A 72089-nucleotide genomic window follows, 5' to 3' on the forward strand; every position below is an offset into this window, starting at 1 on the left:
GACTAAACTTACAAGGTCGCTATTTTATAGGGACTAGAAACATAATTAACCCAAAAATAAAATAATAAACTCAACACATCTTATATCATTTATCTCATTTCACTGTTATATGTATAATATCCAAAAGTAGTAAGGCTTTAGCAAGAAAAGATTGTAACTTATATAATATCAGTTCATTGCAGCAAATAAATAAAAAATACACAGGCTCCAAAGAAAAAAAGGCATACTACAATACAATCATAATTAAAGTATAACAAGTGTCAAGTTTGCTGGTTCAGACAATGGATTGATTTCATAGGAAGATAAGAGTAACACCCTTTTACTTTCACCAACAAAGCTAGATTTTGATTATTAGAATGCAACTAATAATGACAAGCAGTTTTATTGAATCACATTAAGAGACATTCAAATATTATAAGAACGTCGGATATTTACACATTAACAGCTATAACTCCCATAGATTTCCCAACCTTGACATTCCTTACTGTGTTACGATTTTCTACCTCTTTCATATCTTGTTACCCTCTAAAATGTGTAACTTTGAATTCTAACAGTTTTTTGAGTGAAATTAGCCTCCCAATTACTCATTTATCTCAATGGAGTAATAAGCGGTTTGACAGATTGGAGGATAAAAGATTTGATGATACCACATGCATTATTGGAATTTGATAGATAAGGTAGCTGGCAAAGACTTCAAGAACACGTCCAAATTTTTGTTTATAACCTTATCCATGAGAGAAGCAATATATTCCAAAAGCACAAGACACATATTGACAACATTTATCATTTGTACTTATTACTTAGTTGACAAATAATTAGAATAAGCAGCCCAAAGATAGGAAGAGGGTGACTAAAATTACCATGGAAGTTGACATGACATATCCAAAAAACATTGTCAGGGATGGTCTATCAGAAGACAAAAGGCAAGGGTTCCAAGAACTCCTCTCACCAGGACCCAAAAACGAATGCAACAGAGAAACAAATCTATTCAGCTAATGAAACAAACCCTCTAAATGATTGCCAAAGTCCAGGCGCAAGGAGACAAGGAGATATCATCATGTACGTTGCTGGAATCCTTAGACAAAGCCTTCTTTGTAGTAAATGCAAAGGAAGGAGTCTTTCATAAGAATGTGCAAGGACTTGAAGCACTTGAAGTCCTTCATAAGAATGTGCAAGGATTTGACGCACTTGAGGAAAGTGTGCAAGAGCTTAAATCACTTGAAAAAAAGGTTAATTGGAGATGCACACCGTGGGCCTAATGTGGGCCCACTCCTGGCTGGGACACATCATATAGATAAATTTGAGATCAGTTACATTATATGTAGCTATAATTATTTCAATTTGTTCCTCCATAATCCGAGCCATGCTATGCAGAAAACCAGAACTGATCCATCACATGCTACTGAAAAGAAAAAGAAAAAAAACACAGCACTGCACCTGCAGACCACATCCTTATTTGCAAAAATCCTATGGACCCTATGCGTTCATACACCAGGCTCTCTACACGCACGCACCCAGCACCAAGAGCCACCAATGTTTCATGCGGCAGACTAATGACTGATTCTGTTTCACAACTTGTAGCACAAAATGAGACGGCAATGACCGTAAACAGCGGTTACCAATGAACAAAAGGACCTATAGGTCGTGGTTTCTAACTGCTGCAACATGAGGCAATAAAAAAAAGGCAACAAATCCTAGGTCACATAAGCCGCAATATGAATGAAGGGCCATCCACAATTACAGAAGATGCCCAAAAATCAGGGTATCAGTTGCACGTCAAGTTGTGCCAATAGCAGAGTGCAGTGTACAACATATGCCCCTGCTCTGGAGCAGATATTGAGCTTAAGATCATAATTGATGTTAAAACAGTGAGGAAAAGGAGTGGAAGTGGAAAACAATTTCTTTCCTATAAGCACCAAAGCATCCAAAAAAAGGTAAGTTCCTATAAGCACCAAAGCATCCAAAAAAAGGTAAGAACCTAAACAATAAACTATTACCAGCATCTGCGTGAAAGTGTCGGTATCGTGTTCGGGGTGTATGTATGAGTATAAACCTAAACAATAAAAAAGAAAACAAAAAAACAAGTAAAGCAATATGATGGTGTGGAAATAACTTACATTTTTTGCCACCATTTTAGGGTAATTGTCCTGCAACATTGAAACAGTTTGATCTGTTGCAATTTGAAGCTTTTCCTTTGAAGGACAAGGAGAATTCTTATGGTCATTGAATTTAAGCAAAGTAGTAACACAACCTGATTTCAAATTCAGCTTATAAATACCGATCTCCATAACCCGACGACTCCGTTTAAAGAACTCACTTTGTTTCTCTTCAGTCCCAAAACTCTTTTAGTATGTACCATCTTCCTATACAAAACAATTAAAGAACTGCAGAACACTCAAGCTCTGCTTTGTCCTAATTCTTAAGGCCAATTAGGACACTCAAGCTCTGCTTTGAGTATCATCTTCCTAAACAAAACAATTAAACAACTAAAGAACTTCTCCTGAAAACTTTAAAGATGATTGTAACCTAATTTGAATTCAAACATCAAGCCAAACTCTCAAATATACTAAACAAAGTTAACTATAACCCAAATAGAGAGTCTAAAGAGAAAAAGTGAAGGAGGCTATTTAAGTTTAAACAAGAAACATACAAATAATGTAGATAGTAGTTGTCTTTGGACAAGCATCACAACAAACTATAATCGATCATTTCAAACACAATAGCTAGAGAAATTCAGACAGGACATCAAAATAAGCATTATCATACCTAAATACGAGAATCGGAAAAATTAGAGGATGAAGATTGAATTTCATCATCAGACACAACTCTAAATCCGAATTTTTTAAACGGGACTATGAAAATGCCAGATTAATTTCTCTAACAAATACACAGCATAAAAATTTGAGTTTCTCATCCACTTTTAGTTTATACACTTCCTGTAATTTTAAGAATTTAGAATGCAAAACATTAGTAGCTAATATAGAGGGTCTAATACTAATATTGTATTAGTTATTACAGACAGGAGTCAAATACTAGTATATGCTTGACAGTCAATCAAGAATGTAAAAGAATGTTGAAATGATCCCTTGAGATTGAGATAAAAGATCAGTCATCATGTTGCACTTCCTCCTTCATTCATCTGGTAGTCCTGTTGTAATCATTTCATGGGAAAATGTTACAAAAAAGAACGAAAGATCATATTATAACATAGCATACAGCAAGAAAAAACAAAAGCCAGGATCCGAAACAATTATCAATTACCTCGTAAGGGCGATTGGCTGCCAAAGCCAGAACCAACAATCCCAATCCAATGATCACAGCAGCAGCGCTCAGAGAGCCGTTGGAGTAAGGTGCGGGAACAACATTATCAGCATCACCACCACCAATCGAAGAAGAGTAAGGTGCGGGAACAACATTACCAGCATCACCACCACCAATCGAAGAAGAGCTAGGTTCCGGAACAACAATATCAGCACCAACAGGTTCCGGATCAAGAATCTCCTTGACCATGGTAGTAAGAAGCCAGTATACTCTGTGTTCAAGTCGATCAATCATATCGGAGCGACCCTCTTCGTTGGCGACCACAAAGTTATATGCTTTAAATCCAGGCGCAACGTCCTCAGACGGACGCCTATTTTGTATGGCACGGTAAACTCTCAGGTGCTCGAGAGATTTCAACATGGCAGCGAACATATCTGGGACGATTCCACTCATGGTGTTGAATTGGGAATAAGCGACGGAGAGGGAGAGGGAGACGGAGACGGAGACGAAACCCTAACTAACTTTTCTGAATTCTTCTACTTTCTCGTTTTACGCTTTCCCGGTTTTGATTTGAATTTGATTTGATTTGATTTGATTAATAGTAGTAACTCCTTTTTTTTAGGAGTTTAATAACTCATTTATTGCTTGCTTAAATCATCTCTCTCTTTTTTGCCTTAATTCATGATTGACGTTTTAATTTGTTGTCTAAGTATTAATTATCTTTTCCTTTTTTACAATTACAACAAAACGAAATATACGAACAAGACATTCTACTACTCATCATAAGGTGGGTCAGACTAAAAGTTTAACAAATACTTCATCCATCCGTTCTTCAATAAATGACATATTTGACAATTTACATTATTGATTTAAGACCATATTTTTTTATTAATTCACAAAGATAAATAATATCATGTAAGATGTTGTTGGATTCTTCTCGATGAATATTTTTAAAATATTCAAATTTCATAATTTTTTTAGTAGAGAATTGAAGATATCAAAAATAAAACATATGCATTGGTACATGTGTCGAAGTCAACTAGGTCATCTAATATGGACCGAAGGGGGTAGTTACTAATCCGTCACAAACAAAACAAAAAGAAAAGCTACATTTCGAGACTCAAACACACCAATGGGACGAGCTTATATTTTGTCTAACAAAGCAAAGCAAAAGTTGCATTTTTTTTTTCTTTCTTTCAACCACCAAAACGAAATGAGCTTAATTTTGTCCAACAAATGTTGCAGTTGTTTCTTCCTTATGATTATATATTTTGTTGTTCCTTTCTTTTTTTTTTTATTACTCAAACACAAGCAAACCCGAATTAATTTAACAAAGACCAAACATATTTTGAAAATCCTCTCGTCTGACTAAATTGAATAAAATGATATGATAAATGAAGGGGTCAATCGATGTAATAAATATCCAATTCCTAACGAGATACCATATATACCTTCAAAATATTTACAAACCAATAACAAATGTTTAGCTAATTCCTCCAAACTACAACAACTGACACAAGTATTAGAATCTCCAACACCTTTTGTAGCAAAACAATGTTAGAAAGCAAAACGCAATGCTCCTCAGCCAACTCATCCGCCCCTCCACCTCCACCTCCACTTCTAAGCCTCTCCCTTATCAGCTCATCCTAACTAAATCAACTCGGCAACCGATAAGGATCACCTTGACACAATCCCATTTCCATAGAAAACACATTAATAGGGATACCATTAATCAAAACTGATGTCGCTACCAACACACTCTAGCATTTACTTACGCCATATTGAATCAAAGTGGATGCTAGAGTGTGTTGGTTTAGCAACGACATCGGTAAAGAATCTCTTATGACTTAATCATAATTCTTGACTAATTCTCTGTGACTGAGCGCAAAGATGCATGGTTCACAACTAAAAAATAGTATTAAAATGACCCATACTAAATACAACATCACGTTTTGTGAGCATGATTTTTACAAAATGAAAAATAGATAGGATTTAAACAAAGATAATGCACCAGGCCCTAATGGTTTTGGAGCACTTTTCTATCAACATTTTGAGCGATTGTTCAAGATGTTGTTAAAGTTATGCTGAAATTTTTTACAACTGTTTGGATTTGCCTGGATTCAATTCAAATATTACAGCTCTAATTCCAAACACTCCAAAATGCTTCATCTGTAGACCAATAACAATGTCAAATTCAAATTCAAGACTAGCTCAGATTGTTAATCTGTTGAACTTAATATTGGTTCTCTGCCTTTCATTTACATGGGGGTGCCAACTTTCAAAGGGAATCCAAAAGCAAGTTATCCTTTACCAATACCTGACAGAATAAAGGTGAAACTATCTGCACAGAAAGCTTTTTTTGTTATTTATGGCTCGGAGGTTCAATTAGTGATTCAAAAGCATGTTAATTTACAACATTTGAGTTTTATTCATGGTCAGTTTCATTGCTCTGAGATATTTTGAAGTGTTTGAGGAATTTCATATGGAAGGTGATACTGAAAGTAGAAAAATGATGACAGTTTCAAATAGGGTTAATATGTGTTTACCCCCTGTAATTTGGGCGAGTTCCGGTTTTCCCCCTGTAAAAAATTTTGTTAAGATTCCGACCCTGTAATAGGGATACCATTAATCAAAACTGATGTCGCTACCAACACACTCTAGCATCCACTTACGCCATAGTGAATGAAAGTGGATGTTAAAGTGTGTTGGTTTAGCAACGACATCGGTAAAGAATCTCTTATGACTTAATCATAATTCTTGACTAATTCTCTGCAACTGAGCGCGAAGATGCTTGGTTCACAACTAAAAAAATAGTATTATAATCACCCATACTAAATTTAACAACACGTTTTGTGAGCATGTTTTTTACAAATTGAAAAATAAATAGGATTTAAACAAGATAATGCACCAGGCCCCGGTGGTTTTGGAACATTTTTCTATCAAACATTTTGAGCGATTGTTCAAGATATTGTAAAAGTTATGCTGAAATTTTTTACAACTGTTTGGATTTGCCTGGATTCAATTCAAATATTATAGCTCTACTTCCAAACACTCCAAAATGCTTCATCTGTAGACCTAGGGGTGGGCATGGTTCGGTTAACCATCAAAACCGAACCGAACCGAACCGAACCAAATTGTTCAAATGGTTCGGAATAACCGAACTGAACCGTTTAAAGTTTAAAAGTAACCAAACTGAACCAAAGTTATGGTTTGATTAACCATTTGCTTACCTATTAACCAAACCGAACCGAACCAAAACAAATATTTTTTATCCAATGAATAAAACCACTTTTATTAAAAAAAATAACAAATTAAAATTAAAAGCTAGAATAGCTTATTTCTTCAAAACAACTTAGCTTATTCAAAACAGCTTATTTCATGCAAAACTTCTTATTTGAAAAAACAACTTATTTCTTAAAAAAAACAGCTTATTCAAAACAACTTATTTTAAAACAACTTATTTTATGCAAAACAACTTATTTTATACAAAACAACTTATTTTATAAAAAAAATGTGTTCCTTGAATTATTTCACTACGACTACATGATATCTTATCATCATTGTTTGTGCAATTCACTTTTTCTTTTTGAATTTTTTTTATTACGTGGCTAGCATTTTAATTGCATTGCTTTGTAATTTTATGGTGAAGAGATCCAAGAAAGAAAACGACTTACTACTATTTGATTTGATTTGATTCCATTACACGACTAGCTGAGTTGAGTTTCCTACCTAACAAGCATTTTTGTTTTCAATATTTATACTTTTCCTTTTTTTTCCATCTCTCTTTATGGGCCACAACAAAGCTCGTGCGGTAAAAGGGATGAAACAGTGTTACCTTAAGACTATAGATAGAAAATCATCACTTCCTTTATATCTAATCCTAGCAAACATTCTTACATTATTTCCCAACCCATAAACCTACTTTTTTGGCTCCAATCTATCCAGATCGTTAGATTATTGTAATTAGTGGAGTTAGCATATCAGCCGTTGATCAATTCTCACTCCTTGAAAATTGATTCACGCGCATATGGGGAAACAAAACAGCCTCTTTTTTCTTCCAAACCATCGTTATTTGTTCATTTCAAAGGGAAAAAAAAATCTCGGCTTCTCTTTCCTTTTCCCACAAATCCTCCTCATTTAAGAAAACAAAATCAATCTATACCTTCTCTCTGTTCATCTTCTCTCTCTCTCTCTCTCTCTCTCTCATTTTCTCACCATTCTTCAGTTGTAACCCTCCGCCACAAGTTTTTTAGGGGTAAGGAAAAAATCATAGGAAGGAGATATTGAAGGTTTTGTTGTACTGGTTGTGCGAAATCGACGAGAGCTAAGCCGGCGTTTTTGAGTGTGACACACACTTACGATTACAAATCGAGGGTTTTGAAATTAACTCATCATTTTGGGACTTCTGCTTCAATTTCGATTTGTCTTCTAATCAGGTAATTACATTTTTTTTCCTGATCCTGTAAATATTGCACAAATCATTCTCCAAATTTGTTGATTTGATTTATATTTTATTGTAATCCCACAAAGCAAATGGAAGAATCAAATGTGTTGTTTGTTCATGTTTTAGCTAAATTTTCTTTTCTTCTTTCATTTGTCAGTAAACAGTTTTCATTTGAATGACTTTAGTTTCGAGTTATCATGAAACTAAAACTATTGAATGAATAAAGTGATTTTCATTGATCATAATAGTTGGTTACACACTTATTTATATGTATACGAGAGCATACAATAAGAAAGCTATACATGCTGTAGAGTATTGAAGCTAAACCCTAAGCTAACTAGGTAACTTGTTGCGCAAGTTATCTTCTTCTTCCTTATTATGTAATAGCCCCCCACAAGCTGGAGGTTGATAAATGTCAATCAAACCCAGCTTGGACAGTAATGTAGCAAAAGGTTGAGGAAGGAGAGGTTTAGTAAAGAAATCAGCCAACTGATCTTGGGAAGAGACAGGAAGAAGCTTCAGAATTCCTGCATGAAGTTTTTCCCTGACTATGTGGCAATCAATGTCCAAATGTTTAGTTCTCTCATGGAAAACTGGATTGGCTGCTATGTGTAAAGCACTTTGGTTGTCACAAAACAACACAGGAAGCTTGGTACATTGAACATGTAAATCTCTGAGTAAATAGAGGAGCCACTGAAGTTCACAAGTGGCTGAAGCCAATGCCCTATACTCAGCCTCAGAAGAAGATCTAAATACAGTCAATTGCTTCTTTGTTCTCCAGGAAATTAATGAATTGCCAAGGAAGAAGCATTGTCCACTAATGGATCTTCTGGACTCAATACAGCCTGCCCAGTCAGCATCAGAGAAGCCTTGCAAATATAAGGAAGAACTTCTGGGAAAATGAAGACCCTTGCCAGGACAACCCTTAAGATACTTGAGAACTCTGAGAGCAGCTTGATAATGAGTCTGAGTAGGTTTAGAAAGAAATTGGCTCAGTTGCTGTGTAACAAAAGTGATATCAGGTCTTGTAGTAGTGAGATACAGAAGCCTGCCCACCAATCTTCTGTAGGAAGAAATATCTTCATAAGGAGGGGAAGCATCATTGTGAAGTTTGATGGAGGGATCTGATGGAGTGGAAACAGGTTTAGAACCAATGGAGCCTGAATCAGATAAAAGGTCTAAGCAGTATTTTCTTTGACACAATGAAATACCAAGCTTAGAGTGAGCAACTTCAAGGCCAAGAAAATATTTAAGTTGACCTAAATCCTTGATTTTGAATGAAGCATGCAGTATGGATTTGATATGATCAAATTCTGATAAAGTGTCTCCAGCTAGTATGATATCATCAACATATACTAGTAACACAGTAAAAGATGATGCAGTTTGCTTAATGAATAAAGAATGGTCAGATGTGGCCTGAATATAATGTTCTTGAAGCAAGACAGAAGTCAACTTCTCATACCATTTTCTGCTTGCCTGTTTGAGGCCATAAAGGGATTTAAGTAGCTTGCATACTTGATTTGGTTTAGAGGATGAAACACCAGGAGGTAATGTCATGTAAACATCCTCTTGCAATTCACCATGAAGAAAGGCATTGTTGACATCAAGTTGATGCAAATGCCAAGAATGAATAGAGGCAAGAGCAAGAACCAATCTAACTGTTGTCATTTTAGCCACTGGTGAGTATGTATCAAAGAAGTCAAGCCCTTCAATCTGGTTATATCCCTTAGCAACCAATCTTGCCTTATATCTTTCAATGGACCCATCTGCATGATATTTAACCCTATATATCCATCTGCAACCAATAGGTTTCACATGCTCTGGTAAATCAACCAACTTCCAAGTACCAGTTGACTCAAGGGCTGAAAGCTCAACTTGCATAGCTTGTCTCCAACACTCAAATTTGTTTGCCTCAGTAAAAGATGTAGGTTCAGGATTTGAATGTATGGAAAAAATGAAAGAAGAGTGTTGGTTAGACAGATTATGATGAGAAACATAGTTAGAAATATGATAAGAAGATGCATGAATATTATTACACACATAATCTTGAAGATAAGAGGGAGTGGTTAAATTTCTGGTTGATTTTCTAAGTGGAACAGACTCAGATGGGGTAGGTGAAGGAATATCAGAAGTGTCATGAAAAGAAAGAGGAGGGTCATCAATAATGGGAGGAGGGATGGGAACAACATCTGGTAATGTGGAAATAGGTTTACTAGGAGTAGAAGAAAAATATTCCCATTGGGAAGTAATAGAGTCTGGATTGGTAGGGTAGGGAAGGATATGTTCATGGAAAATGACATGTCTTGACACAAACACTTCCCTAGAGTGTATGTCTAACAAAGTAAAACCTTTATAACCTGATGTGTAGCCTAGAAAGATGGATTTTCTGGCTCTAGACTGAAGCTTAGTTCTATGTGCATGTAGAGATGAAGCAAAACATAAACAACCAAACACTTTGAAAGATGAAATATCAGGTAATTGATTGTATAAAATTTGAAAAGGAGATTTATGCTGAAGAACAGGAGTAGTGATTCTATTAATGAGGAAAACAGCATAAAGAACAGCATAAGACCAGTATGAAGATGGTAATTTGGATTGAAAAAGGAGTGCCCTCCCAACATTAAGAATATGTTGATGTTTTCTCTCAACTCTAGCATTTTGCTGAGGAGTTTCAACACAAGACTTTTGGTGTAAGATGCCATGAGAAGCATAGAAATCATTAATCATGAATTCAGGACCATTATCAGTTCTCACAAATTTAGGGGTAACATGAAAGTGGTTTTGGATCATGGTTATAAAAGACTTGACATGATGAGAAACTTCTGATTTGGATTTCAGTAAAATGATCCACAAAAACCTACTATGATCATCAACAATAGTTAAAAAATATTTATGACCATGTATGGAAGAAACTGATAGAGGACCCCATATATCAAGATGTAATAGTTCAAAATTGCAAGAAGCATGAGACATACTAGGAGTAAAAGGAATGTGCTTTTGTTTTGCAAAGTGACAAATATCACATGTTGCTTTATTATCATTAGTAATAGAGGGATACAAAGATGACATTTTATCCATTCTTTGATGAGATAAATGTCCCAATCTAAAATGCCAAAGGGCTTTAACAGGAATACAATGACTTGAATTACAAGAAATTGAAGAAACAGATGCACTAGGTGCATTTATTGTACTAGAAATAGAAGAAACAGAAGATAAACTGGAACTGTGAAATTTGTAGAGGCCATCATGTTGACTAGCCAAACCAATCATCTTCAGGGATTTCTTGTCCTGTATAATGCATTGATTAGCAGAGAAATGAAACACACAAGATAAAGTATGACACACTTTAGCTACAGAGATAAGGTTTAAAGTAAAAGTGGGAGAATATAATACATTTGTGAGATAAAACTGAGGACTGAAAATAATAGTGCCAGCTTGAGTAAGAGTAACATTGGAACCATTAGGTAAAGTGACATAAACAGGTTTAATGGTGTAAATGGAATCAAAAAGAGACAATGTGGTGCAAATGTGTTCATTAGCACCTGAATCAAGTAACCAAAGTGAAGTATTAGGTAAAGAGCAGGAATTGACATTGAATATACCTGCAGAAGAAGTGGAAGCAATGTGACTGGAATGAATTTGAGGAGAGGCACTTATATGATTGGTGGTAGGGCCAGGAGAAGGATTGGGAGCTGAGGCAAACAAATTTGCTTGTTGAAGCAATAACACAAGTTGATCAATCTTATCCTGAGCCAAACCAGTACCACCAGAAGCATTACTAGCATCAGAGGTCTCTGCTGAAGCAACATTTGCCTGAGATTGAGCAGGAGCTTGATTTTTGTTAGGGAAACCATGTTTTTGGTAACAAAACTCAATTGTGTGATTGTATCTATTGCAGAAAGTGCAATATCTGGAAGAAGGCTTATTGAAAGAGCCTCTACCACGACCTTGAGGTCTTCTTGCATCTGATGCATTAATCAAAGCAGAACCATCTTCAATAGAAGGAAGAGAAGGAATCAACACATTGTTACTCTCTTCTTGAACAACTAAAGAGAAAACCTTGTTCAAAGATGGTAAAGGATCAAGTAAAAGAACTTGAGTTTTCACAACTGAAAACTGATCATTGAGTCCAGTGAGGAACTGAATGATCTGATCCTCCACTCTGTAATTCTTGTTAGCACGCATTGCAGCACAACTACATTGAACAGGGCAAGTGCAACTGAGAAAAGGACGATGAGAATGCAACTCTTCCCATAAAGCTTTCAATTCAGTGAAGTATTCCAAAACAGACTTTGATCCTTGTCTAAGGTTGTTAATGGAGGAACGAAGATTGGCAATTCGAATACGATCAACTTTGGAAAAACGTTCCTTGAGATCTTGCCAAACTTCAAAAGCAGTGTCATGGAAAACAACCGTTTGAGCAATGGAATCAGAAACAGAGGCTATAAGCCATGATTGAACGAGATGATTACAACGTTCCCATGCGTTTTTGTTGAGATCATCATCATCAGGAACAGGAAGAGTTCCATTGATGAATGCAAGTTTGTTCTTAGCACCAAGAGCACGTTGAATTGACCGGCTCCATGCAAGATAATTGGAACCGTCAAATTTAGGAGAAATCAACACAGAGTGAGGTCCTTCACTCGGATGAACGTAATAGGGAGATTCAGTATCTTGACTAGCTTGTTGATTGCGAACCATGGCGAATCAATGCAAAAACGAGAAATGAAAAGGAGAAAAATTGCAACGAATCACGCACAGAAAGAGAAGAAAGAAATCTAAATGAAGAAAATGAGATCAAGAACAAGAAGATTCGTGCAAAACAGAGACGAATCAGAGTGAAAATAGAGAAGAAAAGAAGAAAAGAGAAAGCTTGAGCTTCAAGCTTCAATGGCGGAAACGGTTAGGAATCAGAAAATGGATCGTAACAAACTCTCTAAGGAGAGAGAAACTGATACCATATCATGAAACTAAAACTATTGAATGAATAAAGTGATTTTCATTGATCATAATAGTTGGTTACACACTTATTTATATGTATACGAGAGCATACAATAAGAAAGCTATACATGCTGTAGAGTATTGAAGCTAAACCCTAAGCTAACTAGGTAACTTGCTGCGCAAGTTATCTTCTTCTTCCTTATTATGTAATACGAGTAACTCTAAGGGATGCATTAAGTGGTATTTGGATTTCTTCTATAGTGCATTATCTATTTGCACTCTTTTTGCAGCTAAATAGTAAAATGTGGAAAATACCATCTTTCTTTTAGTGTCCTTCTTGATGCATTTTCCAGCAACTGCAGTTTTAGTATGGAACATTGTGCCACGATGTTTTGAAATGGCAGATCTACACAAAGAACAAATAATATACAAAACAAAAGAAGAGAGATGAAGTCAAGGGAGAATAAGAAAATAGAGGATCTTAAGGGAAATGAAAACAGCACATTGGGAGAGGAGGTTTGAGTGAGAATGATGTAAAGGGTTTGAGTGAGGTTCTATGAATTTATAGAAATGCTTAAGTGCAAGATTCAATCTCCATACTAATTGAACAAATAATTATTTCATTTTATATGCTTTGTAATGCCAATTTGCTTAACCATGAGTCATGTTTGTAGTTAGTGTTAGTGTATGGTGTTTACTTTTGCAAAGGACCTAAGTTGTTTGGTTCCTAATTAATTTGGTTCTAATTAAGTGTATTTTTTAATCAAAAAATATTCTAATGGTTATTTATTGTTGTGATTTTGAATGCCAATGAATATTGAAGATGAGTATTAAGTGTCTATGCGAAAAAATATGGTGAAGTTGCGCACGTATCATATGGAATTCATTATCTCCAATGTAAGTGAGCATTTCATATGTGTATGATTTTCTTAATGGCGTTGATTCTGGTGTATACTAATGAGTTGGATATAAGAATTGGTAGTGTTATGTTTTGGTGACAATCTTTTCATTGTTTCTTCTATTAGAATTTTATAGTAAATATAGACTACTATTTGTTAGTCCTTTGGTTACTCTTGAATCATATAGCAAATAAAGAATAAGTAATTACAAACATCAGCCCCTTTCTTTAAACTTGATGTTATTTTATCAATGATAGTCTTTTGGTTCCCATATAGGTAATTAATACTGTTGCTATTTCCCACATAGACTTAGAAATACCACTTAAGTTGTTCAAACATTGCCATGAGTGTCACTAGCAGAATCAGTTTCCTTTTTGTTGTTATAAGCTCCTGCCAACATGAACATGAACATGGAGTCTGAGATCGGTTTCGATATCAAAGCAGAGACAGCGAAGGCATTGCATAGCTTGACAAGTAAAGTTTCGCCCTGCACAATCTGTCTGAGATTGTATAATTCATCATGATCAATTCATTTGAATATTGTTACATTGCGTGAATTATGCATTCAGTTACAGTATGTATTATTATCAGTTGGTTTGTATATTCCTGTTTTGTTGTTGCCGTAATTACGTTTGAGATGGACAAGGCTGAATCTGATTAATGTGTTGTTTTTTTAACGTGATATAATTAGTATAGATGGTTTCTATGTATGAGGCACCGTGTGTTCAAACTTATTTTAGAATACACGCATATTATAACTGTGTATGCGGTACATATAGATGTTTGCTATTGTGTTTAAGTTCTTCATATTCATTATTTGAATAGATCTTGATTTAAACATCTTCCTATGTGATGTAGGCGAAACATTTCATGATACTTCTTATATATAACAGTCTCCATTTGTACAGTTTACAGACTTACTTGTAGTTGGTGTATGGTAGACCTACATAGACGAAATATGTTTCACATTTACTGTTAGATTATATTTGGTTGTGTTTGATAGTTTGCAAGCATGCCTTTGTTATGTATTGAACCTTTTATTATAATAGTTGCTATCTAATATTTTGAATTTTTTTCGTTTTACGTTTCAAAAAATATAGTGATTCTACAAATCAATTTTCAGACTTGAATCGATCGTTACAAATGCATTTTTAGTTCGTCAAATTATTGTTTGTCCTATTGCAGCAAAAGTCGATTTGTTGTCCACCATTGATGGTGACCAGGAAAATTTTGAGCTTATTCGTCTAAAATGGAGAACATTCGTTGTTTTTTCAATCCAAAACAGGTGATCGAAATTAACATTTGTGTTAAATTTGTTCGTGCCAACTAACGGTATTTATTAAACCTTTATCTGAAGTACCCCATATAATGAATTGGCTAACGTACAACCCGTGTTAAATTGGTTGTAACAGGATGCTCTTATTCTTCCAACGCCGCTGTTGGACACTCTGTTCTGAGTTGAGACGTTTTGCAACCTTAAGTGACCCAAGGTACAATGAAATCGAAGTGATAGTTGAGAAAATAAATGGCCAAGTCTGCTTTACACATGGCTGGGGCAATCTCAATGAAATCTATGGACTGAAGCACAGTGCTGTCGTAACTTTGAAATCCATGCAATTTTGTTATTCAGATAAAACATCGTTATGGTGAAGAGACAACCTACCCATCTTCGGACACTCTGTTCTGCATAAAATTGAACTGTTACATGTTTCCGGAACAAATGTCAAAGGAGTTTGTGTTTCAAACTCCTTCTATGCCTTACTCACATGAGGTCGGTTACTTCCGATACAACACTGCAAAGTTTTTGTCTAAAGATGATGTACTTTCGAGTTTTCTGGTACGTCTTTGTGTTTTTTTTCCTGTTTTAAATATAGCTTACTTCTAACTATTATGTTGTTCAATGAACCTTTAAATTATTCTAAAGCCATTATATTTGGTATTTTAAAGGTAGACTTTCACATATGATCATTTCTTGGAGTCGTTCCTTTCAATTCAAAGGATATGGAGGAATTATTCCTCACTGATGATACTGGACATTTATGGAAATGCACTAACACCTTCGTTTGTTGCCCGGACATGCTTTTCAAGATTGGTGGAAGCTGGAAGTAATACTGTCAGAGTTGTTGTGTGCGTGAAGGGGTTGGCGTGAGGATTGGTGCACCAAAATGGGGAAAAACGTGTTCTTATTTATAAGCATGACAGTTTGTTGAATATTGTATTTAAATTCCCTGCAATATTTATGGTTACAAAAATAGAGAGCTGTAATATGTATGTACATCCAATATTTGAACAAACTCATGAATTATTTAAGACAGTTAATTGAACAAGATCACATATCATGCAACATAAACTTAAATAAAAAAATCACATAAATTAAAAAGATGTAACCTTCAATTTGATCTTGAAATTATAATTATATTATTTATGGCCCTTCAGGTATATATAAATGTATATATAATCGATAGTATTATGCAGTCCATAAATTATTCTCAATCTCTTATGTTAGATTCTGAACTATGACTCTCTCATCTTCTATTTTGAAAGGAACCGTTAGATTCACCTAAAAGACTACAATGAAATTTACTTATGGTGTCAACTTGGACTGTCAACTTGGTCCCTTCCGTTAACACTAAATCAGCATTTTAATCAAATTTTTACTTTTGTTGGCAATTACAAGGATGATTATGACATTAGGCATCATTTTGAAATATAATAATATATGGACGACCTTTTGCAAACGGAATTCATGTGTTACTTTTCCAATTGATCTTTTACAATGTTGCTAACCTGATCTTTTTCAACTGGTTTTCTCTCATAGTCAGCTATATGTTGCAATCTCAAGAGTTACGTCGAGAAAAAGTTTAGTTAATTGATGAAAATGACGATTGCATCAATACGACTCAAATGTAGCGTACAAAGAGGTTTTCAAAATGTGTAAAAATCCAACGTAAAGTGACCATATAATATTTGACATTCATATGTATTTATTATTCGATATTTTTATGTTAAAGATTATTGCTTCACTAACCCTAATTAGGTCTTGCTAATCACTAACCCTAATTTTTCCCTCTAAAAGCTTATTAGGTCTTGCTAATCACTAACCCTAATTTTTCCCTCTAATTCTATTCAATTAATGATAATCCCCAATACCCTAATTTTCCCCTCCTATAGCATGTGCAATTTGAAATTCAAATTTCTCTTGCTGGTTGTTAAAACCCCCCACATCGAATTATCCCCTGCATTTAAAATCCAATTTGAATTTTAGTCAGTTTAAGGTTGTACACATGGAAATCAGAACCGCTTCAATTTAATTCTTTGACAAAGCAAACACAATTACCCATCCACTTCTATTCCATTAACCATATTTTTCAATGCACCGATTCACATTATCAAGGATACATAGGGCCCCAAAATTTTACCTCCCCATCTTTTAATTTGGGTTTCTCATCTATAAATAACACAAAGTATGTGATTCCATGTTGGAGTTAATTCAATTCTCTATGTCCCTGAAGCAAACTTGGATCAGTTTATTTTTTGTTCTTTTTCAGCTGGTGTTCCTTCTAAAGAAAAAAACAATCAACTAATTATCAATTTCATTGAAGGTAATTTAAATTTGTTTTTTCTTTTCTCTTTTCTTTTCTGCTATGTTGATTGTGATGAGAAAAACAATTTAATTCATAGGGGGGATGGAAGAAAGCAACGCAGAAAGAGAAAATAAAAGAATAGGGTCGGGAAAGAATGTTGCTTGCATCAATGGCTGCACAACCAAGCAGTTTACAAAATAAAGAGGGAATCAACCGAGAAGCCTTAGCTTTCTTCTCATTTTTTGTATCTTTTCATAGTGTGTCATCTTTTAATTTCTTTTCTACTCGAGACTACCTTGCTACTGCTGGAAATAAAGGATGTAACTAATTGTAGAATATTGTAACCGCAACCAATATATAGTAGTATATATGAGAAATTAAAAGTGCGCAACGGAAATTTTTTCTGAGACAAATTTGTGTCTTCTTACTGAATCTGAAGTTCACCAGTGCCAAGCTACAAAGGTATAGCTATGTAGTACTTTTCCATGTTAAGTATATATTGTTAGTTTTTTTAAACCATGAACCGCTCTTTACTGATTTAAATGGATCTTTTGCTAATTATAAATTAACAATTATTCCATGATCCATAATTTTGATAGTAGCAAAAATATTAACGAAATGAACTCAGGAAAGCCAACATTACATATATATTTTGTTTACATTAGCAAATCATATAACATAATTAATGTCGATCTCAATCCTTACAATCAAAATGTGAAAATTCTTCTAAACGAGGCTTACGGTGGGTAACATAATAAATATATAAGAAACATTCAATGTCCAAGTAATATTTTAGTCAATGTGGCCTGCAAAAAAAAAACAAAAAAAACAAATTAAAATAAAAAATGATTTCAATTTTTAATAGGCAAAAAAAGGATGATCTGATGAAGAAATCCCACAAGCATACAAGGGAAGGAGAAATCTCAAAAAATGTGACTCATCCATAAGTTTTTAGTATGCAAAAATAATAAAGTTATCAGTGATTGTCAATATTTATCATATCAACTATTACATAGTGGTATATAAAAGTTTTTTTTTTTCTGTAGATCTAAACACATAAAATCTTCAACGAGTGCATTGCAAATATTTAATGATATTTTTAAAATAAAATAAAAATTTATTTATAGAAACACTACATTGGTGTTGATATTTTGAAAATAGTCATAAGTTTTGAATTTATTTTTTGAAGGATAAGTTTTCAATTTTTTATCATTCCACTTTCTCATATATGTATATAAAAATTTGTTTATACATATATAAACACATAAAATCTGCAACGGGTGCAAAGAAAATATTGAACAGTGTTTTGTATATAAAATAAAATGTTATTTAATAGAAACATAACATTAATGTTTATATTTTGAAAATAGTCATGAATTTTCATATAAAATAAAAATTTATTGAATAGAAACACTGCATTAATTTTGATATTATGAAAATAATCATGTGTTTTCCAAATTTTATCATATCGACTTTCTCATTTATGCAAATTAAATCCACAAATTGCACGATTCAACTATTTAACAAATTTTTGTATATACAAAAGAAAAATATTTAACAGGAACTTTATATTAATATTGATAATTTCTATTTAATATTTTTAAACATTCGATAATATTAACAATCAATTTTTTTTATATAGATATCACAATGTAACGTGACCCGTGCGAAAGCACGGGTCTCTTTTCTAGTATAAGTAAAAGAATGTAGCACTAGTACTAAGTGAGTAAGTGAAGTGTGTTACATAATGTAAATTTACATTGATTTTTGATCATTCTGATTCTACTAAATGTGTGACATGAACCAGCTTATTGCATAAAATAAGTTCTTTTTATAATAAACTGTTTTGAATAAGCCGTTGTTTAAAATAAACTGTTTTAAATAAGTTGTTTTTTAAAATAAGCTGTTTTTTTAAAATAAGTTGTTTTGCATAAAATAAGTTGTTTTTTAAAATAAGCTGTTTTTAAAAATAAGTTGTTTTGCATAAAATAAGTTGTTTTGAATAAGCTGTTTTTATAATAAGCTTTTTTGAATAAGTTTTTTTTTTAAAAAAAATAAGTTGTTTTGAAAAAAAACTATTTTTTAAAATAAGTTGTTTGACATAAAACAAGCTGTTTTAAAATAAGTTGTTTTTTAAAATAAGCTGTTTTTAAAATAGAAATGGTTAATGGTTCGGTTCGGTTCGGTTCGTATAATTGTGGTTACTAACGGTTCAGTTCGGTTAGTGAATTGTTATCAAAATAATGGTTCGGTTCGAAAATTGGTTAAATGGTTTAGTTAATTTTGATACGGTTTGGTTCGGTTAACCGGTTCAAATTGGTTTTTGGTTATTTTTGCCCACCCCTATGTAGACCAATAACAATGTCAAAATTCAAATTCAAGACTAGCTCAGATTGTTAATCTGTTGAACTTAATATTGGTTCTCTGCCTTTCATTTACATGGGGGTGCCAACTTTCAAAGGGAATCCAAAAGCAAGTTATCCTTTACCAATAACTGACAGAATAAAGGTGAAACTATATGCATAGAAAGCTTTGTTTGTTGTTTATGGCTCGGAGGTTCAATTAGTGATTCAAAAGCATGTTAATTTACAACATTTGAGTTTTATTCATGGTCAGTTTCATTGCTCAGAGATATTTTGAAGTGTTTGAGGAATTTCATATGGAAGGTGATACTGAAAGTAGAAAAATGATAACAGTTTCAAATAAGCCTGATATTTTTTTTTCCTACAAATAAAAATATAGTTTTAAGGGATCTAATTGTTTGATCTAACAGCTAATTGTTTGATCTAGCTTTTCCACTGTCTAACAGCTACTTGTAAAACAAAGTTAAAAATATAGTTTTAAGAAAGAAGTTAAAGTTGTTTAGTATTCTTTATTTTTTTTAATTTAAAAGATATTTTTAAGTTAAAAGTTGTTTGGTAAAATATTGAACAAAACTTTGAATTTATTATGAATTAACATAATAAATAAAAAATATTTAAAACATAAAAGATATTTTCTTAGAAATACTATATTTACTCAATGACGTTAGTTTTATGTAACATGAATACAAATTCATATTATTGTATAAAAGGATTTTTTTTCTTCTTCTAAAGAATCATATAAAAGGACTTGTTAAATATTTAAAGACATGGTGAACATGGATTTTGAAACATATTCTAAATTGATGGCGAATAGTATTTACAACAAAGTGATGGTGTCTCTGATTTCATAGTTATAAAAAAGACTGCAGACACCTACTAATGACCGATTTAGCGAACTCTTATGTAAAGTTCATCAGGAGACAAGTCAACGGTGTTGTCCATAGTTTAGCAAGAACAACTCCGTCTCATGCTAGTCTCCATATTCATCACAACATACCATTTTGCATCGATTCTTTGATTAATAATGAAAAGTTATAAGCTTATTTTTGTATAAAAAAAAGAAGGGTGAATACTTGGATATATAGAGCGGTGGTGATGGGTTCACCGCATTTGAAGTGTTAATTATGGATTTTTCACCGACTGAGTGGTTGATTTTTGAGAGTAGCGTTGAGATTTGACGAAGATGACATTCTGGGAGAGGTGAAGATGAAATTAGCTTGAAGATGATATTTTTTCGATGAAGGGACTGTTTTAGAAGGGAGTTGCAGAAGAGAAATTGATGAAAAATAAAAGACTTGAGTCTTTCTGTATATAGAACTCAGAAGTGAGTAAGTTTGTTTTAATTATTGAAGATTAGAAGTTGAATTATAAGAAAAAATTTGTTTTGATTGAAATTCAGATTAAGTTAGTTTGTTTTAATTGAGCGAGTTTGATTTAATTTATTTTTAAGAAGAGAAAAAAAGGGGGAAATTACAGCAAAATAAACAAAATGATATAATTTTGATAACATGCCAAAAAATAAAAAAGGAGCAAGATTGTATTTTTTTTTTGTAGTAATTAAGTTTTACATAGGGTCCGTTTGTTTTAGATTTTTTAAAAAATAAATTTTTATTTGTATTTTTTAAAAATAGATTTTTTTGAAAATTTACTGAAAAACAGTAGAAGTTATTTCAAACTCATATGATAGAAGTTAAAAAAGAGAATTTGACGTTCACTAACTTAAATATTCTTGCTAAAATAAAAACTTAAATATTCATTGATCGAGATTTGTCATAGTAAAAATCACACCTTTTTTTTAAAGGATATATTTCAAAAATGATTTTTATGAAAAACTATTTGAAATTTCAGAAAATAGTAATCAAAACCACCCAAGTTAATAAAGAGGGTCGAAAGCACACCACGCCAGGGTAATTTCGCTCCAACGCAATCACCTCCTTGCTGTATCAATGGCAAGAGATTCCTCACGTGCCCTAACTGGATTTCGTATTGTCGTCACCGGCGACGAAGGAACCGGCAAGTCCAGTCTAATTGCTACTTTCGCCGACGGAAACCCTGTGAAGGACGTGCCGCCTGTACTGTTACCCACTAGGATGCCTAAACATCTGTCTCCCGATGGCATACCGATCACAATCATCGACACCTCTTCCCGGTAATGTTTATCATATTTTTATCTAAGTTTAACTGCACCAAAAGTGGCGATCTGTCTATATTTTTTTCTTTCAAATTTCCACTTTGTCAGCTTCTGTTTTGAAAAATCAAAATAAAAATCGATTTAGGGTTCATAACTTCATGATTTTGTAATTTATTTTTGCCATGTCAGCATGTTTAATGGGATGTAAACAATTGCCACCACTGTTGGGGCAAAAATCACGAGTTTGTACCAAAATTGCATTAAGTGTGATGCTTGAGTTATCTATTTTTTATTGATGTGTCTATGACATTGTTGTTGTTGTTGTTGCCTGTAGTCCCGAGGACAGAGATAAAGTTGCTGAACAAATACGGCGGGCTGATGCAATTGTCCTCACTTATGCATGCGATCGGCAAGAGACACTTGAAAGTCTGAGTGCATTTTGGCTCCCACGTCTTCGAGATTTGGGGGTGGGTTCTGTTCTCTCCTCTCTTTTGCATCTAATCTTTATTAGTGGTATTATATACATTGCATTTGTATTCATAGTGGTATATTTAATTTCGGCTCCTCTTGCGCCATCCTTTCTAAGTGTAATAAGAGATAAATATATAAAACGGAGATAATTAGTATTCTGCAAGAATGGGAGGGGATTTGGACAATTACCAATTGTTCAAACATGCTTGTATACATCTTATTTATCGTAGAGCTTAACCAGATTATTCACATTCACATAATATACATGCATTTCCATTTTCAGATAATGCATACATGACATAGTTATATGAACTTAATGAACAGGTAAACGTTCCCATTATAGTTGCTGCTTGCAAGCTTGACTTACTACATGATAATCAAGAGCAGAGCTTAGAAAAAGTGATGCAACCAGTAATCCAAAAATTCCCAGAGGTTGAAATCAATATTGGATGTTCAGCATATACGCCTATAGGGGTACATATCCTCTGTATTATTACAATCAAGATCTTCCCTGTTTTCAAATATTATATGTATTAAAAAAGTGTTTCACTTTAATTTTCTTATTGAAGGTCGCTGATGTTTTCGCCTTTGCACAAAAGTCTGTTATTTCCCCTTCGGGTCCGTTATATTGTCGAAATTCCAAGACTCTAACACCTCGATTTGTCCGGGCTTTAAAGCGCATTTTTATCCACTGCGACTGTGACAGAGATGGCGCCCTTAATGCTGCTGAACTAAATGATTTTCAGGTTTTACCTTTTCCTTCCCATATTAAACATCAAAGTCGTAGCTCATTTATTATCTGAATATTATAGTGTAGCACCCTGTCGCTTGATTATTAGCTTATTTCATTGTAGGTTAACTTGTATATGATTTGTGAAACATCTAACCAGACCATCTACAGGTTAAATATGTCGAAGATCCGATGCCACTATCTAGAATTGCGAATCTAATGAGGTTTTTGCGGGATAGATTCCCAGAAGGTGTGAATGAAAGTGGACTTACTTTTGCAGGATTTCAATCTCTCCACATTGATTTCATGAATATTCTGTTTCGTGAGATACCGTGGACTATGCTCAGAAAGTTTGGATATAATGATGATATCAAACTTGCTGATCATCTAATTCCGGATTTGAAACGTGATCCTGATCAGGTGCATCTTCTATTACAAATTGTGTATTGTGCTCTTTATTTACATTTACATATTAGACCATTTTGAGATCAATTCTTTCAGAACATGAAACTTTTATTTTATTCTAATCAAGATTTGATTTAATGTCTACAGAGCGTCGAGTTGACAAATGAAGCTCTTGACTTCTTGAAGAAAATATTTGTTGAGTTTGATATTAACTGTGTACGTCACCCGCTCACACGATCTTTAATATTTTATCTTTTTAATGCTCTTTGTTAGCGATTTTCAGATATTTTCTCAACCGGCTTATGGTGATATACAAATTGGAACTTAATCACATTTTTTCATTGGTTCAGGATGGGTATTTGCAACCCGAAGAACTTGAAGAATTGTTTTCTACTGCCCCGGAAAGGTGGGTTGCTTTCTGGCATTTTTTGCTATACTTATTTAAATTTTATTATCCTCCATTTCATGTCTGATTAATTTGCATTGGTTTCTTCTTAAATTGATAATGAGGCAGTTTGATGTGGAATGTTTCCTGTGTTGTGTAAATTTTTTTTTAGAGAAACTTTTTCTTGGAAATTGTGCATTCAATACATTAAAACAACAACAACAACCAAGCCTTATCACACTAAGTGGGGTCGGCTACATGGATCAAATGACGCCATAGTGTTCTATCAAAAACTATATTTGGATCCAACTCATTGACCTCTAAATCTTTTCTAATGGTTTCTCAAATGGTTTTCTTTGGTCTTCTTCTACCTCTTTTAATCTGACTCTCCTCCATTTGATCTACTCTTCTTACAACGGCATCTACGGGTCTTCTCTCTACATGTCCAAACCATCTAAACCTATTTTCTACCAACTTTTCTACAATAGGTGCTACCCCCACTCTCTCTCTAATGGTGTCATTTCTAATCCTATCCTGTCTGGTCTTACCACTCATCCAGCGCAACATCCTCATCTCCGCTACACTTACTTTACTCTCGTGTTGGCTCTTAATCGCCCAACACTCCGTACCATACAACATTGCCGGTCTGACTGCTGTCCGATAGACCTTTCCTTTCAGCTTAAATGGTACTTTCTTATCGCACAAAACACCTGAGGCTCTTCTCCATTTCAACCACCCAGCTTGAATACGATGATTTACATCCGCTTCTATTTCTCCGTCATTTTGTACTATGGACCCAAGATATTTAAACCGTGTAACTTGGGGTATGATATGATCTCCAACTTTCACCTCCAAGGTAGACCCACTTCTCCTTTTGCTGAAGTTACATTCCATATACTCCGTCTTGCTTCTACTCCGGCGGAAACCATACGCTTCTAAGGCTTGCCTCCAGGTCTTTAGCCTCCCATTTAACTCCTCCCTCGACTCACCAAGCAAGACTACGTCATCTGCAAAAAGCATACATCTCGGTGCATTCAATATATTAAAAGTTTAAAATTTTATCTTTTCAATACAAAAGTTATCTTTCAATTCCCTTTCTAGCTTCTTAACTTGTGCCCTTAGGGCACAAGTTAGCATGACCCATTTTTTTTATATGTATGCCTTTCCCAAATTGGGATGTCAATGTTGACTTCTACCAATGTTGTTTAATATTTTATTGTTTTTTAATTTCAGTCCCTGGATCGGAGCTCCCTACAAGGATGCTGCAGATGAGAGTGCATTTAGAGGATTATCAATTGATGCATTTTTGTCAAAGGTGCTCAAGTTTTTTTTTTTTTTTTTTTTAATTTAAGTCTCTATTCCCTCTTCCTCGCATTTTGTTGAACGTGTGTGTATGAACACTGGACTTATCTTCAGAGTTATCATTCAATTAATTTGATAAGTGATTTAAGAATCAAATTTGCTTCAGTTTTATAGCTTGCATTTCCATATGTCTGGTCTGTGTATCTTTCAAGTGCACCTAACATTTTATCTGCAATATTGCCATGAACTAACATTGATTTTTTAACCCACTATATGTTTTCTTTACAGTGGGCACTGATGACACTTCTAGAGCCAACTTTTAGTGTGGAGAATCTGATTTATATTGGTTTCCCTAGTGATCCATCAACTGCTGTCCGTGTGACTAGGAGGCGAAGTTTAGATCGCAAAATGCAACACTCAGATCGAAATGTACTCCAGTGCTTTGTTTTTGGGCCTAGGGGGGCTGGAAAATCTGCACTGTTGAAATCTTTTATTCGATGGTATTTTCATTATGTTACCTATATGCTTTATGGTACATCGGTACCATAACTTTAATTATTGAGTATCATACCTTATTGTTGTTGAATTCATAATGCAGGCCTTATCTAGAAGTTTATAATCCAACTAACGGGGATCATTATGTTGTGAATGTCGTTGATAATTCTATGGTAAATGATACATGATCGGCATATGACTGTTGTCTTCATTTGATATATTCATTTTTTAATATCTTTCATTTCTTTCTTTATGTTCATGTTTTATCATTTTGCTTGCAGGGAAACAAGAAATATCTGGTGCTGAGAGAAATTTCTGAAGATGGAGTTGGAGAGCTGTTGGCGAATAATAAGTCTTTGGCCTCTTGTGACATTGCAGTTTTCGTTCATGACAGGTGAACAAGGATATTTAAGTGTTCATTATATCAATATACAATAGAAATTATGGATTACATTTGATACGTAGGCATTATGTAGAGTACTTGGGTCATATATTTGGTTATGCTATAAATGGTTTACTGTTCACCAATGTTAGACATAATTTCATGTTGTTTTGGTGTCAATTGTGGACAACTCAGTCTAAGTACATGAGAAAATGTTGGTTGTTTTATCTTAGTAAAATATTCATTGTAGGTCTGATGAGTCCTCGTGGAGGTCATCATCTGAACTCCTTGTAGAAATTGCTCGTCATGGAGAAGATAATGGCTTTGAGGTGCCTTGCCTTATAGTTGCAGCTAAAGATGAGCAAAATTCATTTCCAACGGCTACACAAGAGTTAACTAGGGTATTTTTCATGAACTTATGCATTTGGATAAAAATATATACATGATTGAGCTTGCATATTGCTGTAGATAATTGTTGGATGGTTAGATAAATAGCTATTTATTATGGTGAATGACACATCTTGTTACTATGATTTCATCCAAAAACTTTATGAATAGAAACATTTAGCATATAGGTATGACGTGCCAATTCATTTTGTAGGTTAGTCAGGACTTGGGAGTAGAGGCACCTATACCAATCAGTGTGATGTTAGGGAATCTCAACGGTCTATTCTGTCGAATTGTAACTGCTGCTGAGCACCCTCATCTAAGCATTCCTGAAACTGAAGTCAGAAAAAGTCACAGGCAGTATCATCATTTAATCATTCCTGAAACTGAGCAGTGCCCTCATTCAAGTATTTCAGAAACTGAGCAGCACCCTCATTTAAGCAATCCTGAAACTGAGCAGCACCCTCATTTAAGAATTCCCGAAACTGAAGTTGGAAATAGCCGTAAGCTGTACAACAGGCTCATAAACAATCCTCTTCTGTTTGTTTCAGGTATATTGGTTTTAAGGTTGATTTGTTAGTTTTTTTTCATCAAGTTCCCGTTGAGTTAGCATCTTAAAGCTGCCAGATCATGTATGCTAACTAGAATAAGCTTGTTGTTGGGAACCCGAAAATATAGATATATGAATAATGTCTATATTAACTGGAAATTTGAGCAAAAGCTCTTACAATATGAAAATGAAAGATAAATTGTAGAAAGGAGATGATTCCCAACTACCCCGGAGCTAAGCTCCTCAAAGAAAGAGAACACTCTTTCTTTGCCTAACCATAGGGCTGGCAATGAACCGAGACAACTCGAAAAAAGTTCGGAACTCGACTCGACAATTAGCTCGTTGAACTTGGTTCATGAACCAAATGAGCTGAACTTGAGTTAAAAATTAAGTTCGTTAATTAAATGAGCTGAACTTGAACTATATATAATTCGGCTCGTTTGGTTCACGAGTTGGCTCGATTATATATATATATATATATATATATATATATATATATATATATATATATATATATATATATATATGATACATTTTTAATATGCACGCTATCAATAGTTTTTTTTTATATAGGATTGAAGTGGTAGAATTTAAGATGTTTTAAAGGAATTACCAGTACTATATTTGAATAACAAAAATAAAAATAAACAAAAAGAATAACTCATAATCTATGAATGGTATTTTTGAATGAACTATGAATGATATGTATATATATAATAATTGATAAGATAGTACAAATAGGAAAACGTATTATCAACTATGAAATGAAAAAGAAAGAATACAAATAACAAATCAAATACAAGAGATAGTTATCTAGCTGGACTCTTATTCTCTTTGTTTAAGCTTTAAAACCAACAATTAGTAATAGTCCCACATCGAGCGCATATAAGAAAGTAAGAGGAAGCTTTGACTATAAAACAAGAGTGTTGAGTGATCTTTACTGGAAGTCATAGATTCTGTAAATTCAACTCGAGTTGCAATTATAAAATGCTGGGATGTCAATTGCAATTCTGATAAGAATATTAGTACAATTTTTTCTTAGTATTTAGTACAATTTTTTCTTAGTATTTTAGTGCGTATTTTAGGGTCAGGTGTACAGTTTGGTTGCACGTTAGATTTAAGCAGAATCTGACGAACTGAACCTAACGAGTCGAGCCGAGTTGCTCGTAAACTTAAAAACGAGTCGAACTCGAGCTAAAAAAAAGGTTCGTTCCGAACTCGAGTTGAGTTTCGAGCTGAACCAATTCTAATCGAGTCGAGCCGAGCTCAGACAGGTTCGGTTCGACTCGACTCATTTCCAGCCCTACTAACCATAATTGCCCTAGCAATAATCTTGCATACCCATTACAATTTACCCACCTCACTATTTATACTACTAGGCATAACAAACTGGCCAATTAAGCATTCTAACCCACTCTTTATTTACCATATAACATCACCATACTCTTTATTACATAATAGCCTCTTGTTCCCTTATCCCTCATACTTAGGTTTCTATCACTTGTTAACTTGTTTGATTTCCGTTCGATGTGACTTGTATCTTGGTTCATGTGTTATGTATCTTTTGGTTGCATTGATTGTTTTGATATTCCAAAGTGTTCTCTTGTAATCTTGAAGTGGTGTGTGACTGGTCCATATTTGTGTTTTGCTTCAGCTTGTTTCTGTTTTGTTGTTGTTAGACTTTACCAAGTCTTTCATTTCCATTATTCACCCATTTTTTGTTTCATGCCCTTCTAATTTGTGGAGTGACAAGGTTGGATAGATGGTTTGAGGGAGAAACACTATTAATTACTATTTTTTTTCTTTCCATTACTTGAACACATTACTAATAACTAGTTTTTACTAACATTTGCCAATGAATTTTCAACATAATCAAATGGTAGCAAAAGAATATATAATTGAAAGTTACCAAGTTCGTGCATTATAGGGCTTTTTGGGTGCCATCTTTCTGGTTTCTCCAGAAAGCGAGTCTAGAGAATGGGGTAAAAGAGAGCTGTCCGTTTAAGGGTATGTTTGTAATAGGACTCCTAAGGGCAGAAGTTATAGAATATTAGTAAATTGTATTTAATATATTAAACTAGTAACTGTTACATAGTAACTGCAATCTGCAGAACTTCTATTTAACTGCTATAGTATTATAAATATAGATAGATGCAGAGGAAATGGAGGGAGTTGGGTATTTTGTACGTGGGTTGTTATGGAGACTGGGCTCTCTAATTCCTAGAGGTTGTTACTTTTCTGCAGTTACTTTCCTGTATCAGGTGCATTCCCTTATTACTATCCGATAATCTCCCAAATACCACGGATTAATCATTGGTATTTATTCATATCTGAATTAGTATCTATCGGGATTTTTTTTTTTTTTTTTTTAGCATAACTGCATGAAAGAGAAGTATAATACTATAATTGACTTATTTAGGTCAGGCAAACAATTTGACATGTTATTTTATGCCTTTATAATTTTTGTTTTGATGTTTATATTGCAGCTGGAGCGGCAGCTGCGGTAGTTGGAGTGACTCTGTTTTCTGTAAGGAAGAATGCGCAAGTTTTGTGGATGAGTTGAGGGTGAAGTATCACTGTACAGTATTTAGTTAATGCATACACTGTCGGTTCTAGTCAATTAACACAACCTTACGGAAAAACATAACCTTACATAGCATATTATATTAGGCGTTGTCTCCGGTGCGAGACCTGTATAGGTCGAGCACCGTGACAGCATCAATTTTTAATTTGTTTTTGTTGCAAAATGATTTGGGCCCATTTTGGATTAACTTTAAATCAGATGAATGACTGTGATCTTTTTGAATTGCGACCTGTTAACATTTTATTATTTGAACATTAAAATTGATTTTAAAAAATGCAATGGAATTTGGAATCACATAAGAATTGCAGGCTAGATTTAGAAATATTACACTCTTCAGTCAAAGTTTTATATACAAATTTATTAAGTAACTAATGAATTTGAAAGGATAATTTTTGCTTATAATTGTGACCAGAGAGTTTACAATGGATTTTGATTTTTTGTTGGCTTAATTACATAAATGGTCCCTTAACTTATTTGTTGTTTTCTATTTGGTCCCTTAACTCAACAATTTTCCCATTTGGTCCTCTATCTATATTTTTGTCACTCAATTTGATCTCTACGTTAGTTTTTTAATGCCTAATATTTTAGATATGATTTCAGCCATTAGATCCCAGGTTCATTTTTATGTAACGGTGGACCACCAACGTCAATTTTTTTTTTTTTTAATATCTTCTTCCATCATGTTCATCTTCATCTTCTCAATCTCCATCTTTTTTTTCCTCTCAAAAACACAAATTCAACATAACCCATAAATAACAACAACATTAACAAAATCAAAACTCTTTCCTTCTTAAAATCAAAACTCTTTCCTTTTGAAAATCAAAACTCTTTTCTCATTAATTAAACAAAATCAAAACTCACTCTTTCTCTTCACCCAAGATCAAAACACATTCCTTCTCTTCACCTTCCTTTTTTTTTTCTTTATTATTTAGCTCTTTTCTCTTCTGTTCCCTCCTCTTGTAAAACAACAACACAAAATAAAGTCCCAAAATTTCCTCCAGATCCGTCAACAACAACAACAACAACCAAGCATTATCCCACTAAGTGGGGTCGGCTATATGGATCAAATGACGCTATAGTGTTCTATCAAAAACTATATTTGGATCCAACTCATTGACCTCTAAATCTTTTCTAATGGTTTCTCTAATGGTTTTCTTAGGTCTTCCTTCCTCTAGATCCGTCATCACCTTCATTTCACACAAACCATCACTAAAATTTCCTCCAAGTCTGTGTTCATTCTCTGTTTGTAAACCCATATTCCCAAATTGCAATAAGAAAATTGCTTTTTTTGACAATGAATACTTCCAATTGACACAAGTAAATGATGTTAATGCTCCTGACGGTAGTTAACTACTGCTGGAAGATCCGCCGACAGTTAACAGCCGCTGGGACTCGGCAGTTGTTAACTGCCGTTGCTTTTTTCCCCCCAAAACCAGAAAACCCCAACCTCCCCTATTCACTCATCACCTTACCTCACCATTACCACACCCAAAAAAATCTCATTTCAAAAATTTGTGTCAAAATCTTGCTCCCAAATCATTGCTGATCGATTGCTAGGACGTTTCTACACACAACATGCATCAAAGAACAAGTATTACAACGTTAAAATCCATTACATTTGATTGATTTTTCTGGTTTTTTTTTTGTACTGTCACGTGTTGTAGCGGCAGTTAACTACCGCTGGGAGTGAGCGGCTGTTAACTGCCGCTGGATACTTAGAAAATTTTCAAATGGCAATAGCCACTGCCAAATTTTTTTTTTCATAAATTTTTTTTTCTTTTGTTTTTTTTTGGTTTGTTTATGTTATTATATGATATTAGATACATGTTTATTAATTAGTTTAGTAATTGTATGTTGTTTGTTTATAGATAAGGTTGAGAATGCGGGTGATGATCCGGGTGATTGATAGACGTTTGGAAAGTGCACCAAATACTATCGAAGTAGTAAAATTTCGATCACACGAGGACTGTTTTTAATCTCAATAATTCAACTACGTTGTACTTTAGGATGTGTAAAAGTTGTTTTGTTTTGCCACTAGGCAGTAGATTGGTTTGATTGCATAAAAGTAATTGCTGAAAATAAAATTGGTTTTTAAGATAAGAGAGAGATGAGTTTAGGTCTTTCGAATCATCTATGTTCCCCTAATTGGTATGTTGCACCTATTCGTATGAATGATTTTCTAGTCCCACGATAGTTAACAAAATAGTCCTAATCAATCCCTTGAGTTAGGACCCTCTTCTCAAACTACAGCCCCTAATCCCTTAGGTGGTCTAATAATCTTTGAAGGTTTGAAGTACGTTAACCTAATATCACTAATAAACGATTATCTACTCCTAGACTAACCATGTTTATTAGAACAATTCAATAGGTCTAAGTCGAAAGCTATGGTCAGTAGTCATTCGTTCTCACAAAATCATGTTTATATTTGATCAGGATATAAAAAGCATTAAGAACAATTGAATTGAATAAAAACTAGAATATCATTCACAATAAATAGAGTTTCACAACATCATGTATCAATTAGGGTTACAAAGAATCATCTCAGACCTAACCTCTAATGGATTTAGCTACTCATAATGGTGTTTACAAATAACATAATCATTAGAGGGATTAAAACATACACAAAGTGATGGGAGGATGAAGAAATCGTCCTCCTTGGTCGTCTTGCAGTCACAAAATCGCACTTTGCTCTCTGGAATTCGTAACCCTTGTTTTTGAAATAGACTTCAGCATAAATAGGCACAGAATATCGCCCAAATCGTGTCACGTTTTAAGTAAATCGTGACACGTTTTCACCTTGTAAAGCAAGAAACAAAATTAAGGTTTCTTCAAATCGTGGCACGTTTTACCAATCGTGCCACGTTTTTAAATGTCTAACCAAAACTTCTGAAGCTTCTCAAATCGTGTCACGTTTTAGACAAATCGTGACACATTTCCTTTCTTTGCGTTTTCTTCAGTTGTTCTGCTCTTTTTGCTGCATAAGTATTCTTGTGAACTCCCTTTTGTGATAAAAATACACATAAAATTACGTAATGACAAGATGTCACCAGTGATTGAAAACCTAGAGTTGTCGATTCCATTAAGGTTGAAGCTCCCGCTAAGGTCGAAGCTTCCGTTAAAGTTGAGGCTTCAAGCGTCAATTCTAATGTGTGGAAATTTCGTGACAACGAAGTGGACACGGCTCATTTCTTATCGACCCGAGACACATGAAAAGATAAAGACGAATTGCTCGGTTGGGTCCGTCGACAAGCAAATAGGGCTGGATTTACGGTTATCATTAGAAGATCTTGTGAAGGTAGAAATGCTATGTTGGAGTTGGTTTGTGAACGGAGCGGCGAGCACAAAGTACCGAAGACAAAAGTGAAGCATGAAGCAACGGGATCAAGAAAATATGGGTGTTTGTTCAAGGTTCGTGGATATGTCGTTAGGGAAGACAAATGCTTGGAAATTGGCTATTCTTAATGGCGTTCACAACCATGAGATGGTGCCGTATGTAGCAGGGCACCTTCTTGCCGGAAGATTAACGGAGGACGACAAGAAGATTGTACATGACTTGACCGATTCTTAGGTGAAACCAAAAAATGTTTTGACAAATTTGAAGAAGAAAAGGAAAGAGTCCATGACAAATATCAAGCAAGTCTACAATGAACGTCATAAATTTAAAAAGGCAAAAATGGGTGACTTGACGGAGATGCAATATCTAATCTCAAAGTTGGAAGAGAATGAATATGTTTATTACGTAAGAGAAAAAAAGGAAAATCAAACCGTTCAAGACATATTTTGGACTCATCCAACATCGGTAAAGTTGTTTAACAATTTTTCGACTGTTTTGATAATGGATTTCACGTACAAAACCAACTTGTATAGGATGCCATTGTTTGAAATAGTTGGAGTCACCTCAACCTATTTGACATATTCGGTTGGTTTTGCATTTATGACGTAGGAGAAGGAGGATAACTTTACTTGGGCTTTGCAAATGTTACTTAAACTTCTTGGACCAAATAGTGATATGCCTAAGGTGGTAGTGACCGACAGGGACACGAGTATGATGAATGCCGTAACAAATATTCTCCCCGGTAGTAGTGCAATACTTTGTTATTTCCATGTTGGCAAAAATGTTAGATCAAGAATCATCACCGATTGCAAAGTTAAACAAAATGTTGTTGTGGTGGATGAGCAAAAGAAGATTGTCGACGAGGAGAAGCATAGTAAGTTAGTTGATACCATATTTGATGCATGGGAAAAATTGGTTGAATCTCCTACTCAAGAGTTATATGCGGGTAATCTAGTGGAATTCCAAGATGCTTGTAAGGATCATCCGAAGTTTCTTCACTATGTTGAAACTACCATTTTGAAGCCTTTCAAGGACAAACTAGTGAGGGCATGGACGAACCTTGTGTTACATCTTGGGTGTAGGACCATGAATAGAGTTGAAGGAGCTCATGGTGTGGTGAAGGAATATTTGTCCACCTCCAAGGGTGATTTGGGTACTTGTTGGAAAAAAATAAATGAGATGTTGGCAAACCAATTTGGGGAGATACAATCATCGTTTGGTAGGAGCGTTACTGTATTGGAAAATCGATACAAAGATGTCACTTTGTACTCCGGGTTGGGGGGTCACGTGTCTAGACAAGCCATGAACTTTATTTTTGTGGAAGAAGAGCTGATAAGTGCCAAGAAGTGTTAATTTCATGTTATATTTCATGCACTTTTTGTTACTTGTTTTACAAGTTATTGAAGGAAAAGCCGAGAAATAAGTGTTAAATGCCTTATTACGCTTTATATATCTTACTCTATCCTTTTATGCAGGAATTAGCCTCAAGACACTGATCAAAGATCAAAAATCATGAAAAAGTACTATTTGGGCAGAAGCTGATCCAGGAGGCATGCAACTCGCACTCAAACTCGCAACTGCGAGTGCCAATGCGAGCAGCTCGCAACTGCGAGCTCCCTTACTCGCAGCTGTGAGTTAGGGCGGTTTGACCTCCTCATTTATGACGTGGCAGCATCTCATTGGGCTAGAAGAATCACTCGCATCTGCGAGTGATGCTGCTCGCATCTGCGAGCTCAAGCAGAACAGAGGCTATTAAATGCCCACTTGCTATTCCTTGAAATTATTATGTTGGGATCTTAGCTTGATATTTTCTTAGTTTTTCTCTTAGGTTTTAGTCTTAGAATTTCATAGAGAGAAATAGGGGAGATCATATAGAGTGAGAGTGATTTTGGAAGTTGGATTATTATTCCTTAGTTGAGACATCACAAGTGTAATGAATCCTTCCTTTTCAATCCATCCTTGCAAGGCTTCCATGATGATGTGTAGCTAAATACCCTTTGTTGGGATGAGAGGTACTTGATCCTTGCTAAACATGTAATCTTTTGATCTTGCAATATATGGTTCTAGCAATTTATATTCAATATTGTTGTTATTCTTGTGTTAATGCTTTCAATGAGATTCAAGATGATTTGGACACAAACTCTTGAATCTAAACCTAGAGTAGCAATATATCTTAGGTTAACTTCCTTGACATCTTTGTTAATCTTGTGATAATCACCATAATCAAGAGTTTAATGCTTTCGGATACTTAATCAGGCTGGACACGGTCGATTAGGTTATTTGATCGACTTTGTTATCGTTTAAGGGATTTGGACACGAATGTTTAAACGATACCTTAGAGTTAATTATATCGCTTTGGACACGAAGGATAGTTTAGAATTGATTGTGATAATGTTGTTTATAAAGCTAGAATTCGTATGGATCATTAGGTTACGTGTGACGCTTGGTTAAGGAACGCTACTCCTAACAAGTTTCAATCCTTATTTATCTCAACTTTTACTTTTTGCAAATTAGTTTAGCTAATCACATTTCAAACAAACAAGTAATCTTAATACTTGGAATGATAATTGATGTTAAACTGTCCTTGATAACGCACTATTCCCTGTGGAGACGATACACAAATACTTATCTTGTTTGATGCAGAAAACTACTTCATCAAAATGGAGCCGTTGCCGGGGAATGGTGTTTAGTTATCATAGATAGAATGATTGATTTATCATTTTAAGCATTCGTACATAATCCGTAAATAGTTTTCATTTCTTGATAGTTGTTTGTACTAACCCCTTGTTGATAAACAAAGAAAAGTTTCTTGTTAGTTGTTTCCGTTTTAGGATCATCACCTAGCCACAATCATGGTTGATCATGGTTATAGCAACTTCTATACTCCACCCGAGTATGAATCCTATCAACAATATCCTCAACATTCTTATGAAGATGAAAGATATTCGGTGATAGAAAATACTTTGAATATCTTCATGCAACAATCCATGATAAACATGCAAGATACCAACCAAAGATTGAAGACTTTATCACTTCAAATTGGGTTGATTCAAGCACAAATCATGGATAACCAAGCCAACAATCAATCCACTCTTAGAGAACAAGAAAATAATCCAAACATGTTTGAGAGAGTCGGAGAGATTGTTGAAGAAGTTGTTGTTCAAAATGAGGAAGTTACAACTGTTGATATTGAAGAAGTCACGGTGGTTGAGAAAAAGGAACGGTTAATAATCAAGGAAGATTTAAAGGAAGCAAGAGGGAAGAAAGTGAACAAGGTAGAAATCGATCGGGTAATTGATGAAATTTGCATCTTGTTCAGTAAACCAAAGCTAGGGAGGTCATGGACTCCAAATCATTTGTTCCTAAAGTTCATGGAATTCCTACCAAAACGTAGGGTTTCGAAAGATGATGTGCTATCCGTTTCATTTTGGCCACCCTAACAGAAAAGGCGTCGAGCTAACGACGTTAAACAAGCGCTTGTTGGGAGGCAACCCAATTTTGTAAGTCCATTTAGTGTTTTAATGCATAATTAGATATTAGAGTCATGTGCATGCATCAAAACATCCAAAAACAGAAGCCAAACAGAGAGCAAAAGTCTGAACCATAAGTACTCGCAACTGCGAGTAAAACAGCTCGCAACTCCGAGCAGGTGGATTTTGACTGCGTTGACTGCCAAAACTCTCGCATCTGCGAGTAGCTCTGCTCGCACCTGCAAGTAGTTGCAGTTTTGGGCAGTTACGAAACCCAAGGCCACCAATTCTCATTAACTCACAATCAACCACCCATTATCATATCATTTTCGGTTTTAGTTTCTCTCTCATCAAAACAAATCAAAAAATTTTCTCTCAACTTTGTTTAACCAACGTAAAACAACAAACCCTTAGAAGCAAAATCAACTTGCATTCAAGTCAAGCTTTAGAGTTAGAGCATCAAATCTGCACTTGCATTTCTTCATTGCTAACTAACAGGTTTGTGTTGTGATTCCATGCCTTTGTCTTTCTTTTTATTGTATGCATGAAACCCTAGGGTAGATGATTGTTCTGTTGATTCAAAAGCCATGCGAAATTGTTACCCATATGATGAAATTGAATCTTGCATAATTTGTAATGTTTGTCACTCTAAGCCACATTTGTTAAATAACCCTTTTGTAAATTTTGAAAATAAAATAAAATTAGGGGTTTTGTGGCACAAATTCGATTTTATGAACCAATGCATGATTCATTTCATCTAAATTGTCAAACAAAGGTCTTAAATGCTTTGTGTAGGTTTAGAACATCATGGCACTGAGAAAAGTTTGAAAAAGATGCGTTTTTTGCCAAAATCAGGGCAACTCGCATCTGCGAGTGAACCAACTCGCATCTGCGAGTATCATCCTGAACTCGCAACTGCGAGTGCATCTGCTTGCAACTGCGAGTTGCAGCAGAACTTGCTGCATGTTTCTGTGATTTTCAACTTTTTGAACCTGCAATTGTTTTATTTTGTTCCATACTGATTTTAATTGTATATTCTATGTTGTATGGTATTTTTTCTGGTTGTTTTGCAGGCATGGCACCTAAAAGAATTAATACGGGTAAGAGAAAGCAAGGCGAAACATCCGCAACCCAACCCCCACCCCAAAACTAGTCCTATAATCAGGAGAGATTTAGGTCTAGGTACCACCAGAACAGATACAATGCATTGCTTAAACAGTCTTTGTGGACTGAGAGAGTTGTTCAAATTAAACCGGATGGACCATATGAAAACTTTCACAAACTTTTCCTTGAGCAAGGGTGGGCCAGACTCCTAAACCCCATAACCAAAATCAACCAAGAGTTGGTGCGTGAGTTTTATGCTAACGCCCTTCCAGAGAATCCTCAAACCGACCCATTCACTTTTGAAACTTTTGTAAGGGGTAGGACAATCAAGTTTGATCGTGATGCCATAGACACATTCCTAGGAAATCCTTTTGACCTGGATGTTGAGGCTGAGAATGGGATTGATGATTTCCATAACAAACAAAACCTAGGTCACTTTCTCCTTGATGATGTTCACAATGAGATAAAAAAATTCATTATGCTAGAGGGGGAAACCTATGACAAAAGTGATGCGGGTAGAGAGCACATTGCCCAATATAAATTGATGAAACCACCGGCCAAACTTATCTTTCGGTTCATCTTACACAATGTGAAACCTAATAGTCATATGCTCGATTGCACCGTTGATGTTTGCCCATTAATTTATTACATTCTCAAAGGCATCAAGGTAGATATAGCCCGAACCATTGCTTGGCAACTAAAAAAGGTTGTGCTTCAAGGCCATGGTGAGCCAAAAAGCCGTCTCTCCTTCCCTGGTTTAATCATGGGTCTGATCAAAGACACCCACATGCGGTTGCCCACTGATTTTCATGAAGAGATCAAAAACCCCATCAATGATACTTTCATCACCCGTTACATCATGGGTGAATCTAAGAAAGATAAGGGTAAGGGTAAGCAAGCTTCATCTTCTCGGGCACCTCCCTCACAATCCGAGCCTCAAGATGGACCTATTCCATTCCCACCAGCAGCTGGTTTTGATTTTGCTAGCTATGTTCAATGGCAACATGAGAATAATTTACACAATCATAATATGTTGTCAGCCATTCATCGGGAAAACATGTACTTTCAGCAGTCTCAATACCTTATGCAGCAGCAATCTGGATACCCTCCGGAGATTATGGCACAATTCATGGCACCTCCAGCTTTTCAAGAGTATGTGAATTGGCCTGAGGACATGCCAAAACCCTATGGAGGGGGCAGTTTCTTTGCAGGTCAGGAGGATGCAAACATGGAGGAAGATGTTGGTGGTGATGGTAATGAGCAGGATGATCCAGAGCTGGTCCACAGTGCTACTTCAACCCCCCATGGGTCAGATGATGATGACATGCAGTCTTGAGGAGGAAGAAAAGATTTGAAAGCTAGTCCTTTTTGAGTGATATTTTATCAAGCTTTCAATCAATTCTTGCTGTCTTCCTTATTTTATTTTGTTTTCTCTTTTGTTAGCTTTGAACAATATTTTGTTGGTTATTTTTATTTTAGCACATGAACTCGTATTTTGTTACTTAGTCAGTACTTTGTTAAGTATTTTGGTTATTGATGTATGGTAACTTTTGTTTCATTTTAATTAGTATTATGATGTTCGTATTTATATTAGTATGGTTTAATTTTATTTTGTAGTATAATAATGTGTTAGCATTTTTCAAGTACTTCATTTGGTTTTAATTTAAAAGAATTGTGGAAGTTTCTTGCGTATCACTCTTGCTTAATTTCAAATCTCAGATGATTGATAATGATTCATAGTTGTGATTAAAGCGCAAAGCCAAGGTACAAGTTTCCAACTTTTCTAGGTTTTTACTCGAATATGGAACGAGTACTTTGTACAAATTTCATTTCATTTAGTTTTTTGCAATAATTTATTTATTTGTGAACCACTTAGTTCTAGCCTAGAAGTGAAACCTCAAGTGTTTGTACATATGCAAGGAGACCGGAATTCATTGTTTAACTCAATTATGTTATTTTAAATCCAATAATTGTTTTAAATTGTGTGAAGGCATGGAAGTGATCAAGGCACATTTTTGTTAATGAGTGAAACATACTTGACCACAAATAGCCTACCTTGTGAGAAGAGCGAGTATTTGCTAACCCACTTGAGCCAAATGAATCGGAGTCATCAATTATGAACTGTCAATTCATAAGCACAATGCTTGATGAAGTTGCCTTTAAATTTTTCAAAATTCAGTTCATTCTTGACGCACTTTAAGACTCTGATATGTTTTTAATTGTTGAACCCTAAACCTTCAATGTTTATTTGTCCCTTTTGCCTTAGAGTAGAGGAACATTCAAATAGGGTATTTTGATTCAAGTTGGGGAGAGAAGGTAGATGTAAATCTTATGTCAAGTATAATGGTGTAATTTTATCTTTGATCAAGACAACATGTTGTTGTAAATACAAAAAGAAAAGAAAAACAATGTGTACATGAAAAGAAAAAGAAAAAGAGAAAAAGAAAGAAAAATCCAAAAAGAAAATAAATTGTCAAGATCAAAGTTTGTCATGTTTAAGCACCAAGGGTTTGTAATGATTGGTAGATAAGATTGTGAATTTTAATGGTTGATACAAGGAATGTTCCTCTTTGATAGGCTTTTTGATTTCAATTGCCCCACATATGACATTTCTTTTGTAGCCAAGCCAAGTTATAACCCTCAAAGACCTTTTGATCCATGTTTTTATGCCTTTTGAAACGATATTTGGATAGACACATAACTTGATTGGAATGTTAACTTGATTGCCGGATGTGTGTTCATAACCCTCATTTATATATGTTTTCAATTGTTTATCTACTTTCAAAGAAGTGTGTTAGGTGTGGTTCGTAAATAAATGTATTATTGTTTTGAAATATTTGACATGAACTTTGTACTTAGGACTCATCTCATGTTAGTAGTAGAATTTTAGATTAGTTGGAAACTTAGACTTGCCCGCGCATTCACTTTCAAATCACTCATCTGAAATAATTTTCAAAAGCCTTTTGTACTTGTGTCTTGTCCTGTTAATTTGTTTGATTTTCAATCTTTTGTTTGAGGACAAACAAAGAGTTAAGTTGGGGAGAGTTTGATAAGTGCCAAGAAGTGTTAATTTCATGTTATATTTCATGCACTTTTTGTTACTTGTTTTACAAGTTATTGAAGGAAAAGCCGAGAAATAAGTGTTAAATGCCTTATTACGCTTTATATATCTTACTCTATCCTTTTATGCAGGAATTAGCCTCAAGACACTGATCAAAGACCAAAAATCATGAAAAAGTACTATTTGGACAGAAGCTGATCCAGGAGGCATGCAACTCGCAACTGCGAGTGCCAATGCGAGCAGCTCGCAACTGCGAGCTCCCTTACTCGCAGCTGCTAGTTAGGGCGGTTTGACCTCCTCATTTATGACGTGGCAGCATCTGATTGGGCTAGAAGAATCACTCGCATCTGCGAGTGATGCTGCTCGCATCTGCGAGCTCAAGCAGAACAGAGGCTATTGAATGCCCACTTGCTATTCCTTGAAATTATTATGTTGGGATCTTAGCTTGATATTTTCTTAGTTTTTCTCTTAGGTTTTAGTCTTAGAATTTCATAGAGAGAAATAGGGGAGATCATATAGAGTGAGAGTGATTTTGGAAGTTGGATTATTATTCCTTAGTTGAGACATCACAAGTGTAATGAATCCTTCCTTTTAAATCCATCCTTGCAAGACTTCCATGATGATGTGTAGCTAAATACCCTTTGTTGGGATGAGAGTTACTTGATCCTTGCTAAACATGTAATCTTTTGATCTTGCAATATATGGTTCTAGCAATTTATATTCAATATTGTTGTTATTCTTGTGTTAATGCTTTCAATGAGATTCAAGATGATTTGGACACAAACTCTTGAATCTAGACCTAGAGTAGCAATATATCTTAGGTTAACTTCCTTGACATCTTTGTTAATCTTGTGATAATCACCATAATCAAGAGTTTAATGCTTTCAGATACTTAATCAGGCTGGACACGGTCGATTAGGTTATTTGATCGACTTTGTTATCGTTTAAGGGATTTGGACACGAATGTTTAAATGATACCTTAGAGTTAATTATATCGCTTTGGACACGAAGGATAGTTTAGTATTGATTATGATAATGTTGTTTATAAAGCTAGAATTCGTATGGATCATTAGGTTACGTGTGACGCTTGGTTAAGGAACGCTACTCCTAACAAGTTTCAATCCTTATTTATCTCAACTTTTACTTTTTGCAAATTAGTTTAGCTAATCACATTTCAAACAAACAAGTACTCTTAATACTTGGAATGATAATTGATGTTAAACTGTCCTTGATAACGCACTATTCCCTGTGGAGACGATACACAAATACTTATCTTGTTTGATGCAGAAAACTACTTCATCAAGAGTGTGCTAGGAAAACCTTGTGCATCGAGGAGAAAACTTGCGGTTGTGTTCAAAGGACGTCGTATGGCCTACCTTGTGCATGCTTCATTGCTATGAAAATCCATCACAACAACCCCATTCGATTGGATGAGATACACCCGCATTGGCATAAGTTGTATATGGGTGAAAAAGAAAGTAATGAAGATTTGTTTTCGGTCGCGGAGGAATGGCGTGGTATTCAAGAACGTCTCGAAAGAGTTCCGTTCCAAATGAAACTAGAAATCAAAGAGGGTTTGCGGTTGTTAGCGTTTTCGGAGACCACATTGTTGTCACCACCTCCAAGAAAGGTGCCAACCAAAGGAGCTCCCAAAAAAATCAAAACTACATGTAGTAGGATCCCATCTTCGTGGGAGACTATCGATTCTCAACATCCGGAAAGTCAATCTTCACCATGAAAAAAATCTTCACAACCTAAAAGAAAAGGTGCTCGCATTGGCATTTCTCCGGTTCCGGTTCCTACGCCTATCTCGGTTTCAAGAAATTATGATCCATCGAATCCTATGTATTACATGCCAAAATTCATGAGACCATACATTGAGAGAATTGTGGATGTTATTCGTGACGAACATTGTGGGTTTAGGGCTATAGCCGAATCCGTGGGTTTGAAGGAAGAAAGTCATGTTATGGTGCGGAGAGCACTTATTAAAGAGTTGAAAGAGCATAGGAGCAAATACATCGAGATATATGCGAGCGAGACCCGATACAACTACATCTTGGATGGATTGTATCCTCCCAAAAATGCTACTCCCTCCGTTTCAAAATGAGTGTCACTTTAGCCAAAAAAATTTGTTTCAAAATGAATGTCGCTTTACATTTCCAATACAACTTTAATTTTTTTCTTCCAACTTTACCCTCTCAAACTTTTCTCTCACACAATTTTCAATGCAACTTTAAATTTGTCTTTTTCTAATAAAGTAAGGACAGTTTAGTAAAAGCGTTATATCCAATGATTATTTCATTCCATTTCTTAATCTGTGTGCCAAAGCCTAAAGCGACACTCATTTTGAAACGGAGGGAGTAGTAGTTTTGCACCTCCCGGCAAATGGTTGACATTGCCGGATATGGGACACATCGTTGCATCTTGTTACAATAGGTCGGTGTTAGAGATGACTACCTACTTAGACTACATCTCCGAGACTTTTTCCCACTTAGAGGTCGGCCTCCGGTTAACCCGAAAAGCAACATGATTTGCCTTGGTCTAATCCCAAATCAATTTGTACTTCTTTCGTTAAAAGATGGTTGCCCACTACCTCCATCATCCACGGAGTGGAAGCTACACAGGGGCGACGAGGCGGCAACATGGGAGGATGAATTCTTGGATCAACACGATCGTTTCCGAACACTCATGGACATTGAGCTAAAAGAGAGACCAGTTCCACCAAAAAAACCAACAAATCAAGACAATCCAATTATGTTTGATGACACTCCGGCAAACACCGAATTTGAAGATGTTCTGGAACATTTAGATGATTTGCTTTTATTGGATGAAATGTGACACTTTTTGGTCGGTGTTAATCCGTTTTTTGGTTGATACGCGCCGACGTATTTTTTTTGGATATATAATGTAATGACCAATTTTTTGGGTGATATGTAACTAACCTTTAACTATATATATATATATATATATATATATATATATATATATATATATATTTGAGTTTCGCATTTATTATAAATTAATGTACTTTATGTGTATTGTGTCGCATAATGTGGAAAATTTGACGAATTTCAAACAATTGTGAAACGTTAACGCATTATCGGTTTTGTGTAATGTTATCGAATAATTGATAAACTATGAAATGTTGATGTTTGTGATTGCTGGATGTTGTTGTTTCGGTTTGATTTCCTCCGGAATTGCTGTTTGAAATTATAGGTAAAACATGACAAATTTCCTGGGAAAAACCAGTGCAGACTGCACTGGTTCTGTTAACTGGTGTGAGCGGCAGTTAACTGCCACTAGCTTCCAGCGGTTGTTAACTGCCGGCGTATTATTGAACGGCTGTTAACTGCTGTTTGGGGCAATTATGTCATTTACTTGTGTCATTGTGAAGTTTTAAAAGCAATTTTCTTGCAATAATCCCAATGATGAATTACTTCCGTGTTCCTTCATATCTGTGTTCCTACAGTTAAAGTTATAGTTTATTCCAGTTCTCGTATCTCTCTCTTCTTCATACACAAATTGATGTTCCAGTTCCCATTTCTAAAACTGTTCTAGAAGAAGGAATTAAGAACGAGAAGAAAAAATCGAGCTTTTTGTAATGTAAAAATTGAATTTTTATATGTTGTACATGGGTTTTTGTGTGTGTGTGTGTGTCGGATTTCTAGTATTCAGGGGCATAAGGAGTGGATTAATGAAGTGAATTTATTGGGGGTGATTAAGCAGTGGCGGATCTAGGACCCTAAGTCAGAGTTTTTAGTTTAAATAATTTAAACAAAATTTATATAATTTCATAATTTTTTACTTAACCAAAAACCATTTTTTCCAAATATAAATAAATGTAAGCACATAAATTTTAATGTCTTTCATGATTCAAAAGTATGTAGACAATATTAATTTAGAAGTATAATTAGATAAATAATTAATATAACAAAATTGATATTTATTTTAGACATTTTTATATGACAAATTGATGCTCCACAATAATTTTAGAATGGATATAGTAAAAAAAGAGAATGAGTGAAATAAACAAAAATGATTTGTTGAACTTATAGAAGCTTGAGTGTTGACCAAAGACAGGTGGAAAAATTTGTCATAGCACCTCTCTTTATGCGTCATAAAGTGAGAGAAGAATAATTGGCAAGTGCAAGATTCCTAAGTGAAACAGCATGCAGCAAAATAAATTTCCCGTGGTGTGTAGGTGCAAATAAACTGAGATAGGTGGTTAAAATTTTACAATCTCAAGGGGTGCAGGTGCACACCCTCACTAAGAGGTGGCTCCGCCCCTGTGATTAAGCATCCAAATTTGGTGAGGTTAATGGGTTATTGTACTGATGATGATGAAAGAGGGATTCATAGGCTTTTGGTGTATGAGTTTGGAAAATGGATTTTCAAGAAACGTGAAAAAAATTGGAGTTTTGAGGATAGGGTTGAAGAGTTTAGTTGTAGATGAATGTGAAAAAAAATTCCGGGTTTATATGGAATTTTTGATGAATGTATGAAGATGATGATGAAGACGAAGAGGGAAGAAGATGAAGAAATGTTAAAAAAAATTAGATGTTGGTGATGCAGTGTTAGATATAATAGACCTCCATAATCTAGCAGTCTCCTTTTTGAAAAAAAATATCAAAGGGCTGAAATTAAAAAATTTATAAGGTCTACGGTGGACCACGTACAATGTTGATTCACCTAATACATTTTGGGTTAAAGTTATCTGACATGGATCAAACCGACTGACAGAGCATATTTGAGGGACTAAACGAGAAAATTTTAGAGTTAAGGGATCAAATCGAAAACAACAAATAAGTTAAGGGACCATTTATGTAATTGTGCCTTTTTTGTTTACAAATGCTAAAACATTAATATATTTTTTTTATGATTTTTGTTAAACTTTTAAAATTTAACCTTTTATAATCTAAAGTCTGATTTAATTTGTATATGCTCACTTTTATCAAAATTATAGATGGAACAATATTATGATTGACAACTCTCGCCTCAATTCAAACAAGACAATAGTGAATTGCTTGGTTTTTAATATGATTGAATCTAAGTATGAATTTAAGGCTATAACTCATATCCCAAGACCCTCGTAATTTGCAAGGGCGAATAGCTGGGAAAACTATGTCCACAAAACATTAACGGGGTTATGTTCTACTTTCTTAAATCCAATATAAGGCTAAGTTATAAAGGAATGATTTCTTAATTAATTTCCAACAATGACGAAGGGTGATTTAAAGATTCCCTAACCGTCGTTAAGTATCTGAATCAATCAAACTTAATCTCACATTGGACATGACAATCAAAACCCTGCAAACCACTCAATCTCTTCTTTTATTTGATTTTCTAAATAAGTTCCGCTAATTACCAAATTAAATGACAATTCATGTGCAGACTATTAACTTATTACTTTATTACTTGATACGATTTGGAGCACTTGTCAATTTCACTAAAATCACCATCAATTAATATTAGGGATGATAATGGATGTCCACGATATACATGGTAGTTTTTTATTTTTTTTATTTTTACAGTAGCATACTTAGTAGTTAACTCTCTATTTGATTAAAATGATATTTATGTCATTCTCTCATTCGTGTGAATGTCCGCTAAACGAGTGTTGGTGGATAGTAAGATATTTACAAATATTTGCAAATATCAACGAGTAAAATTATTATTTTTATACAAAAAATGCATTATTATAAAATAATCGAAATTATGTAAAATCCTTTATTCTTAAAGCTTATTACGTAAAGCAATACCTAAACCTAATATTTTCCCTCTATTAGTGCTGCAATAACTCTTAGGATTACAACCCTAATTTTTTTCCCTCTCATTTGGTTCTCAAGTTAAATTTTGAATTAGTTTAATTACCATTTAACTAATTAATTCTGAGCCTATTACTTAGTTTTGTTGTTTACCGTGTTATATTATTAGACCTTTAGATTTCTTTGCATTTCCAATTTTAAATTTTGCAAGCTTGAAATCCTAACCACAATAATTAATAACGTCCCTTGGTTTAATTTCTCGAGTGGTTTTCCTTATCAGCATTTCACATAGAAATTCAAGTTTTCCTCCCACAAATTTTCAATGATACCGATCCATTATTCTTCTATTGTATTTAATGCATTCAATCATCTGTTTTGTTTTCTCCAAAATCATGCGCCAGTTTCAATTCTAGCAGCCCTTTTGTTTTCCCAACATGCCAATTAAGCTCCCTATGCATATTAAAAGTCCATCGGCCCCTTTCCCATGTCCATACCTGCAGTATATATATATGTGTGTTTACTTAACAGATTCATTTGCGTTTTCTAAACAATATCATTACAATACAGAAACTTCACTTCCCTGTTTCAAGCATGGCTGATTGTCCTCTCACCGCATTGCTCACCTACCATTGCCTCACTGGTAATTACATTTCTGCCATCATATTTTGCGTTGCTTTTTATCTTTTAATCTATCCAAAGTGTTGTGTCATTTCAGCTTCTAATAAACAGTTTTGATTTTTTGTTTGTAGGACCTTTGAGCCAAAACCCATCCAAGACGATCAACTTTAGTTTTTCAGCTTAATTTTTTTCTCTTAATTTTTTCAGCTTATTATCACCTTTAGTTTTGTATTAAGAAGCATCTAATTTGCAGTGCAAGTATGTTTGTATTCAGGAATTTTCTATGTATCGATGTCATGTGTGTCAGACTTTAAAATTAATTTAATGCTTCCTCTTTGCTTATGTTATAAACTCTTTCTATATATTAGCGTTATTATCTTCATATTATAAGAAGATTAGTTTTCAAAACTCATGTGTTATACAAAATAATATAAAACTGTGACCAAATGGTTATGCTTATTTGAGATAAATATGAAGAAATTGAATGTTTGTATAGTCTGTCTCGAGTTTCATATTATAGAATGACATTACCAATGCTATACAAACTTGATATGAAAAGGAAATATTGTATTTAACAAAGTAGAAGATAACGATCTTGAACTTGACTTTAATATGAAATTTCTCAAAAAAAAAAAAAAACCTTTAGGCTGCAATCTTTCAGCTTTGCGATCAATACAAACATTGCAAGACTTGGATATAATTACTCTTTTCAGTATATTCAAGATTGAGCTTTAAATAGTTTGCTTTTATGACACCTGTTAAATATTATAGCAAACTCATTTCTTGAAACTAACAGGACAAGACGATCATGCTTTAGTTCAGATGGTAGTATAAGTTAATAAAAAGAGAGATTGAGGTAATTTCTGTCACTATTGTAAGTAAGTAGATGCCTTATTACTCTTCTTCTATTCTTTTGTTTATTACTAATATGTAAGTAGACCATGTCCCTACGGTATACTGTACATCATAGTAATTAAACATCTCCAACTTTGGAGATTAACCAGTCAGATGTTGCCTCTCTATATATAACGAGCATATCACTTATTTTAGCATTGTAAGCCTACCGATAGCTCAAGGAAATACATTCAGGTTTGTATATTGCAATTATGGTCAACACTTACAATCCACTCTTGGCTGTCAATGGAGGGAAAAACATACCATGTGTATTATTTGTGTCTCATGAGAGTTTTTTTTTATAGTTGAGATGCTCAAGATATTATAGTTGATGTTAAAGTTACTTATTAGATAAATAAAAACCATTTGGTAGAATTCCTTTTCACGAAAGATTAATTAATGAGTAATCATTTGAACATTAGTTAACATAAACCTTAGACAAGTGCTATAATTCGATTATAATTCGTTTTTGTAACAAAAAAAAAAATTATAATTCGTTTTTATTCATTCTTTAAAGTAGTGATTTCTTTTTAACATTGTTGTAGTTATACTGTTGTAACTCATTTATATTTTGTGTAAAGTATCTACTCCCTCTGTTTTACAATGACATTTAAAGTTTTGACACACAGATTAAGAAATATAATATATAATCATTAGACATAACACTTTTACTAAACTGTCATTACTTTATAAGAAAAAGATAAACTTAGAGTTGTATTGAAAATTGTGTGAGAGAAAAGTTTAGAGTATTTATTGAGGGTAAAGTTGAAAGAAAAAAATTAAAGTTGTATTATAAATGTAAAATGACATTCATTTTGAAACAATTTTTTTTAGTTAAAGTGACACTCATTGTGAAATGGAAGGAATACTTAATAAGTATATAATATGGGTAGTTGTTTATTATTAAGTCACAGTAATACTTATTGTAGTTATTATGACGTTTTTGTCCCTCTTTTTTTACTCAAACGTGGAAATGATCCCCAATTTTTAAAACACTCAATTTTAAACGTTCTTAAAGATTTTTTAACTTAAAAAATGGTACGACTAATAGGAGAACTATATTTTATTTTGGAATAATATGTTGTTCTTTGTAAATATTATAGACAACCGAATTGGACTCTCTTTAGTGAGTAAGACCTGTGCGGAGCACGGGTCGGCGTTCTAGTTTATTCCTTAAATCCTTTATATCTAATCCTAGCTAACAATCTTACCCTAATTGCAAAACCCTAATTCCAAATTTTTGGCTCCATATTTGAAAACTTTCGAATTTCAACTTCCCTCCTGCCACATTTAATTCATTTGTCTTGGTTTAATATAACTATCCAACTTACTAGGACATTTATTTTTATTCTGTTTTCCATGCATAAAGAATACTAACAGCTGATGTGTGACGCTTTGCTATATATACGGCTGCTCTTTCCTATGTTCCATTCAAAAATCGCTTTGTTTTTTTTTTTTTTCAACATAAGTGTGTGTGTTTTTCTTCTCAACACACACTATTCTTCTAAGAGGTGACCTCCATTTTCTCCCATTATTCTCTATTGCTTCCTGATTCATTCTTGCTATAAATGATTTTTTGGGCTTTTTTAAAATCGTTTTTGCTAATGGTGAACTAATGTTTAGGCCTTTCGTTTTCTTATATAAAGAGACAAGATTTAGTGATCTAATTCAATGAAGCAACACACTTTGCAAATGGGTTTAAGTGACAAGTTTTGATTTTTGTCTAAAATAGATTACTAACATTTATCTTCTTTTTAAGTTTTCTTCTAATTCGCAATTTTTTATCAATTTCATATCAGTTATGGCGTGCTAATTCTTGGATGATCAATGTATATAGAACTAAAAACATTTGGTGTGAGTTTTAAAACAAGCAATGAACTGGGCTGCTCCTACAATTCTACATAATTATGTAGAATGTTGTATTAGTACAAGAGTCATTGTTTTTGTTGTACTTAGGTTATATGTTATAAATAATTGCATGAAATACAAAATTTGAAAAATAAATAACTTGAGTTTAAACATGAAAATTTTAAATGCTCATTGACTCATTGCATGTACTTGATTATTACTGTGATCCCTTATTTCTAATAAATGCTAATACATGCATTCATGATTTGTTTCACTATGAGTCTATGACAAGGTTCAATATACTACCTCAACGTGAGTCAAATTCGGAAATGGAGTGCTCTATGACCTTTAGATTTTTGAGTGGATCAAACAAACTCTCCATAAAATGGCATAGAGATGTTTAATATTTGTATTTCCATAAAATAAAATAAAAATAGATGTTTAGTTCAAGGCTTGCAGCCAGTGCAACCCAATCAAACACTGAATACTAATTTTTATTTTATTTTTTTGAAAATAATACTAATTTTTATTTAACCATCTATAATATTTTTAATAACTTAGAGCATAAAAACAGGTTAAATTTGGCAACATGGGTGTGCATTGCCATCCAATTTTTAGTCAATTATCGATTACTTCTTTGACACAACTACTTGAAACTTAAAAAGCCACCACCGATATTTATACTTTTATAGTTTTATGTTCACATCAAACCAATATCACAAACTACGTATTTTATCTTTTTCTAATTTTTTTATTCACACTATTTTATCATCGAAATATATCAATTTTTAAAGATATATTTTGTTAAAGAATTTCAATAGAAAAAAAGTATAAGTCTAACATAATTGTCCCTTTATCAAAGGTTAATATACCAAGAAGTAATATAGGTGATAACGTTTTCATATCAAGATTATATTTGACACCTTCTGACTTAAGAATTCCTTTAAAATTTTAAGGAGATAATTTTCTTTAGCCGTTTCATTTACGATGATTATTAATAAGGTTACTTTTGACTGATTTAAGAATTCCTTTAAAGTGTTAAGAAGATAATTTCCTTTAGTCATTACATTTGCAATGACTATTAGTCTTAAAAAAAGGTTATTACCCTCAATCTTATTTTTGAGGGTATGATTGTGTTTGTTGTTATGCTTTATCCTTTTTGTGTTGTTGTAAAACTTATTTCAATTTTTAGAAAAAATTTGCTTGATAATTTTGCTTTTAACTATCACATTTTCAATGTATATGACCCGTGCGGAAGCACGGGTATACGATCTAGTTTTATTTATTAATAATTGTGTCACTAATAATAATTTTAGGGTTTTGCTAGAAGCCACCCATGAATGTGTCTTTTAGCAACCCACACCTCAAGGTGTGATTTCCACTTTTTAGCTATAACTTTGCTAAAAGACACCTTCATAAAAATTAGTTGGTGTTTTTTATCAAATGCTCATAGAATAACTTGCTAAAAGACACCTTCATAAAATGTGTCTTCTAGCAAAACCCATAATTTTATAACTATTCAACGTGGGATTTGCATAATGTCTCTTGACGTTACGAAGTCAACATCTTACCACTAAGCTAACATCTCTTAAACTTTTTTTTTTTTTTGATGAAATCTCTTAAACTTATTTCTTCCGTTTTGATATGACAAAAATATTTTTTTGGCCCACATCAAAGACCTTCCAACACCTTAATGCCCCTACTTAGGTTACAAGTGTGCGTTACAAAGTTCAGCAAGACAAAAATATTATATCACACACTTTTACTCTGACGACAAATTACTGATCAAACAAAAATCATTAATTAGAAAATCCGGTTATAGATTTTTATTTCATGATGAGAAGATTTTTATTTAATGAAATAATGCGACAATTATAGATCAGATACTTTAATTAATCAATGCATCTAAAAAGTGAAATTTTACTTATAATAATGATTAGAGAAAATAGTTATCTTAATGTATTTCTATTTGCTAACAATGCTTATTCTATGTGTTGCTTATCATTATTTTTTTTTCAGCGTCAACACAAAAATATATGCAAGTATATAATCGTATCATAATATTGACAGTTATTTTTGCACCACCTACTCTTATTGTTATTCTTGCTCCTTACGTTGTAATTGCTATTATATTATAATTATCTTTTTTTAGTCAAGAAAAATTTCAAGTGTCCTCCAAAAATCATTCAAGTTTTTGCCCAATTCTTATCGATATTTTATGAAAATTGCATTTCTCACATCAAGTTTTGCTTAAAAATACATGGAAAATACCATTTTACTCCTTGCTGCAGTTTCCTGGTCGAGCATCAATTACGATTTTGCGCATTTCAGTCGAAAAATAAAAATAAACCGAGGCTTATTCAGAATGCTACTGAACTTTACATATCTTCTATTTGTATTTTTTTATAGAGGTGTTTTCAAGAAACGAGCTCAAAAATCAATTTCTAGGTCAATGTTATGGTTTCATAAGTTTTTGTCGCGTTAAAAATCATATTTAATCCGTCCCTTGTTGAAAAATTCTAATATTTTGTGGGAGATATTGTTTTTATGTCCTAAACATGCGTGCAAAAAATCGTGAAATAAATTCAACTTCTAGGTCACTTTTTCGGACGCGTAGTTGGGAAAAAATTGCGATTTTGCGCGTTTTAGTTGAAAAATCAAAATAAATCGAGGCTTAGTTAAAATTTTCAGATCCTCTATGTATTTTTATAGAGGTGTCTGCAAAAAAAAACAGTTTAAAATTCGATTTCTAGGTCGATGTTTTGGTTTATTGAGATTTAGACGCGTTAAAAATTCATATGTAATACGTCCCTTGTCGGAAAATTAAATTTTTTGGTGGGAGATGTTGTTTTTATGTCCTAAACATGCGTGCAAAAAAACCGTGAAAAAATTCAACCTCTTTTTCAGACGGACAATTGGGAAAAAAAATTGTGATTTTGAGCGTTTCGGACGAAAAATCAGAATAAATCGAGACTTAGTTAGAATACTACGGAACTTTCCATACACCTCTATAAAAATACATATAGATGATCTGCAAAGTTTCGTAACATTCCGAATAAGCCTCAATATATTTTGATTTTTCGACCGAAACGCGCAAAATCGCATTTGATACTCTGTCAGGAACCAGACACTTAAGTGCAGCTGAGCCAACTCGAGTTAACTACAGCTGACACAACGGTAATTAACTACAACTCACTTACTGAAGGATAGTTAATTATAACTGGAGGTAAAATGGTATTTTCCATGTGCTTTTACGCAAAACTTTTTCGTGAAAAAAACAATTTTCATATTTTATTATTTGAAAATAGTAAACTCTTAAGAACTTTCTCAACTTCTATATAACGAAATTTTAATATGATCATATGTAATACGTCCCTTGTCGGAAAATTAAATTTTTTGGTGGGAGATGTTGTTTTTATGTCCTAAACATGCGTGCAAAAAAACCGTGAAAAAATTCAACCTCTTTTTCAGACGGACAATTGGGAAAAAAATTGTGATTTTGAGTGTTTCGGACGAAAAATCAGAATAAATCGAGACTTAGTTAGAATACTACGGAACTTTCCATACACCTCTATAAAAATACATATAGATGATCTGCAAAGTTTCGTAACATTCCGAATAAGCCTCAATATATTTTGATTTTTCGACCGAAACGCGCAAAATCGCATTTGATACTCTGTCAGGAACCAGACACTTAAGTGCAGCTGAGCCAACTGGAGTTAACTACAGCTGACACAACGGTAATTAACTACAACTCACTTACTGAAGGATAGTTAATTATAACTGGAGGTAAAATGGTATTTTCCATGTGCTTTTACGCAAAACTTTTTCATGAAAAAAACAATTTTCATATTTTATTATTTGAAAATAGTAAACTCTTAAGAACTTTCTCAACTTCTATATAACGAAATTTTAATATGATTATACTACAACTAAATTTCGAATATTGATTCTTATTAATTTTTTAGCGCAATTACATAGACTAATGTCATGAGTTGGAGTTGTAGAACCGTTCAAGGTGTTAAGCACGGGTCTGCGTTTCTTACAAACTGAGCCTCGAAACAGAGGTTATGCGTCAAAGCACATTTGTTATGTGTTAAAGCACATTTACAATGTTATTTTCATTGAGAAATAAAAAAAATATTATTGATAAAAATATTGAATTACTTCATCTGTCTCATAATAATAGTCGTTTAAATTTTCTGCACGATTTTAAAGAAAATCATTAATTGTGTTAATTTTAATGGTAAACCAAATATTTCATCCGGTCACATTTATAAGCAAAAAACATTAGTTATTCTGAATATAACTATATAAAAGCGATTTTTTTCCACTTAAGTGTAAAAAATGCAAAGGTGTCAAATATTTAAATGTGACATAATTATGTTTTTGCAGTTAATTAGTAACTTTCATAATTAGAGAATAAAAGAATAGATATTAGATAGGCAGCTAACTTTTTGTACATACAATACAATACATGTAACTTCATCTAACTTCGTAAATTCAAATAATAACTGCATGTGTATAGATGAGATCACTTATATAAATGTGCTGAGTTGCATTCAGAATTCAGAAGCTAACCGTGATGTTATATTCTGTTGATCATGAAAATCAGAATTGTGGTTTGAGGAACTAGAACAAGAATGTTATGAAAAATGTCAAAAGCCTAGATAACACACTGCTGTGTTCTGAAATACCGTTTCAGATATAGTTAGCACTTGTTTTGGAGAGCAACACTAACATGTTGAAAACACGGGAATTATTGGCATGTCAGCTGGAAAGACAAGATTAGTTGTGGTGAGAGACTAGAGTAAACCGGTTGACAAGCACCGTATCTTTCACACATAGAAAAGAAATTTCAATCAGAAATTGATGATTTGCTTGAGGAAAACTTAGTTTGGAGTTCTGGTTGAGGTTTAGCACTTCAGTTCATTAGATTCAAAAGTTCCGAAAATCCTTTCTCCATAACCAGACACCTCCGTTTCTAGAACTCACTTTGTTTCTTCAGTCCCAAAATTCTTTTAGTAAATCTCTTCACCATAAAAAATAACAAAGATGTTGTTACACACAAGATATCCTCCACGATCAACACCATTCATGTAAGCCAAATCAGAACCACAATCCTAGTGTCAAGAATTGGATCTAACATCTTACACAATAGTTTCTAACATTTTTTGGGAGCTAATTAGGACCCTCAAGCTCTGCTTTGAGTATCTTTATATACAAAACAATTAAACCACTAAAGAACGGGTAACACTTAGATGACATTGGGGTGTCAAGCACAATGTCGCAATTTTTTTTTTTTTAAGCAAAAGATGGAGCAGAGGGGTCACCTACTGCCACACCCAAAATATATATATAAAAAGAAAACAAAGTACAAAAAAGAGGGGGGACATAAACCAAAACCCTCAGAGAAACAAAACAAAACAAAACAACAAAAACGAAAACGATAAAAAACGATAGAAAGAGAAATCAGAGCTTCAATTGAAAACCTTTAGAGGTACTTACCCTGAATCTGGTAGGGTAAGTCCCTTTGCTAGCTTCTGCCTGCTGCTTTTGATTCTTCTTCTTTTTCTTTGAGACAACCATTTGAAATGGTTGATTGACATCAACTTCAGCCATATTATCCCTGGACTGTCTAAGAAAATCCATATCTCTTTGAACCGCAACAGGAATAGGTGGAGCACCTAGAACAAGTTACCTCCTATCAGATCCAAAATTCTGCTCAAGATCACTGGTGGTGGAATCTTGACAGTAATCTTGAGTGTAGTCCAAGTCAGTGACAGCGTCACTCCATTGGCCAACTATTAGCATATCAGGGTAATTGCTAATTTGATGATCATCTCCTTGTAAATTAGCCAAATCAGTGGTATCTTCCACCTCAATTGGTTGCACGAGATCTGTTTCAACAGAAATGCTAGGAGGTATCTCTTTCTCAAGGTTTAAAACATCTTCCACAGGCATTCTTGCAGGTTTGCTACAACCTTGCACTTGTGCCACATTCCTTTTAGGAATAAAAACATGTTTGTTATTTTTCACAGGGTCGTTTTTAGAAACAACCTTTTCAAGTGCAATCTTATTGGCATGATCTTTTTTACAATGATCAGAAGAATGACCAATTGAATTGCAAGTGAAACAAAAGTAAGGACGTTTTTCATACTCAATTTCATTGTCAAAAGTAAAATTTTCCCTTTCAACCCACAAAGTATCAGGAAGAAAACCAGCCATATTGATATCAACTAGCACTCGTGCATAATGACCAAATGATTGGTTTAATGTGTTCTGATCAATTATTATAGGCGTACCAATAGCCCCAGCAATCTCAAATAAAATTCTAGGTTGCCAATATTCCAAAGGAAGATAATGAAAACGAACCCATACCTGACTATGAGTTTGTTTTTGATCGGAGGGATGAAAATCAGGTGACCAGCGAGACAGACGCAATAATCCCGGATTCAAGTTCCAAGCACCGCTCGACCAAACAGTTCTAAGATCCTCAGCACATGAGAAGCGAAATTCATAAAAGTCACGACCCATGGGAACCATCTTCCACTGACCAATGGATTTCCATAAACTCATAAGTTTATCGCGCAGGTCCTTAAAAGATACTGGCTTATCACCACGAGCCAAAATTAACCTTCCATGAAGGTAGTTATTGCAATTAGCTAGACCAGATTGGTATACTGCTTCTGAAATCTTGATTGAAAAAGAATTGCCTTTCAAGCAAGGTTTTGGGAGAGGAGATACGTCTACTCCAACTTTGCCGACGCCGACGAGAGCTTGCGCAAAACTGCGAGTAGAGACAACATTAGGAACGACAATAGGCTCCGGAGATGAGGAGGCTACACAAGGCCAAGGACAAACAAAAGGCTCAGCTGAAGCAGCCATTGTAAGCCCACCAGCGATTCTGAAACGAGAACAAACCACCGCAGAACACAAAGAAACCAGAACAATTGCGATCCACCACCGCAGAAGAGAACACCGCAATCAACGAACACAACCCGAACAGAATCCCAGACTCGATCGGAGCAGATTTGCAGCAACAGATAACCCAGGTTGTGAAAAAGATCTGAGCCACAGAAGCTACAAAAGGTACCCAGAACCCGAAAGGGAAGAAACCATTGTGAGGAAAGCGACGATGGGAGGAAGAATCCACCGTGATAGTCTGTGTTGGCACAACACATTTTCAAGCACAATGTCGCAACTTACAAGTGTACAAAAAAACAAAAATCATTGTGAGAAAGAGAAGAAAGCCACTTATGATATTGTGGTTGGCCAATGTCACATGACATTGGCACCTCAATGTCATCCAAATGCTACCCCTAAAAACTTCTCCTCAAAACTTTAAAGATGATTGTAACCTAATTTGGATCAAACGTCAAACCAAACTCCCAATTATAAACAAATATACTAAACAAAGTTAAACAATATATAGAAGTTGTTGTTGGACAAGCATCACAACAAATTATAAACCAATCATTTCAAACATAATACTAGAAATTCTGCCAGCACATCAAAATAAGCATTTTCATCCCTAAATGCGAGAATCGAAAAAATTACGGAACAAAGATTGAATTTCATCATCAGACACAACTCTAAATCCGATTTTTAAACCGGGACCATCAAATGCTAGATTAATTTCTCTAACAATTACACTGGTTTTGGGTATTAACAGCATCAAAAGTTGAGTTTCTCATCCACTTTCTGTTACACTTCCTGTAATTTTAACAATTTAGAAATACACAAAAGAGTAAACATAAAGCCTTGAAACTTAAAACTTGTTTAAAATGAACAATTTCAATAATACAAAAAAAATGAGGACTGCTAAAATTAGATGCAAAATCAGAACCAGTTTCTATTAGATGTGGAAATTGCATCATATGCCAATTACAAACTTCTATAGAACATTAGTAAATTTATAATTACAAGTGCCTCTGCTTTAAATACTTGTTCATAGACACGCCTTTTGTAACAAATGAGAGCAAAGGATCCACAACTAGTTTGGTAACTGCCATGATGAACTCCTTGCAAATGACTTTAAGGCTTTTCATTTGTTGCGGCCTTAAAAATATATATATTACAGAAAAGCCTTTACTCCCTCAGACAAGTCATTATCAAGTGACAAAAAAATAAGATCATACATCTTCAACTTCCAAATACAAATAATAGATCCAACAAACTATGCTGAATGTAACTTGATTATACTTGTTATAAAGGGAAATGTAGTAAAACAACCTAAAATCTCCAGAGATTTTCACAATCATTAAAAAGAAAAAACCAGAAAAAATGAGATTAAGATGATATGCAGCAAAACCACGGATCCGGATCCTCTCCAGCTGACATCTCTGCAGCAGCGCCTCCATCTACTCCCTCCGGTCCTAAATATAAGCAAATTTGACTTTTTACATTCATTCAATTAATGATGTATGTGGTCCATAATATGAACCACATACATCATTAATTGAATGAACCTAAAAAGTGAAATTTGCTTATATTTAGGATCGGAGGGAGTAATATAACAACCATCAGATACATCCAATGGATGATATGGAAAGACAATATAATGTTGAAAAACACGGAAACAAGTGTCTTTGTGAATAGTGTCTCCTCTTCTCCACTGTTAATTAAATTCTTCCTGCACTGTGTGAATGAAACAATTACAACTTAATTCTTCCTCTTTTACTCTCTCGTAGTATGTGTATCAGATTTTCATGAAAACTTATATTAAAAATAAGAAAAAACTATCCAAATCAAATGTAATAATCTCAAAAAAAGAGTACAAAATTTCTGCAATAAACTCAAACAAAATGAAAAACGTATATTGATTTTTAAACTTCAGGTTGCTCCGTCCGCCTTCGGATAATGTTTCACACACAACTTCAAGTCTGATCTCTCAAAAGCACCACAACCTTTCCACAATCTTTGAAGCTACCAACAATCTTCCTCTTAACATATTTATGTGCAGTGAATGCTCATTTTGATAATCATGTAATAAATGCAAACGGTATTTATGTGCACGAATTGAATTTTAAGATATTTGCATATTGTTTTCTCAATATTTTATTGCCTTTCCATATCATCCATTGGATGTATCTAATGGTTGGTTTATTAGATTGAGAGGCTGTTGTAGGGATGTCAGAGGGAGAGGATCCGCTTGCGCAAAACCACATCAGTCTATCACACAGAATCCAAAACATTATTAGCTAATATAGAGGTATTATAGAGTCTGATACTACATTAGGTATTATAGAGTCTGATACTACATTAGTTATTACAGACAGGAGTCAAATGCTAGTAAAATATGCTTGACAATAGATAAAAAAAAAAAAAAAAAAAACATTGAAATGATCTTCCTTCAGTCATCAATTAGTCCTATTTTAATTATTGGAATGCAACTAATAATGAAAAGTAATTTTATTGAATCACATTAAGAGACATTCAAATATTATAAGAACGTCGGATATTTACACATTGAGTAATTATGTAAAGGGTTAAATATGTTTTTGGTCCCTATAAATATGTCAACTTTTCGTTTTAGTCCCTCTAAAATTTTCCTTCATTTTTTAGTCCCTATAAAATTTTCAATCTTCACTTTTGGTCCCTCCTTTAAAGTAAACTCATATGTAGAATTCATATTATTTAATAAAATTTTTCAGAAAAATTCAAAATATTATAAGAATCACTCCAAAAAAATTCAGAATTTTTTAACAAAACATGAATTTAATATGAATTTTTATATTTTTTACGGTTAAAAATTCATATTTAATTTGTGTTTTGTTAAAAAATTCTAACTTTTTTAAGGAAATTTTTTTAGAATACTTTACACATTTCTGCACAATTTCATTAAAAAATACAAAAATTAAATTAAAAATAGGGACCAAAAGTAGTTATTGAAAATTTTATAGTGACTAAAAGTCGAAGAAAAATTTTAGAGGGAATAAAACGAAAAGTTGACATATTTATAAGGACTAAAAACATATTTAACCCTTATGTAAATAATTGGTTCTTTTAAACAGCTATAACTCGCACAGATTTCCCAACCTTATCATGCCTTACTATGTTATTATTTTCTACCTCTTCCATATCTTGTTATCCTCTAAATGTGTAACTTTGAATTCTAACAGTTTTTTGAGTGAAATTAGCCTCCCAATTACTCATTTATCGTAATGGAGTAATAAGTGGTTTGACAGATTGGAAGAGGATAAAAGATTTGATGATACCACATGCATTATTGGAATTTGATAGATAAGGTAGCTGGCAAAGACTTCAAGAACACGTCCAAATTTTTGTTTATAACCTTATCCATGAGAGAAGCAATATATTCCAAAAGCACAAGACACATATTGACAACATTTATCATTTGTACTTATTACTTAGTTGACAAATAATTAGAATAAGCAGCCCAAAGATAGGAAGAGGGTGACTAAAATTACCATGGAAGTTGACATGACATATCCAAAAAACATTGTCAGGGATGGTCTATCAGAAGACAAAAGGCAAGGGTTCCAAGAACTCCTCTCACCAGGACCCAAAAACGAATGCAACAGAGAAACAAATCTATTCAGCTAATGAAACAAACCCTCTAAATGATTGCCAAAGTCCAGGCGCAAGGAGACAAGGAGATATCATCATGTACGTTGCTGGAATCCTTAGACAAAACCTTCTTTGTAGTAAATGCAAAGGAAGGAGTCTTTCATAAGAATGTGCAAGGACTTGAAGCACTTGAAGTCCTTCATAAGAATGTGCAAGGATTTGACGCACTTGAGGAAAGTGTGCAAGAGCTTAAATCACTTGAAAAAAAGGTTAATTGGAGATGCACACCGTGGGCCTAATGTGGGCCCACTCCTGGCTGGGACACATCATATAGATAAATTTGAGATCAGTTACATTATATGTAGCTATAATTATTTCAATTTGTTCCTCCATAATCCGAGCCATGCTATGCAGAAAACCAGAACTGATCCATCACATGCTACTGAAAAGAAAAAGAAAAAAAACACAGCACTGCACCTGCAGACCACATCCTTATTTGCAAAAATCCTATGGACCCTATGCGTTCATACACCAGGCTCTCTACACGCACGCACCCAGCACCAAGAGCCACCAATGTTTCATGCGGCAGACCGCAGACTAATGACTGATTCTGTTTCACAACTTGTAGCACAAAATGAGACGGCAATGACCGTAAACAGCAGTTACCAATGAACAAAAGGACCTATAGGTCGTGGTTTCTAACTGCTGCAACATGAGGCAATAAAAAAAAAGGCAACAAATCCTAGGTCACATAAGCCGCAATATGAATGAAGGGCCATCCACAATTACAGAAGATGCCCAAAAATCAGGGTATCAGTTGCACGTCAAGTTGTGCCAATAGCAGAGTGCAGTGTACAACATATGCCCCTGCTCTGGAGCAGATATTGAGCTTAAGATCATAATTGATGTTAAAACAGTGAGGAAAAGGAGTGGAAGTGGAAAACAATTTCTTTCCTATAAGCACCAAAGCATCCAAAAAAAGGTAAGTTCCTATAAGCACCAAAGCATCCAAAAAAAGGTAAGAACCTAAACAATAAACTATTACCAGCATCTGCGTGAAAGTGTCGGTATCGTGTTCGGGGTGTATGTATGAGTATAAACCTAAACAATAAAAAAGAAAACAAAAAAACAAGTAAAGCAATATGATGGTGTGGAAATAACTTACATTTTTTGCCACCATTTTAGGGTAATTGTCCTGCAACATTGAAACAGTTTGATCTGTTGCAATTTGAAGCTTTTCCTTTGAAGGACAAGGAGAATTCTTATGGTCATTGAATTTAAGCAAAGTAGTAACACAACCTGATTTCAAATTCAGCTTATAAATACCGATCTCCATAACCCGACGACTCCGTTTAAAGAACTCACTTTGTTTCTCTTCAGTCCCAAAACTCTTTTAGTATGTACCATCTTCCTATACAAAACAATTAAAGAACTGCAGAACACTCAAGCTCTGCTTTGTCCTAATTCTTAAGGCCAATTAGGACACTCAAGCTCTGCTTTGAGTATCATCTTCCTAAACAAAACAATTAAACAACTAAAGAACTTCTCCTGAAAACTTTAAAGATGATTGTAACCTAATTTGAATTCAAACATCAAGCCAAACTCTCAAATATACTAAACAAAGTTAACTATAACCCAAATAGAGAGTCTAAAGAGAAAAAGTGAAGGAGGCTATTTAAGTTTAAACAAGAAACATACAAATAATGTAGATAGTAGTTGTCTTTGGACAAGCATCACAACAAACTATAATCGATCATTTCAAACACAATAGCTAGAGAAATTCAGACAGGACATCAAAATAAGCATTATCATACCTAAATACGAGAATCGGAAAAATTAGAGGATGAAGATTGAATTTCATCATCAGACACAACTCTAAATCCGAATTTTTTAAACGGGACTATGAAAATGCCAGATTAATTTCTCTAACAAATACACAGCATAAAAATTTGAGTTTCTCATCCACTTTTAGTTTATACACTTCCTGTAATTTTAAGAATTTAGAATGCAAAACATTAGTAACTAATATAGAGGGTCTAATACTAATATTGTATTAGTTATTACAGACAGGAGTCAAATACTAGTATATGCTTGACAGTCAATCAAGAATGTAAAAGAATGTTGAAATGATCCCTTGAGATTAACTCCTTTTTACAAATACTAGTATATGCTTGACAGTCAATCAAGAATGTAAACGGGACTATGAAATAATAGTAGTAACTCCTTTTTTTTAGGAGTTTAATAACTCATTTATTGCTTGCTTAAATCATCTCTCTCTTTTTTGCCTTAATTCATGATTGACGTTTTAATTTGTTGTCTAAGTATTAATTATCTTTTCCTTTTCTTTTCCTTTTTTACAATTACAACAAAACGAAATATACGAACAAGACATTCTACTACTCATCATAAGGTGGGTCAGACTAAAAGTTTAACAAATACTTCATCCATCCGTTCTTCAATAAATGACATATTTGACAATTTACATTATTGATTTAAGACCATATTTTTTTATTAATTCACAAAGATAAATAATATCATGTAAGATGTTGTTGGATTCTTCTCGATGAATATTTTTAAAATATTCAAATTTCATAATTTTTTTAGTAGAGAATTGAAGATATCAAAAATAAAACATATGCATTGGTACATGTGTCGAAGTCAACTAGGTCATCTAATATGGACCGGAGGGGGTAGTTACTAATCCGTCACAAACAAAACAAAAAGAAAAGCTACATTTCGAGACTCAAACACACCAATGGAACGAGCTTATATTTTGTCTAACAAAGCAAAGCAAAAGTTGCATTTTTTTTTTCTTTCTTTCAACCACCAAAACAAAATGAGCTTAATTTTGTCCAACAAATGTTGCAGTTGTTTCTTCCTTATGATTATATATTTTGTTGTTCCTTTCTTTTTTTTTTTTTATTACTCAAACACAAGCAAACCCGAATTAATTTAACAAAGACCAAACATATTTTGAAAATCCTCTCGTCTGACTAAATTGAATAAAATGATATGATAAATGAAGGGGTCAATCGATGTAATAAATATCCAATTCCTAATGAGATACCATATATACCTTCAAAATATTTACAAACCAATAACAAATGTTTAGCTAATTCCTCCAAACTACAACAACTGACACAAGTATTAGAATCTCCAACACCTTTTGTAGCAAAACAATGTTAGAAAGCAAAACGCAATGCTCCTCAGCCAACTCATCCGCCCCTCCACCTCCACCTCCACTTCTAAGCCTCTCCCTTATCAGCTCATCCTAACTAAATCAACTCGGCAACCGATAAGGATCACCTTGACACAATCCCATTTCCATAGAAAACACATTAATAGGGATACCATTAATCAAAACTGATGTCGCTACCAACACACTCTAGCATTTACTTACGCCATATTGAATCAAAGTGGATGCTAGAGTGTGTTGGTTTAGCAACGACATCGGTAAAGAATCTCTTATGACTTAATCATAATTCTTGACTAATTCTCTGTGACTGAGCGCAAAGATGCATGGTTCACAACTAAAAAATAGTATTAAAATGACCCATACTAAATACAACAGCACGTTTTGTGAGCATGATTTTTACAAAATGAAAAATAGATAGGATTTAAACAAAGATAATGCACCAGGCCCTAATGGTTTTGGAGCACTTTTCTATCAACATTTTGAGCGATTGTTCAAGACGTTGTTAAAGTTATGCTGAAATTTTTTACAACTGTTTGGATTTGCCTGGATTCAATTCAAATATTACAGCTCTAATTCCAAACACTCCAAAATGCTTCATCTGTAGACCAATAACAATGTCAAATTCAAATTCAAGACTAGCTCAGATTGTTAATCTGTTGAACTTAATATTGGTTCTCTGCCTTTCATTTACATGGGGGTGCCAACTTTCAAAGGGAATCCAAAAGCAAGTTATCCTTTACCAATACCTGACAGAATAAAGGTGAAACTATCTGCACAGAAAGCTTTTTTTGTTATTTATGGCTCGGAGGTTCAATTAGTGATTCAAAAGCATGTTAATTTACAACATTTGAGTTTTATTCATGGTCAGTTTCATTGCTCTGAGATATTTTGAAGTGTTTGAGGAATTTCATATGGAAGGTGATACTGAAAGTAGAAAAATGATGACAGTTTCAAATAGGGTTAATATGTGTTTACCTCCTGTATTTGGGCGAGTTCCGGTTCCCCCCTGTGAAAAATTTTGTTAAGATTCCGACCCTGTAATTTGAAGATTCCGTCGAAAACACCCCTGGTCAAACCTGGCACACGCCAGGTGTTGATGTGGCGCGCCACGTCACCTTTTTATGATGACGTGGCACGCTGATTGTATAATTATTTTATTTTTTTTTATATTGTACACGTGGCATTTTTTATTTTTTTATTAAAAAAATATTTTTTTAAAAATTTTAAAATTTTTTTTTAAAACAAAACGGAAAAAATTCTTAACAAATAAAAAAAATGAAAAAAATACTGAAAAAATTAATAAAAATGAAAACAAAAATCTGGAAAATTTTAAAATTAAAAAATAAAATCTGGAAAAATAAAAAAAATGAAAACATCCTGGAAAAAATTAATAAATTTCTAAAAATTCATATTTCCAGATTTTTTTCAATACCGGAAAAATGAAAAAATTCATTTTTTTCAGAAAGTACTTTTCAAAAATGTCCTCAATTTTCAATACAAATAATTTCCAGTTTGTTTTTATCCTCAATTTTTAAATATTAGAAAATATTCTCAAATTTGTAACACATCGTAAAAAAATTGAAAAAAAATCTGAATTTTCCTAAATTTTTAAATAAATTTGTACACAGATTTTTAAAAATAAAAATATTTTCAAGATTTTTTTTTTTGTTGAGAAAATTTGAAAAACTTCTTTTTCGAAAAATAAAAACAATCTGGATTTTTTTTTAATATTTATGATGTGTTACATGTTTTATTTGTATTGAAAATAGAGGACATTTTTTAATAGAAACAACCAATCCCAAAGAGCTGATTAATCTTTTTTCAAAAATTTCAAGATTGATCATTTTCAAAATTTTCAAGATTAATCATATTTATAAAAATCATGTCCGAATAACAGGATACAATGTATATTGATTGACACCGGTATATAAATCATGTTATACGGTTGAAAGACAAGTACTTTCCGAAAAAAAAAAGAATTTTTCTTTCCGGTATTGAAAAGAATCTGGAAATATGAATTTTTCAAAATTTATTAATTTTTTCCCGAATGTTTTCATTTTTTTTAATTTTTCCAGATTTTATTTTTTATTTTTAAAATTTTCCAGATTTTTGTTTTCATTTTTATTAATTTTTTCGGTATTTTTTTATTTTTTCAGAATTTATACAGTCAGCGTGCCACGTCATCATAAAAAGGTGACGTGGCGCGCCACATCAGCACCTGGCGTGTGCCAGGTTTGACCAGGGGTGTTTTCGACGGAATCTTCAAATTACAGGGTCGGAATCTTAACAAAAATTTTTACAGGGGGGAAAACCGGAACTCGCCCAAATTACAGGGGGTAAACACATATTAACCCTTTCAAATAAGTCTGATATTTTTTTTCCTACAAAAAAAGTCTTATACTTTTTTTAAGGGGTCTAATTGTTTGATCTAGCTTTTCCACTGTCTAACAGCTCCTTGTAAAACAAAGTTAAAAATATAATTTTAAGAAAGAAGTTAAAGTTGTTTAGTATTCTTTATTTTTTTAATTTAAAAGATATTTTTTAGTTAAAAGTTGTTTGGTAAAATATTGAACAAAACTTTGAATTTATTATGAATTAACATAATAAATAAAAAATATTTAAAACATAAAAGATATTTTCTTAGAAATACTATATTTACTCAATGACGTTAGTTTTATGTAACATGAATACAAATTCATATTATCATATAAAAGGATTTTTTTCTTCTTCGAAAGAATCATATATTTTTTTTGTAGTGTTGATTTTTGTTTTTGGTAGTGTCAAAAGAATCTTATAAAAGGACTTGTTAAATATTTAAAAAGGAGAAATAATTTAAGGAAGTTTAAAAAATAACATAGATAATGTCAAAAGAGTTTGTCAAATTTAAAATATAAATCATCTTGTTTGAAAAAAAAAACATAAATCATCGCAAACTCAAACATTTCTACTCTCCATCAATGCAACTCTTATTTGATTTCTAACTTCATGTAGCCTCCATTTTGTACACTTTTTAGATTATATAAACCGATTTCTTCATTTATATTTCTTTATTCATTACGCTCAATAATATATTTAGAGATACCATCACATTTATTAAACTCTTCATCTTCAACTCCACATATTTGAATAAAGTTGTGGAGTGTTGTTGTTGCAACTATGATCTTTTGTTGTTTGATAAGTGAAAATGGTCGCATATCACATAAGGAATATGCGTTCCATCTATTTTACCAATGTATCCTTCAAAATGAGGCCAATACCTACAATCATTTTTTATCTTGGAATTTCCGCAAAGCTAAAATATGGAGGCCTTACAATTTCCTTTGCTAATAAACGTAAAATTTTCAAAACTTCCCCAGACTTTCTACTCTCAGTTTTTTCTGATTTTCTGAATTTATTTTGAACATTTCGATCAGTCTCACTATGTGCGCAATGTAACACCCCGTTTTCCCAACATAAAAATTTCATATAAAATCAGAGTATTTAAATCACAAACGGAATGTCACGTACTTATTGAAAGTCATAAAATAGATAATAATAATTATCCTTCAAAATTCAACATAGCAAAATCTGAAACTTCGCAGCGGAAAATAGTTCAACATAATAAAAGCTTGGCACGCAGGCCTCATCAAAAATCTCATATGTCTTAGTCAATATTTATTCATAAAAAGTTCATAAAAGACACGTAAGGAATAGAACTAAAAGCGATCCCCATCCCGTTACGTATCAGAGCACCTAGACACAATGTGAGGAGTCCTCTCACGTACGCCTCTAGTCTTTATTACCTGCAAGTTACCCATACGAAGGGCAACATTTTCAAGCAGAAGGGGTGAGATTGCACAGTCAACAAATTAAGCATATAATTCATCAAATGCATTTAACAACATAAAACATTATTAACATATCAAACATTTGTCACTTAACATCTTATCAAATCATAATCAGTTATCATCATCAAATATCATCATTAGTTCGTAAACAAATATCATCTTTAATTCATAAGCAAAAATCATCTTTAAATCATAATCAAGTATCATCATATATTTAACAACTTAAGACATCATAAACATCAACATTGATAATCATTTAGTATCATATTATTATCATCATCAATCATAAACAAACATCATCATCAAAACATAATCAAACATCATCATCAAAACATCATCATCAAACATAATCAAACATCATAAACGTCAACAACAATAATCATTTATCATCTTATAATCATCATAACAGCTTCTTAATCAAGATCATAATCGACTTCATAATCATAATCATAAACAACTTCATAATCGACTCGACTCTTGACTTGACAATGCGACACAACTTGACAATGCAACTCTTGACAACTTAAATCATCGTGAAACTTCTTGGTATGCAAATGCATGTGGTACCATTCAGGGCATCAAGCCCCCAACATATATGAGCGTAAATAGGCTCTTCATCAAGGTGAGCATAAAGCTGCCTGGCCTCAAGCCCCCAACGTAGTTTGAGCATTAAGCTGCCGGGCCTCAAGCCCCCATCTTTAATGAGTATGCAATGGACTCAATCTTCCTACAGCTTAAACAACATCATAACATCTCTTGTAATTCCATAAACATGGACAACTTCTTAACTCTTTACAACTTAGACCGACTCATGCAACTACAAGACATTAAATGGTCAACAACATCGAACAACAGCAAATACAACATATACCAGTGCCTGAATGTCTCAACATCATTTGAGGAATAAATTACATCAATATAAATATCATAAAACATCATAACATTACTCATGCAACATTACTAATAATCTCAGTCATATAAACAGACTTCTGGAACATCTGGAAACATCCTAAACAACCCTCATTCTTACTTCTAAGATTAACTCATGACTACACGTGCGAAAGGATCGCATGGAAAACAGTTTTGGGCAACTAACAGCTTAACTCGCAATGGCGAGTGATTTGCTCGCAATGGCGAGTGTCTGGGTGAGCTCGCAATGGCGAGTGATTTCACTCGCAATGGCGAGTGTCTGGGTTGCTCGCAGTGGCGAGCGATCTTGCTCGTAGTTGCGAGCGTCTGGGGTAGCTCGCAGTGGCGAGCGATCTTGCTCGCAGTTGCGAGCGATGACAGTCAGGCTCGGGCAGAAACCTAAAAATCTCAACTTTTCTTCTGTCCTCATGATTCTAACATCAAAACAACATCTAATTATCACCTTATGGGATATCTAAGGTCTGTACACGAGTTTGGCTTCATTCTAATGGAATTTCATGGTTCAATCATCAAATTGGTCATAAACCTAATCTCTCAATTCTCAACAAAACTCAACCTAATTCATGCTAAATCCATTTTTCAGAATCATACCCTTAATAATATTGAAAGTTAGTCTCACCCTTACCTGGTTTTGGATGAAATCCCCTTGTTCTCCTTTTTCTGACTTTTCTCCCTTTTTCTCCAAAAGCGTTTCACGTAAAAACGTTTCTAACTTATGTCTGCCCTATTTATTTCTCCCTATTACTCTTCTCACCTCTAAACTAACTCATTTCACCTCACAACCCAACTTTTAATATTTTTATTTTATTTCTCATATTTTATTTTATTTTATTTAATAATAAAATAAGTCGCACCAACATTATAACTTCACAAAATCATATACTCGCACATATGAATCATATAAATATATGCTAAAACTCTTTAAAATAATTAAATAATTAAGACGGGCGTTACACGCAACACTAAAGAAACATAAATGTCTCTAATTATGTCATTTCTTTAGATGGACATAACCGTCCTTTACTCACCAATAATTTTTTAAGTTTCCATGTGGCATGAGATTCCATCCTAAACATGTTATAACTTTCGCCTAGAGTGTTAAGAGTTTCTCGAACCCAAGTCCATCAATGAGAATACAAAAATGTACTACCTTGCTTCATTAAATATTTCATGTGATAATCATAAGCGATTACTGTTCCAGCATAATATATCTTATAAAATCCGCATTTTCTTTTTTTAACTTTTCTCCAATGCTTGTTGATTTGATTAGAAGACACCATCATTTTGATTCAATATTTTCTATTGGTACATCCTCAATAGTATTTTTGCAACTAGATTCGTATGGTCCCTCCAAAGCTAGTATACATTGCTATTGACTTGTTGTCAGTTTTCCCAAATATAAATTCCATTTCGTCAAGAAATTTCAATCCCGACATCAAAATTTTGCATATTTCACATTCCCCTACATAACCAATAAAGGAGATTTAGACGAACCACTCTCCTTTGGCAGGAAGGTAATTCGTTTGTGGAGCTGAAGAATATATATAGGAATACGGTTCATGGACTTGGCGGAAATTAAGTGGAAATAAAATTAGATTTTTTTGGCATTGGCCGGGGTTCAACCTTGCATATTTTATGCATTGTTCCAACGAACTGACCTAAGCTCACGATGAAGAAAAAAGAATTAGATTTGGCGCTACTACTGTAATAGATTTTTTTTTATTGACATATAATATTAATATTAAAAAAATAGGAGAAAAAATGTCTAGCGTGAATCAAATTGAGGTCTATGAAATTCAGTTCCGTGTTAAGTAGAAAAATGTAGAACTACTTAACAGGAACTGAATTTCATAGACCTCACATCAATTCACGCTAGACACCTTTCTTGTATTTTTTTATGATATTGTGTTTGACCTACTATTTTTTATTACTTAACTATGTTCTTAAGGCACAAACGAACATGACCCTAATTTTAAAACTTGTTGGCCGTATTTCGATCTTTTGAATTCATTGTGCTAGCTGTTTCATTCTGTTGAGTTTGGATCTGCTTCAGTCCTTGTTTCCTCCAGTTTCCCAGTTCTTTGTCTGGATGAATGACATATGTCAAATGAAAAAAGCAATGTCTGGGATTAAAACAAGCAAAGTTAACATTTCACTGTTCCTCTCCTTTTCAGAAATACCATAAATTCATCTTCTTCTTTTGCCGTCGACATGTTGCCTCACCGCCGCCGTGAAGACCAATCGATCGCCGCCGATTCGCCGTTACTGTGTTGTCCTTACCGCTGCTGTGTTGTCCTTGAATTGATTAATTTGCATAAAAATATATGCATTGATTTTGCATAAAATCTGCAACATTTAGCAGCAACATTGGAGAAAAATTCTGCATTATTTCTAGATTCCATATATTCTTAACCGACCTCGAATTGATTACAGTGATACTGTCACCATATAACTTCATGTCAATACACAATTGTGCTCTAAATTGAGAAAGGGGAAAGATGGAGTGGGACTTTAGAAGCTAATTGACAATTAAATTAACATTGGGATGCAGTGCCGGTGGTAACTGGCAACGAATTCTTCTTCTCATGGCGTCGGTATCACACATCGGCGAGACGGTGGTGATACGGTGACAAGTTGCAGCGATGCGGTGGTAAGATGACGACGGAAAGTAGAGAGGACGAAGAGGATTAAAGTAGACAACTGATCTCTGTTTACTGTGCAAACTAAAAAAATAGGGAATTTATGAATTTTTAATCCCAGCCATTGCTTTTTTCATTTGACATGTGTCATTCATCCAAACAAGGAACAGGAAAACTGGAGGAAACAAGAACTGGAGCAAATCCAAACTCCATTTTGTTAACTGGATCGTGATATTTCATTTTAAAAACTAACGTTTATTCAATTTTGATTAATGAATATAACTCCATTAAAAAAGAGTTGGTTACAGTTTCTAGCACAGTAGATAGCACTACATAGATGAGAAATTTATTCAGAATAATACATAAGAGGAACTTATAATCTTGTGACACCGAACTATGATTCGTAGCATGCTTATTCATAGCTTATCTGTTTATTCCTGTCGAGTCTCTATTCTAAAAACTTTGGAGCACTGGATAAAAAAATTCATTTTGAATGGAGATATATCTAAAAAGAAGCTTTTTACAGAGTTGCTTGGAAAAAGGTTTCTGCACCTTTTGAAGGATGTTTGGGAATTAGATCTCTTATATGTCTCAATGAAGATGCTAACCTCAAGCAATGTTGGGACATGATTCACTCAAAAGAAGATTGGGAAAAGAATGTTAGAAGCAGAGTTCTTAGAAATGGGAATACAATTCAACATCATATCTTCTCGTCTTTATGGAGTGGTATTAAACAAGAATATCAAGTAATCAATAACAACTCATCCTGGCTAATTGGTAATGGTCAAATGATCAATTTCAAAATATCAATCTATATTAAAGGTCAAAATTATACATTGACATATGTAAAACAATCATCTAAATAACTCATTTTGGGACAAAGCGAGCATGTAAAACTGAAATAAGTAGACTTGCTTTGACCAAAGTACCGAGAAACATTGAAGTTGAATTGAACATGTTTAGTGGATATGAGAATGGTTTGATGGATGGAGTGAAGTTAAGGAGGAAAGTGACAGAGGTTAAGAATTTAATCAGATTATGATATAACAATGTATTATTTACAGTAGTATGTAATGTAACATTGGAAGCTCTTCCACTAAGCAGGCACCTCCAAGAACTAAAATGTAGATGACCATGTATTCATTTATTTGCTCTATATTTATATGGACACATAAAATCGTACCAAGATTCTCCAATCACTGATTTAAGTAACCGACCATTTACAGTATTATTCACAGTCGCATGTAATATTGGTAGCTTAAAAATCAAATTCAGACGGTATCCATTGCACCATTCTGTACATTAGTACCTTTCATAACTCCACCTGATAGACCTGATAGGTGTTTGGTTCATTTTTATCCCTCTCCAGGTAGCCCCAAGTGATGAGATTATCAATCCATTGCCTCTGGCAGATACCTGAAGGTATTTGAATCATCTTTGTCCCTCTCTAAGTACTCCCGCTCTATCAGATTCTCAATCCGCTTCTTGATTAATTTGATATCAGGCTATAAATCCAATTCCAAAAATGGCAAATTAAAATGCAAAGAAAACGTTTA

General features: G+C 33.8%; 2 protein-coding genes, 2 long non-coding RNA genes and 2 pseudogenes across 5 annotated transcripts in view; 4 read left to right on the forward strand and 2 right to left on the reverse strand.

The window, feature by feature from the left end:
- Nucleotides 1-2951: 2951 nt before the first annotated feature.
- On the reverse strand, nucleotides 2952-3937 carry LOC146903218 (uncharacterized). The gene is made up of 2 exons (XM_085732697.1): nucleotides 3262-3937; nucleotides 2952-3148 (listed from the first exon to the last, which is right to left on the reverse strand). Exons 1-2 carry the CDS (start codon nucleotides 3712-3714, stop codon nucleotides 3113-3115), a joined length of 489 nt encoding a protein of 162 aa, XP_085588823.1. The 5' UTR covers nucleotides 3715-3937; the 3' UTR covers nucleotides 2952-3112.
- Nucleotides 3938-7325: 3388 nt separating this feature from the next.
- Nucleotides 7326-15872, forward strand: LOC146903219 (uncharacterized). The gene is made up of 5 exons (XR_015021490.1): nucleotides 7326-7697; nucleotides 13470-13543; nucleotides 14731-14830; nucleotides 14958-15382; nucleotides 15493-15872. It is a non-coding gene; the product is annotated as an uncharacterized LOC146903219 (long non-coding RNA).
- A 5457-nt stretch (nucleotides 15873-21329) lies between these two features.
- On the forward strand, nucleotides 21330-29536 carry LOC146903220 (mitochondrial Rho GTPase 1-like). The gene is made up of 14 exons (XM_085736308.1): nucleotides 21330-21641; nucleotides 21958-22090; nucleotides 22419-22568; nucleotides 22664-22840; nucleotides 22996-23244; nucleotides 23377-23445; nucleotides 23580-23635; nucleotides 24848-24929; nucleotides 25205-25416; nucleotides 25515-25584; nucleotides 25693-25805; nucleotides 26044-26194; nucleotides 26395-26731; nucleotides 29217-29536. Exons 1-14 carry the CDS (start codon nucleotides 21439-21441, stop codon nucleotides 29291-29293), a joined length of 2079 nt encoding a protein of 692 aa, XP_085592434.1. The 5' UTR covers nucleotides 21330-21438; the 3' UTR covers nucleotides 29294-29536.
- A 2835-nt stretch (nucleotides 29537-32371) lies between these two features.
- On the forward strand, nucleotides 32372-43206 carry LOC146903221 (uncharacterized; annotated as a pseudogene).
- Nucleotides 43207-46232: 3026 nt separating this feature from the next.
- LOC146903222 (uncharacterized) lies at nucleotides 46233-47008 on the forward strand. Its single transcript, XR_015022557.1, has 2 exons — nucleotides 46233-46688; nucleotides 46798-47008. It is a non-coding gene; the product is annotated as an uncharacterized LOC146903222 (long non-coding RNA).
- Nucleotides 47009-71710: 24702 nt separating this feature from the next.
- LOC146903223 (cullin-1-like) overlaps nucleotides 71711-72089 on the reverse strand; it is a 5733-nt pseudogene continuing 5354 nt past the window's right edge. Inside the window, exon 20 of the transcript XR_015022370.1 lies at nucleotides 71711-72038. The product of XR_015022370.1 is annotated as a cullin-1-like (transcript). The remainder of the gene's footprint in view (nucleotides 72039-72089) is intronic.

The sequence above is a fragment of the Medicago sativa genome, chromosome 8 (genome assembly GCF_051527215.1).
Source record: "Medicago sativa cultivar Bolivia chromosome 8, Bolivia_mono, whole genome shotgun sequence".
In the NCBI taxonomy this organism is placed as follows: domain Eukaryota; kingdom Viridiplantae; phylum Streptophyta; class Magnoliopsida; order Fabales; family Fabaceae; genus Medicago; species Medicago sativa.

Excerpts from the sequence above, each read along its gene's own strand:
- LOC146903218 (XM_085732697.1), bottom strand. The coding sequence starts at position 3,714 with ATGAGTGGAATCGTCCCAGATATGTTCGCTGCCATGTTGAAATCTCTC. Across the intron at positions 3,149-3,261 it reads CAGCCAATCGCCCTTACGAG|GACTACCAGATGAATGAAGG; the intron begins GTAATTGATAAT and ends TGATTACAACAG.
- LOC146903220 (XM_085736308.1), top strand. The coding sequence starts at position 21,439 with ATGGCAAGAGATTCCTCACGTGCCCTAACTGGATTTCGTATTGTCGTC. Across the intron at positions 22,569-22,663 it reads CAGCATATACGCCTATAGGG|GTCGCTGATGTTTTCGCCTT; the intron begins GTACATATCCTC and ends TTCTTATTGAAG. Across the intron at positions 26,732-29,216 it reads TCCTCTTCTGTTTGTTTCAG|CTGGAGCGGCAGCTGCGGTA; the intron begins GTATATTGGTTT and ends TTTATATTGCAG.